The sequence below is a fragment of the Bubalus bubalis genome, chromosome 16 (genome assembly GCF_019923935.1).
Source record: "Bubalus bubalis isolate 160015118507 breed Murrah chromosome 16, NDDB_SH_1, whole genome shotgun sequence".
Lineage (NCBI taxonomy): Eukaryota > Metazoa > Chordata > Mammalia > Artiodactyla > Bovidae > Bubalus > Bubalus bubalis.
The window spans coordinates 1,830,779-1,891,631 of NC_059172.1; the positions used below are offsets into that span (position 1 = coordinate 1,830,779).

At 43.2% G+C, this 60,853-nt stretch overlaps 3 protein-coding genes and 1 pseudogene across 10 annotated transcripts; all 4 read left to right on the forward strand.

Annotated features, from left to right (window-relative positions):
- Nucleotides 1–6,171: 6,171 nt before the first annotated feature.
- LOC123464552 (glycine N-phenylacetyltransferase-like) lies at nucleotides 6,172–32,989 on the forward strand. Of its 8 annotated transcripts, none has more exons than XM_045162897.1 (6): nucleotides 6,172–6,192; nucleotides 17,617–17,712; nucleotides 23,547–23,654; nucleotides 25,732–25,858; nucleotides 27,382–27,553; nucleotides 32,118–32,989. In XM_045162897.1, exons 2-6 carry the CDS (start codon nucleotides 17,635–17,637, stop codon nucleotides 32,518–32,520), a joined length of 888 nt encoding a protein of 295 aa, XP_045018832.1. In that variant the 5' UTR covers nucleotides 6,172–6,192; nucleotides 17,617–17,634; the 3' UTR covers nucleotides 32,521–32,989. The 8 variants fall into 8 exon arrangements, with proteins under 8 accessions (XP_045018832.1, XP_045018830.1, XP_045018834.1 ...); XM_045162895.1 differs by lacking the exon at nucleotides 6,172–6,192 and adding an exon at nucleotides 13,330–13,341; XM_045162896.1 differs by lacking the exon at nucleotides 6,172–6,192 and adding an exon at nucleotides 13,356–13,642.
- Nucleotides 32,990–35,631: 2,642 nt separating this feature from the next.
- LOC102407775 (glycine N-acyltransferase) lies at nucleotides 35,632–50,321 on the forward strand. Its single transcript, XM_044929076.2, has 6 exons — nucleotides 35,632–35,901; nucleotides 39,839–39,934; nucleotides 44,892–44,999; nucleotides 46,432–46,558; nucleotides 49,226–49,397; nucleotides 49,820–50,321. The coding sequence occupies exons 2-6, from the start codon at nucleotides 39,857–39,859 to the stop codon at nucleotides 50,220–50,222; spliced, it is 888 nt and encodes a 295-aa protein (XP_044785011.1). The 5' UTR covers nucleotides 35,632–35,901; nucleotides 39,839–39,856; the 3' UTR covers nucleotides 50,223–50,321.
- On the forward strand, nucleotides 46,601–47,507 carry LOC123329675 (NADH dehydrogenase [ubiquinone] flavoprotein 2, mitochondrial-like; the record flags this gene model as incomplete). The annotated part of the gene is made up of 1 exon (XM_045162890.1): nucleotides 46,601–47,507. A coding segment is annotated over one exon (852 nt), but the record flags the coding sequence as incomplete, so codon positions are not given.
- LOC123329684 lies at nucleotides 50,317–57,587 on the forward strand (annotated as a pseudogene).
- Nucleotides 57,588–60,853: the final 3,266 nt, after the last annotated feature.

Genomic DNA, 60,853 nt, shown 5'->3' on the forward strand with positions numbered 1-60,853 from the left:
TGGGATATTCCCAGGGAAAAGAGAAAGGTTCCATTTGGTTCTTAAAATCACCAAAAGCCCCATCCTAGAATTCCTCCCGGTGGCTTGGTGCCAAAGCAAAAGTGCATTCTTTTCATGGTTAGAAAGAACCAATGGCTATTTACAGCTTTACAAAGCTTTCTCCCCTATGGCTCTTTTGTGAAGTAGCAAGGAAGAATGATGAGGTCCTTTATGTGCAAGCATGTGGGCTGTTACATCAGGGAAAGGAAGAAAAGGAAGGAAATGAGAGTGAGGATACGGTGCTTCAAACCTTAACTCCTGTGGCTGAACTAGATGTCTCAGCCACTCCTGCTGCTGCTAATACATCCACCCCTTCCACCACCTTCCCTTCCTACCTTGCCCCAATTCCTGACACCAGGGCTCAGGACTTCCCCTCCTTCTAGGAATCGCTTAGAAAATCCTGTGTTAGTTTCTGGGGCACAGGGACTTGGCCTGGTATTACCATCTAAGACCCAACAGGGCAGCCAGTTTGGGCCAAGAGCCACTCCTAGAGCAGGACTGTCTCCGTGGCTATCTCAGGTGTGCGTGCTACATCACTTCAGTTGTGTCTGACTCTTTGCAGCCCCATGGACTATAGCCTACCAGGTTCCTCCGTCCATGGGATTCTCCAGGCAAGAATACTGGAGTGGGGTGCCATTTCCTTCTCCAAGGGCTGTTATTTCATCAGTTCAATCGTTCAGTCATGACCGACTCTTTGCGACACTGAGAACCACAGCACGCCAGGCCTTCCTGTCCATCACCAACCCCCGGACCTTACTCAAACTCATGTCCATTGAGTCAGTGATGCCATCCAACCATCTCATCCTCTGTCGTCCCCTTCTCCTGCCTTCAATCTTTCACAGCATCAGGGTCTTTTCCAATGAGTCAGCTCTTCACATCAGGTGGCCAAAGTATTGGAGTTTCAGCTTCAACATCACTCCTTCCGATGAACACTTAGAACTGATTTCCTTTAGGATGCACTGGTTGGATCTCCTTGCAGCCCAAGGTACTCTTGAGAGTCTTCTCGAACACCACAGTTCACAAGCATCAATTCTTTGGTAGTCAGCCTACTTTATAGTCCAACTCTCACATCCATACACGACTACTGGAAAAACCATAGTGCTGACTAGACGGACCTTTGTCGGTACAGAAGCGGCTCTGCTTTTTAATATGCTGTCTAGGTTGGTCCACCAGTCAAGTGCTTTGGCACAGTCAATAAAGCAGAAATAGATGTTTTTCTGGAACTCTTTTGCTTTTTCCATGATCCAGTGGATGTTGGCAATTTGATCTCTGGTTTCTCTGCCTTTTCTAAAACCAGCTTGAACATCAGGAAGTTCACAGTTCGCATACTGCTGAAGCCTGGCTTTGAAAATTTTAAGCATTACTTTACTAGCATGTGAGATGAGTGCAATTGTGTGGTAGTTTGAGCATTCTTTGGCATTGCCTTTCTTTGGGATTGGAATGAAAACTGACCTTTTCCATTCTGTGGCCACTGCTGAGTTTTCCAAATTTGCTGGCATATTGAGTGCAGCACTTTAACAGCATCATTTTTCAGGATTTGAAATAGCTCAATGGGAATTCCATCATCTCCACTAGCTTTGTTTGTAGTGATGCTTTCTAAGACCCACTTGACTTCACATTCCAGGATATCTGGCTCTAGGTGAGTGATCACACCATTGTGATTATCTGGGTCATGAAGACCTTTTTTGTACAGTTCTTCTGTGTATTCTTGCCACTTCTTCTTAATATCTTCTCCTTCTGTTAAGTCCATACCATTTCTGTCCTTTATTGAGCCCATCTTTGCATTAAATGTTCCCTTTGTATCTCTAATTTTCTTGAAGAGATCTCTAGTCTTTCCCATTCTGTTGTTTTCCTCTATTTCTTTGCATTGATCGCTGAAGAAGGCTTCTTATCTCCTTGCTATTCTTTGGAACTCTGCATTCAGATGGTTAAATCTTTCCTTTTCTCCTTTGCTTTTCACTTCTCCTCTTTTCACAGCTATCTGTAAGCCCCCCAGACAGCCATTTTGCTTTTTTGCATTTCTTTTCCATGGGGATGGTCTTGATCCCTGTCTCCTGTACAGTGCCACGAACCTCTGTCCATAGTTCATCAAGCACTATCGGATCTAGTCCCTTAAATCTATTTCTCACTTCCACTGTATAATCATAAGGGATTTGATTTAGGTCATACCTGAATGGTCTCGTGGTTTTCCCCACTTCTTCAATTTAAGTCTGAATTTGGCAATAAGGAGTTCATGATCTGAGCCACAGTCAGCTCCTGGTCTTGTTTTTGCTAACTGTATAGAGCTTCTCCATCTTTGGCTGCAAAGAATATAATCAATCTGATTTTGGTGTTGACCATCTGGTGATGTCCATCTGTAGAGTCTTCTTTTGTGTTGTTGGAAGAGGGTGTTTGCTATGACCAGTGCATTCTCTTGCAAAACTCTATTAGCCTTTGCCCTGCTTCATTCCGTATCCCAAGGCCAAATTTGCCTGTTACTCCAGGTGTTTCTTGTGGAAAATTCTGAAAGAGATGGGAATATCAGACCACCTGACCTGCCTCTTGAGAAACCTATATGCAGGTCAGGAAGCAACAGTTAGAACTGGACATGGACAATAGACTTGTTCCAAATAAGAAAAGGAGTACGTCAAGGCTGTATATTGTCACCCTGCTTATTCAACTTATATTCAGAGTACATCATGAGAAACACTGGGTTGGAAGAAGCACAAGCTGGAATCAAGATTGCTGGGAGAAATATCAGTAACCTCAGATATGCAGATGACACCCTTATGGCAGAAAGTGAAGAGGAACTCAAAAGCCTCTTGAGGAAAGTGAAAGAGGAGAGTGAAAAAGTTGACTTAAAGCTCAACATTCAGAAAACGAAGATCATGGCATCTGGTCCCATCACTTCATGGGAAATAGATAGGGGAACAGGGGAAACAGTGACAGACTGTATTTTCTTGGGCTCCAAAACCACTGCAGATGGTGACTGCAGCCATGAAATTAAAAGACACTTACTCCTTGGAAGAAAAGCTATGCCAACATAGTTCAGTTCAGTTCAGTTCCGTCACTCAGTCGTGTCCGACTCCTTGCGACCTCATGAATCACAGCACGCCAGGCCTCCCTGTCCATACCCAATCTCGGAGTTCAGTCAAACTTGTGTCCATCGAGTCGGTGATGCCATCCAGCCATCTCATCCTCTGTCGTCCCCTTCTCCTCCTGCCCCCAATCCCTCCCAGCATCAGGGTCTTTTCCAATGAGTCAACTCTTCACATCAGGTGGCTAAAGTATTGGAGTTTCAGCGTCAGCATCAGTCCTTCCAATAAACACACAGGGCTGTCTCCTTTAGAATGGACTGGTTGGATCTCCTTGCAGTCCAATGGACTCTCAAGAGTCTTCTCCATCACTACAGTTCAAAAGCATCAATTCTTTGGTGCTCAGCTTTCTTCACAGTCCAACTCTCACATCCATACATGGCCACAGGAAAAATCATAGCCTTGACTAGATGGACCTTTGTTGGCAAAGTAATGTCTCTGCTCTTTAATATGCTATCTAGGTTGGTCATAACTTTCCTTCCAAGGAGTAAGTTCTTTTAATTTCATAGCTGCAATCACCATCTGCAGTGATTTTGGAGCCAACTTTTTCACTCTCCTCTTTCACTTTCAACATGGTGGACAGCTCTGACAAAACGTGGTCCACTGCAGAAGGCAATGGCAAACCACTTCAGTATTCTTGAGAACCCCGTGAATGTTATGCGGAGGCTAAATGCAAATGGCCAGCCTGCTGGGTTTCTCAGGCGTCTGTAAGTGGCGAGATCACAGCCGTCCCTATAGGGAGGATCCAAGACACCTTGAGCATGCTTGGCAGTAACCACGGCTGAACCACACTGGGACCTCATGAGGGAAGGCTGCCCTTATTAGGACTCCACTTATTATGCATCGGGCAGGGCTTTGAAAAGGGAAACCAAGGCTAAAGAGTTTGAACAATATTCAGGAAATTCAGCAAAACAAATGAAGACCTCTCTCAACTTTTAGAAAGGATTTATCAAGACTACAGGGCTTCCCTGGTGGCTCAGACAGTGAAAAATCTGCCTGCCAATGCAGGAGACACAGGTTTGATCCCTGGGTCAGGAAGATCCCCTGGAGAAAGAAATGGCAACCCACCCCAATATTCTTACATGGAGACGCCCATGGACAGAGGATCCTGATGGGCTACAGTCCACGGGGTCGTAGAGAGTCAGACATGACTGAGTGACTAACACACACAGATGCCATACTAATGCAGACTCAGAAGCCCCTGAAAATATTAGAATAGTAAATTTGACCTTTTTTTGAGCAAAGTACCTCGATCAGAGAAAGTTGCAAAGATTAGGTATTACATTTAGAATGAATACTTCTCAGTTGGTTGGTGTTGCTTATAAAGTGTTCAACAGGGAACAGCAGAAGAAAGATGCAAGACAAAATGCCACTCTCCTGGGGGCAGCATTGAACATCTGAAAGGCAAGTAACCTGGAGACAGGTAGAGCACTAATGAGGAAGGAATAATGCCCTTAACGGCAAGAAAGACAACACGAAGAAGTGATTGCCCTAGGCCAAAACATAAGAAGAAAAATGATAACAGATGAGAGCCTCTCATACGGTAGAGACGATCACAGTGATGAAGGACAAGGCCCGTGGCTTCCTTGGACTTGAGATGCCTAATTCCCCACAGGAGCCCAGGGTAAAATGGTGCACGATGAGCTGATGAACTTTCTGGCGATAGACCTCGTCCTGAAGTTTTTCACCAAGAGCTTGGCGTCAGAGCCCCATCAGACTGCACTTTAAGCCTATACAGATGGTGCACATGGAAACCCCAGAAAAGGAGACAGAAGTCTTCCCTGCTTTACCAACTGCACTCCCTCCTGGGTCTGTGAAAAGATAGCCACTAATATTTGTGGACATTTTTTTCAGTGTGGGTGAAAGCATATCCCACTTGGACAGAAAGTCTCTGAAGAGGATGCCTGGGTCTTGAACAAACTGAAAGCTGAACACCAGCAAAGTATCGCCATTGATATCTCCCTGTGGACATGGAGACCAGCAAGTACCGTGACTGATGCCCCAGGACACAGGGACCTTATCAGAAACGTGATCACGGGACATCCGACACTGATGATGCTCACCTGATTGCTGTTGCTGCCGGGGAATTTGAAAGAGGTATCTCCACGAATGGGCAGACCCTTGGCGTGCTCTTCTAGCTTCCACTCTCGGTGTGACACATCTAGTTGCTGGACGTAATGACAGATCCCACTGAGCTGCTTTACAGCCAGGAGAGACGAGGACTTTGCTAAGAAATTCAGCACCTGCATGAGAAAATTGACTCCAACCCTGACACAGTAGCATCCGTGCAGTTTCTGGCTAGAACAGTGACAACATGATGGAGCCAAGTGCTAACATGCCTTGTTTCAAGCATTGGAAAGTCATCCCTAGAGATGGTAACGCTGGGGGAGAACGTGCTTAAGGGTTTTATCAGATTCAAACAGCTGTAGATAAAAAAGGAAAGAGGATTTTTACTACTGACTGAAGATTGTAAGAAATATTCATCTGCCCATTTGGCAGGAAATGGCCAGAGTGGTGAGAGAGTCAGTTCCTAGGCAGGTTGATAGGGAGTCTAGGGGTCCCCAAGGAGAGAGGGGTCTGGAATTCTCAAGAAGGAAGAAAGGACAAACTTTTTTTCTTTCTCCACATTCCTTAGGATTATATAACAATAATGTATCCTGCCTAAGGACAGTCTTTGGATTCAACCTTCTGTTATCTTAAATGTAAATTATGGGAGTAGACCTGGTCTTTACAAGGATGTATCTTGCCTGAGGACAGTGTTATCTTAAAATGTCAATTATGGGAGTAGGTCTGATGAGGTCTTTACAACCTCCAGACATTCTTTGGAGTATATAACTTCATTGCTAACACCAGCAAGCGGGTACTCTTTCTGCCCCTTTCTGATGCCTATGTCAGAATCTTTCTGTATCTCCATTATACTTTAATAAAACTTTATTACACAAAAGCTCTGAGCGATCAAGCCTCGTCTCTGGCCCCGGATTGAATTCTTCTCCTCCGGGGGCCAAGAATCCCGGTGTATTCGCGTGATTCAACCACAACCTTTCATCTTGGGGGCTCGTCTTGGATCCTTCAGGACAAGGTAATGATGCCTGGAGCTTTAGTTCTTTGTTCTCTTAGCGAACACGATTTCTGCTGTGCTTTACTAACTCTACCGTGTGCTTGCGTGAATGAATGACATGCCCTGCGTGAAGCAAGTAAGGAGCCCTGCTCTGCAGTTCCACAGTGATCTCATACGGCTTATGGCAGAAACCTGTTGGGGCATTATACCAACCCGCCAATGCCAAGAGGCACCCAATGTCTCCTTCAAGAACCGACCAGAAGTGGGCAAAGCGTGTGGACCGAACTCTCCTTTCTTGGTCAAACTTTTCGATCTCTTTGACCATTTCATAACTCCTTGGGAATTAGAAGTACTAACCTAATCTATTGGATCATAGACTTTCAAGGGACTTGTGATCTATACTGTTATTGTATACTGTGGCTTAGGTCCCAAACTTGAATTGGTAGTCAAGAAAGCGCCTAGCCTCGCTAGGAGTCGAAAGTTCGGAAGCTAGATGGAGCTCTAGCTCCCAGAACATCTCTGAGGTTAAAGGTTTATTCAGGACTGGGATTACAATGGGTTTTTTTCTTTGGTAACACCGACTCTTAGTAGATCAGAGGAGGCTGTTATACTGGTGTGGTGATGCTTGGAAAGGACATCTCAGTTTTATGTTCGTGTCGGTCTTATTGTGGTCAGGAAATACTCAGGGTTGTGCACAGGCACTCAGGTGATGAATATAGCGGTCTTAGCTTGGATGCATTCCGGAAGATTACTCTGATTCACCCTGGGTGACATCAGAGGCAAGCAAGGTTAAAGGTGAAGGCTGGACGTCAAGTAGGGATGCTATCAAGTCTACCACTGGTACATCCCCACCCCATCTCGGTGGTAGAACCGGGAGGGACGAGTACGGCGCCTGCGTCGGTAAGGGACAGACTAAGTCCGACCAGGAAGGAAAGCTTTTGGTGTAACGTCTGTCTACACCCCCATCTAGAGCAGGGAGGGACGCCTCCGGTAGAAAAAATGGCGCTGGCGCTTTTTTTTCTCTCTTACAGATGGAGCTAACAATTCACAGCCTCACTCCTTTGAACTGTATCCTAAAAAAACTGGGATAGATTTGATCCCCAGGTCTTAAAGAAGACACACCTGGTCTTCCTATGTGATACTACATGGCCACGATATCCATTAGAAGACGGCGAACCGGTGGCCAGTTGGAGGGTCTCTTAAGTATAATACTGTTCTACAATTAGACCGGTTCTGTAAGGAACAAGGGAAATGGGTAGAAGTAGCATCTGTGTTGCCCTTTTACTCTCTGCGAAATATGTCCGACTTATGTCCTAAGGGCATAGATTTGGGCGTGAAACCTTCAGCTCCCTCCTGTCCTCTTACTCTGCCCCCATGCTGGGGACTCCAAACTGGGATTCAAACTGCCCACATGGAGGTCCAAACAACTCCTGTCTCAGTACGACCTCAGACTACTCTGGTTTCAGTAGAAACTCAGACCATCGAAGTAAGAGATGAGATGGAAGACAGGAGACAAAGAGAAGAGGAAAAAACAGGTTTCTCCAATCTATCCCTGGGATCATATGCGCAGAGCAGCCAGAGAGGACTGAGGAACAGCCACACATGCTGTTGCCTCTTTATGAAACACCCACCGGGAGAAATAATCAGTCTGTGAGAGTTAATAAGCCTTTTTCTTATCAAGAAATACAAAGAATCAAGGAGGATCTGGGAGACTATTTAGAGGACCCAGAAAAATATATTAGAGCTTTTAAAGCTCTGCTTTATGACCTCACTTGGAAGGATGTGATGTATATCTTGGGACAAACGCTGACTCCCAAGTCAAAGACTCGAGTTTTGGGGAAAAGCAGTTGCTTATGGAGATGAATGGCCTTGGTAATGAATCAGTAGGGAAGAGGGAGGAACAAGGATAGCAGCCCTCCCCACTGGGAATCAGGCGGCGGTCCCAACTATAGAACCAGACTGGGACTACAACACAGCTAAAGGAAGATGGGATCAGAGTCATTTTGTTAGATGTATTCTTGAAGGACTTAGGCAGGCGTGTTCTAAGCCTTTAAACTATGGCAAATTGGCAGATATGGAACAGGAGGAGAAGGAAGCTCCTGGTAAATTCCTAGATAGAATGAGAGAAGGCTCTTCGCAGATTCACTGAGATTGATCCTGAAAGTGAAGAGGGAAAAAGTGATCTTAAAGAATAGATTTCTCACTCAGTAGGCTCTAGATATCCGCCGTAAGCTATTAAACAGGCGTATGGACCAAATCAGTCTTAGATACTCTGTTACAACTGGCTCAGACAGTCTATTATGATAGGGAATATGAGGAAAAGAAAGAAAGGCAAAAAATTACAAAGGAAAGGCTGAAGCCTTCGCCATAGCCATGAAAAACGTTCTTAAACAGCCTGAGAAAACTGCCAGAGGGGCCCAGGTGAAAAGGGATGGGCTTGCTATTACTGTGGAAAGGAGGGGCGCCTCAAGCGGATGCCCTCAGGCATCTAAGCCGCCCCCGGCTCCATGTCAGGTCTGCAAAGGACCACACTGGAAGAGAGACTGCCCCCAGAAGCGTAGGTCTCCAGGGTCGGACTCTCAAGACAATCAGGACTGAAGGCGCCCCGGGGGTCCCCACACAAGGCTCCCGTCCTAATAACACCTGAGGAACCCTGGGTATTAATAATTGTGGGAGGCCAATCCATCGATTTCCTTTTAGATACTGGGGCAACTTATTCTGTGCTTACTGAAGCCCCTGGCCCACTTTCTTCCCGATCCGCTTCCGTAATGGGGACAGTCTGGACGAGCCAAAGGTATTATTTCAGTTATTCTTTATCTTGCAACTGGGATTCTGTGCTGTTTCACACGAGTTTCTCATCGTGCCAAAATCTCCCTCACCCTTTTGGGAAGGGATATACTGAGCAAGGTCCATGCCTCTGTTTTCATGAATATGGAGCCCTCCCTTTCTCTCCCTTTGGTTGAACAAAATGTAAATCTAGAGTATGGGCTGATGGAAAATCTGTGGGTCGAGCACAAAAATGCTATTCCTGTAGTTGTTAAGCTCAAAGACCCACCCGTATTTCACATAAGAAGCAGTATCCACCTGAAACCTGAAGTTAGGAAGGGTTAGAACCCATCATCGAAAATTTAAAGGAGCAGGGACTATTAATTCCCTGTAACAGTCCTTGCAACACTCCTATTTTGGGTATAAAGAAATCGAATGGTAAATGGAGACTAGTTCAAGATTACGAATAATAAATGAGGCTGTAGTTCCTTTACACCCCGTGGTGCCTAATCCTTATACTCTATTGTCTGAAATTCCTGAACGGGCCAAATATTTCTCAGTAATTGAGTTTAAAGGATGCCTTCTATTCAGTGCCTTTGGCGGAAGAAAGTTAATTTCTATTTGCCTTTGAAGACCCTACACAGCCAGCTTCTCAGTTAACCTGGACAGTTTCTGTCCCCAGGCATTTCGGTGACAGTCCTCACTTATTCGTACAAAGTTTGTCACGGGATCTACAAAACTTTAATAGCTCTGAAGCAGTGGTGTTACAATATGTAGATGATATTTTGCTCTGTGCTGAGGACAGAGGACGCTTGTTCGCAAGCCTCAGAAGATTTCTTAAACTTTCTGGCAGGCTGTGGTTACAAGGCATCAAGAGAAAAGGCTCAGCGTTTGTCAACAATTGGTTAGATATATGGGCCTAATCATATCAGAAGGGACTAGGGCCATCGGCTTGAGACAATTAAACCATACTAAATCATCCCCTACCCTAGACTTTAAGACAATTGAGTGGATTTTGGGAATCACAGGTTACTGTCACATTTGGATTCCAGGTTATGTGGAATTTGCCGGCCTTTATATAAACTTCTAGCGATGAAACTCAGAGGCCCAAACCGACAAACTGGTTTGGTCTCCAGAAACTCAAAAGGCTTTTAAGATTCTTCAGACTGCTCTCCTGCAAGCTCCAGCTCTGAGCTTGCCCACAGGGTCAGAATTTAATTTGTTTGTCATGATAGAAAAGGTGTGGCATTGGGAGTTTTGACACAACCCCGAGGGCCTCACCAGCAACCTGTTGCTATCTAAGCAGAGAATTAGATGTAATTTCACGTGGGTGGCCCCACCGCCTAAGAGTAATTGGGGCAGCGGCTTTATTAGCACCTGAAGCTTTAAAAATAATTAATGGATGAAAGCTTACTGTACTGACTTCTCATGATGTGAATGGAATCTTAAATTCTAAGGTTAATATTTGGATGACAGACAGTAGGCTTCTTAGTATCAGTCATTGTTGTTAGAAGGACCAGTAACTAAGCTTAAAGTTTGTGGAAATTTAAATCCTGCCACGTTCCTTCCTGAGAAGGAAAATGAAACACCTGATCACGATTGTTCTCAATTCCTAACTTTAAACTATGCAGCTCTGGAGGATCTAAAGGATACCCCATTAGCCAATCCTGACATGGAAATATTTACAGATGGCAGTTCTTTTGTTCAGGATGGAAAGCATAAAGCAGGTTACGCCGTGGTGACTGCTGAACAGGTTTTGGAAGCAAAATCTCTCCCCCCAGGGAACCAGTGCTCAGTTAGCGGAGCCTGTGGCCCTGACCCGAGCTCTAAAGTTAAGCAAAGGGCAGCGGGTAAATATCTACACAGATTCTAAGTATGCTTATTTGACTTTACATGCTCATGCTGCAATGTGGAAGGAGAGACAGTTTAAAACAAGCAACAGGAGAACCTATTAAGCATTTCAGAGAGATCGAGAGACTTTTAACTGCTATATATTGTCCTAAAGAAGTAGCTGTTATGCACTGCAAAGGGCACAGCAGGGATGGGAGGTAAAATAGCCAAAGGTAATCAGCTGGCTGACTGTCAAGCCAGAAAAGTGGCACTTTACGAAACCCCTTCACTACAGACGCCTTTGATCTGGACAGGTCCTGTGGAACAGGAAAAACCACAATATACTGAGAAAGAATTAGAAAGATGTGAGAAACGAGGAGCAAAGATTACTGATAAAGGATGGTTACAGTCCAAGGATGGACGATTAATAATTCCTGAAAATGCTCAGTGGAAAATTCTTAAGGGTTTACATCAGAGTTTTCATTTGGGTGCCGAGAGTACTACCAGGATGGTTTCTCGTTTGTTTGAAGGTAAAATGTAATGAAAACTTTAAAGGATATATCAAAAGGTGTGAGATTTGTCAAAAAAATAACCCAAAGACTGAAAAGCTAGCAAATCTGGATTACAACGAAGTGGGAAGTATCTGGAGAGGATTGGGGAAAATGATTTTTACTCATATGCCAAAAGCTAATGGATATTCCGAGCTCGGAAGTAGTTATGGAACGAGAACGATGCCCCTTTTTCCTAGGCAACATAATTCTCCTAAAAGAAAAGGGGGGAATGAGAGAGTCAGTTCCTAGGCAGGTTGATAGGATGTCTAGGGGTCCCCAAGGAGAGAGAGGTCTGGAATTCTCAAGGAGGAAGAAAGGACAAACTTTTTTTCTTTCTCCACATTCCTTAGGATTATATAACAATAATGTATCCTGCCTAAGGACAGTCTTTGGATTCAACCTTCTGTTATCTTAAGTGTAAATTATGGGAGTAGACCTGGTCTTTACTAGGATGTATCTTGCCTGAGGACAGTGTTATCTTAAAATGTAAATTAGGGAGTAGGTCTGATGAGGTCTTTTACAACCTCCAGACATTCTTTGGAGTATATAACTTCATTGCTAACACCAGCAAGGCGGGTACTCTTTCTGCCCTTTCTGATGCCTATGTCAGAAGCTTGCTCTATCTCCTTTATACTTTAATAAAACTTTATTACACAAAAGCTCCTGAGCAATCAAGCCTCGTCTCTGGCCCCAGATTGAATTCTTCTCCTCCGGGGGCCAGGAATCCCGGTGTATTCGCGTGATTCAACAACAACTTTTCAGTGGTCTTAATCCTTTTCCCCACAAGTTTGTGGAATGAACATTGACAGTGCAGAAACCTACAAGGGAAGAACCTTTGTATTCTATTACAAGTTACTCACTAAAGCAGTAGCTACTACCTTAAGCTTCAATTGTATCTCTGGGAATGAGAGATGGGCATTAAGTATAATTTGCATAATTCCCTATTATCTCTGCCTCCCAGATAAGGAGCATCAAGCTAAAATACTTTTGTTAGCTCACAGGAAACATCCTGACCAGACCCACCTGTGAATCACGGAAGGAAGGAAGACATGAACAAGTCCCATCCAGAGGCTGACCCAAACTAGGAAATGTTTTATTTTAATCCCTCCCCTTTAAGTAGTAAGAAGCTTGAGTTCTAACTCAGCCAAGACGGTTCTCTGGGACGCAAGCAGCTGTCGCTTTGGCCTGCCGGCCTTTGAAAAGTCACCGTTCCTTGCCAGGCCTTTGAATAGTCAACGTTCCTTTACTAGACTACGGAGCTGCAAGCAGTATAAGACTGGACTCACTGACACTACTGTCTTCCCGACCTCGTGCACCTCTGAAAGCAGCCACTGTTTGCACCTATGTTTCCCTACGTGTCAAACGTGCTTTTCCTGTGGCTTCCTTTAAGGTTCTCTGTCTATCCGGGATTTTTTAATCGTTTAATTATGATATGTCTGGGGAGTGGTTCTCCTTCTGTTTATTCCGTTTGAGGTTTACCGAACTATCCTAAAGGTGAGGGTGGGGGTGGGGGGTACTTTCTAGGCCCTTTAAGTCTTTCCAAGTTAGTAATTCTTATGGTTAAAAAAAGAGCTCTGATTCTCTACATCAAGTTCAAACAGTGGCCGTCTCTTGCTTTTTGCCGCAGGTATTCATGAAAACGGCTGGAGCGCACCAGGCGTTGCCTGTAGAAATCCTGCCTCCAGGATCTCACAGTTCAGAGTTGCTGAGGACTGGGGGGATTGGAAGGACCTCTGGGATCAGAAAGCAGCTCAGACCTCTGGAAAAAAAATGAGCCTCAGGGGGGCACTCTGCCAAACCACGGGACCTGGGAGGAGGGACTCCCCACACCCAGCCGCTGAAGCGCAGCTTGGTACGTGGGTTCAGTTAAGACTCTCAGCTCAGCAGGTTGGGGATCAGGACCAATAGGCACACTTTTCAAGACCACAGTAGCCAGAAGATACGTGTCATCTTCTGGAATGATCTTCTGCCTCTTGTTTCTGGGGGGATCTCCGCAGAGACTGAGTGGAAGACAGTGTCACAGGTAAGAGCCAAGGAGGATCACTGCTCTGAGACGCCTCGGCCCCTGTCTCCTCACTGAAGCGGATGAACCAAAACGCTGCTGTTGGATGCGGATAAAGAATTTCTGAGTGCTGAGAGTTATGCCAGGCGAAAAGGAAGTAGTTCCCTTTGAGAAATCTGTATCAGGCATGTACCATGTACGGGGTAGTGTCCTGATTCTGTAAGAACTTTTCCCTGGATAAAGACAGGCTTTTGTTCTGAATTGGTACGTAAACGTGGCGTGATTTGGAAACTTCCTGTTAATAGCTGGCGTGCCAGAAAAGGTAACAGCTTCTAGGAAGAAGTATGTGGGTTTGGGTGATATTTATGGAACAGTTTGTAGACATACTATGCAAACATGATCTTATTCAATTCCCTAGAAACATTATATGGTAGTCAGATTTTTTTCCCCCCTTGGATAAATGATGGCCAGGGAAATTAAGTGCCCTTCTTAAAGTTTCCAAAAGACGAGGTAGACTGTAGTCAACAGACTACAATCCAGATGAGATTAGTATTAATTTAAAACCATAAAAAAGAAATGTAATTTTTAAAATCTCAGTTATAATGCTCCTATATAATTGGTGTTTCCTTCTAAATTTTTATCACCTGTGATTTATGTAAATATGCACACAAAAAGGCCTCTAGTTATTTTTGCAGTGTCATGTCCCTCCTTTTCATGTTCATCTTGAAGACTTTCTCACATGGCAACATATAACCTTCATGTTAAAATGGGTTTTAGAGTAGTAAAAGAATGATAGGTCATATTTACATGAATTATATGTATAGCAGGACACTGAGATTGTGTCCTGTACATGCCTGTGAGTTAATATTGTATTGCTTTCAAACTTTTTCAGAGTCTTTTTCTTCATTTGAACTGTTTTCTTTGGATAAATTCCCAGTACTGGAATGGCTTTGTCAAAGGTTTCAACACTGTGCTTCCCAGGGCTTTGGCTGTTATCAAGCCTGGCACCCCCTAAAATGAATCTCCTCAGTTTTAGTCAACTGCAGTTATTGAACATTACATTTGTGTTCATTTTGTGTGTGTGTGTGTGTGTGCATATATGCAAGTGCAAAAGTTTTCCCAAATGTACTTGTCAGAACTTTAGTATTCTATCCCAGTAATCTGGCATCAAATTCAACTTTTCTTATTCTCATGCAAGTCTTTTTGTGAAATGCTCCTAGCTAATGTCTGAATGGGCTTCCCAGGTGGCATGAATGGTAAGAGCCCCTCTTGCTAATGCAGGAGACATAAGAGACAGGAGTTCAATCCCTGGGTCAGGAAGTCCCCTGGGGGAGGGCATGGCAACCCACTCCAGTATTCTTGCTTAGAGAATCCCTGGACAGAGGAGCCTGGTGGGCTACAGTCCATAAGGATTGCAAGAGTTGGACACAACTGAAGCAACTCAGCACACATGCGATGTCTGATTAATGTTTAGAAATGATACACTTCTACTGTCTTGATATTTTCCAAGATATGGCACAGGTACTTCTATTCTAGTCTGAGCCTTTTTTTCAAAGAAACATCTGGTAGGAATGGCCCAAGCCCAGAATGTAGTTGGTTCTTCTACTGACACCTGTTGAATGAAAGAATGAGTCTTTTCCCTTAGTAATCCCAGAGTGACTAAAGAGATGATTGGTTTATGCAAGCATGTCATACATTAAATCAATAAACACTGAGTTCTTGCTGTGTGCCCAACAGTGTAATAAACATTGAGAATAATAGAATAAATGATTTAAGATCCTGCCCAGAGGACTGATAAGCTAGAGGGCTGTAACAAGTTTTGATTGAAATGTGTACATAATCTTTGGGGGGTACAGAAAAGAGAGTGATCTGTTCCGTTTGGATTGAGGAACTAAAGGGAGTCAATAGAAAAGGGAAATTTGAGTAAGACTTTGAAACGGGAACAAAAGCTGGATTTTGAAGGTCTTCTGGTATTAGGGCCTAAATAAAATGAAAACAGTCCAGAGTTGTTAAACCAGATACTGAGTTAAAGAAATATTCTGTGGTCCTGTGTGGAAAAGAAGGACAACAGAGGAGACTAGCACACTTCACTTATAGTAAAGAAAACATATATTTACAGGACTTAAGTGATTCCTACCAGCCTCAGTGACTGCCCACAGCAACTACAATCAAGATACAAAGACCACTTCAAAAAATTAACCTAGAATGGATTAAAGGCTTAAATGTATTAAGACCTGAAATCATAAAACTCCTAGAAGAAAACATGGTATGGGGTGGGAGGGGAACTTGACCATGGTCTTGGCAATGATTTTTTTGGATATGGCAACAAAAGCTCAAGTATTGAAAGCAGAGAATAAACACGTGGGGCTATATCAAACTAAAAATTTCTGTACAGCAAAAGAATCAACAAAATGAACAATCTATAGAATAGGAGAAAACATTTGCAAACCATTAAGGGGTTAATATTCCCCTGTCCCAGGTGACAGACAGGCTGAAGGTAGACCCAGGGGAGAGAGAAGCACTTCCAGCCCAGCTACTACCTTATATTTTGAGTTACTGTGCCATGTCCAACTTTGTGCAACCTGCCAGGCTCCTCTGTCCATGGGATTTTCCTGCAGAAATACTGGAGTAGTTGCTATTTCCTCCTCCAAGGGATCTTCCTGACCCAGGGATCGAACCAACATCTCCTGAGTCTCCTGCATTAGCAGGTGGATTCTTTATCACTGAGCCACCTGGGAATCCCTGAAGTTAGCTGCAAAATGCCCGCTGCTTTAATTTTGCTCTCCGGGTTTTCCACTGGGAAATATTGAGGGCAGGAGGAGAAGGAGGCAACAGAGGATGAGATGATTGGATGGCATCACCGACTCAATGGACATGAGTTTGACCAAACTCCAGGAGATAGTAAGGGACAGGGAAACCTGGCGTACTGCAGTCCACTGGGTCACAAAGAGTCGGACACAACTGAGCAACTGAACAACAGCACCCAGGTTTTCCATAGGAGTCTCTCCATGCTGTGCTGTGCTTAGTCACTCAGTCGTGTCCAACTCTTTGTGACCCCATGGACTGTAGTCTGCCAGGCACCTCTGTCTATGGGGATTCTCCAGCCAAGAATACTGGACTGGGTTGCCATGCCTTCCTCCAGAGGATCTTCCCAACCCAGGGATTGAACCCAGGTCTCCCGCATTGCAGGTGGATTTGTTACCAACTGAGCCACCAGGGATGCCCAAGAATACTAGAGTGGGTAGTCTATCCCTTCTCCAGGGAATCTTCCCAACCCAGGAATCAAACTGGGGTCTCCTGCATTGCAGACAGATTCTCTATCAGCTGAGCTACCAGAGAATCTCTGTGGTCCGCCCTAAGTGGAAACATAAAGGGAAGGGAATTCTGGGAAATGTAGTTCAGCCTAGCTTAGGTGACACCTCATTTGTTGAATACATTAAGTTCTCAATAAATATTAACACTTACTGAGTGATTGAATAAGTGAATGACTCATAGATGAATAAAGCAATACTTAGGTTTCCAGTCTAGTCACAAAAGTCTATTTAAAATATAATGAAACCATACCAAAAAAGCATTAAATAAAAAATCAAAGCCAGACTTTGGTAAGGAGAGACTTTATTTGAAAGGATTATTTCAAGAGGGAAAAGGAGTGCTGAAATAGGAAGAGGGTATTATTTCAACAGAAGAACTCTCAGATGGTAAGATCTACAAACATCTGAAAGGCCAGGCAGAAAGGGGTTATTTCATGGAAAGGAGTCAGCAAAGTTTCATGGAGGATCATTCTGAATGCCAGTGTTGGCTTGAGCTGAGGGTGGATCACAGCCAGAGGACTCTGTGCAGGAGAGAAGACGGATTAATGTTTTGTCAAGCCAATAACCTTTGTTAAGCTGTTAGAACACTTTGTTGCGATTGTTAAGCTGGGATAAACCATCCACCTAACCATGGAGGAAAGGAGAGTAAACAGAAAGAATCCAGTTCTTATGCCCTTTTAATGGGGTTGTTTGGCTTTTGGTTTGTTTGAAGTTTTTTTTATGTTGACTTCTATGAGCTGTTGAAGAGGGGGAGTTTGAAGGATTAGTAGCCTTGTCACAGACAACATGACGGTTATGATGAGTCTTAAGCCCAATGGGAGAAGGGCAATTCCTTGCAGGAAGACACTCAGAAACATGAAGGGAGTGGCGGGTTTTTTGTTCTGTTTTGCTTTTTAACCATTGCTGTTTCCCAGGAAACAGGGACTTGGGCATCTTTGTGTGTCTTCCAGCACTTCTCATTCCTTGTCTGTCGATCCTCTCTTAGGTTAAGGGACCTGCCAAGATGTTCCATTTACAAGGCCCACAACTGCTGCAGATGTTAGAGAAATCCTTGAGGAAGAGTCTCCCTGAGTCCTTAAAGGTGAGAGTGGAGCATTCTTAAGGGGAAAAGGGCTAGGGATGGCTTGAGGGAAGGTGGGAAAGAGAACAAGGAAACCCTGAGCACTACTCTGTGCCAAGCTCACCCATCTGGCTGCTCGTTTGGTTTACCTCACCTATCTGCAAGACAGCTATGTCATGTCTGTAGAACCAAAGGGGAAAGGCAGGCTCAGTCATATGACTTGACCAAGATCATGCCAGCGGTGAGTGGCAGGGCTATGATTTGAACCCATTGTGATCTTTGTTGTGTGATGACGCCAAACCTTTCCCTCGTGCCCTTCAGCTCATGTTATGTAACTCTGGAAGTTTTTTTTTTTTTTTTTTTTCCCAGAATTGGCAAAGTCAATGTTTATTCTTAGCAAACAATCAAGTGCCTGGTGAAGAGCTATCCATTATGGTTCTTCTTTGTAATTAATAATTGGTCAAATTCTGTTTTTTGTCAAACCCCAAGGATTATGTTTAACTTTGAATGAGACAGAAATTGTGTTTAAGGAATGATCTTGTACCTTAGAGAAGTGGAAGTGTTTTTCTTGCAATAATATATATTACAAGGGAGTAGGCTATTACTAGAGATAAAGACTGCCACTATTATGATACAGGAATCAATTCACCAAGAAGATGTAAGAAAACCTGAAATGCATAAACCTGGGAACAGAGGCTCAAAGGACACGAGACAGAAACTGAGAACCCTGAAAGAAGAAATTGGGAAGCACACAGGCATGAAGAGCTCAGCACTTCTCGCTCAGTGATTTGTAGAAAAGGCAGAAAACCTATAAATACATATGTGAACTTATTGTATATGAAATACTATGAACCAGCTTGAATAAATTGCCATTTATAGAATACTTTCCACAGCCATGGCAGGGTACATACTATTTTCAAGTGCACATGGAATGTTTAGCAAAATAGACCATATTTTTTAAAATTTTAGAAGAATTGAAATATAGCAAGTATGTTCTTGAACAATATAGAATTAAACTAAAAAAAAAAAAGCCCTGAAAGATATCTAGAAATACCTGAATTTCTAAAAGTATACAACACACTTCTAAATAAGTCATGTTTAAATTTACAAGGAAAATTAGAAAACATTTTAGTTGAATGAAAACAAAAATACAATATATGAAAAGCTTTGGAATGCAACTAAAGCAGTTGGTAACTGAGAAACAGATAGCATTAAGTGCTTATACTAAAAAAGAATAACAGTCTAGGGACTTCTCTGGCAGTCCAATAGTTAAGACTTGGCACTTCCAGTGAAAACAATTTTCAATACTAAGTCCATACATTTCAATTTGTATATTCTGTGAAAAGCATGAATTACCAAAGGTCACTGAAGAAGAAATACGCAACCTGAATTGCCCTCTATCCATTGGAGAAATTGACTTTGTAGTTTAAAACCTTCCAACAAAGAAAATTCCATGCTCAGATATTGTCAGTGGCAATTTCTACCACACACGTAAGGAAAAAAATATCACTTCCACAAAAACCCTTGCAGAATAGAGCAGAGGAGAAAACACTTCCCAAATCATTTTATGAGTCCAGAATTACCCTGACACCAAAATGAAAACTACAGAACAATATTCTTTGTGAACAGAGATATCCATTAACAAAATAATATCAAGTCAAATCCATCAACATATCAAAAGGATAATACATCATAACCAAGGGAAGTTCATCTTGGAAAGGCAAGGCAGATTCAACATTCAGAAATCAATCAGTTCAATTCACTGTTATCAACAGACTGGAGAAAAGCCATAGATCTTCTCTCAGTAGATGCAGAAAAATGTTTGACAGAATGTAATGTTTCTGATAAAAATAAAACTCTCAGCAAACTAGAAATAGGAGGGAATTTCTTCAACCTGATAAACGTGTACTGGAAAAATCTATACCTAAGAATAAACTAAATAGTGAAAGATTTAATATTCTTGCTAAGGTCAGTAGCAAGGGAAAGATATTCATTCCCACCAGTCCCAGTGGGAATGGTACTAGATATACTAATCAGCACAATAAGACAAGAAAAAGAAATAAGAGAAATACATATTGGAAAAAAATAAAGTAGTGTTTATTCACAGCTGGTATAATTGTCTAATGAGAAAAATCTTAAGGAATCTACCAAAATCCCAAAGCTCCTAGATGTACAATTAGGTTTAGCAAAGGCCTTAGGGTGAACATACAAAATACAAAAATTGGTTTTCCATGTACTAGCAATGGACAATTGGAATTAAAAATCAATACAATTTATAAGTTAGACAAAAACAGTAGACAACAACAACAAAAAACCTTAAGTATAAACTCTGTTAGCATACAGGGCTTGTCTGGAAAATAAACGCTTTTCCTTTTATTGATGAATCACAGCTCCAGACTTCTCAGGGCAGCATGAATATGACATAGAATTTAGTAGAGTTAATTATACTGATCATGCTGATGGGAAACCTGAAAGGAATAGCATCGTATTATATCCTTTTTTGGTCAGGGGTTTGGGGGGAGCTTCCCTTGTAGACCAGCTGGTAAAGAATCTGCCTGCAGTGCAGGAGACCTGGGTTCCATCCCTGGGTGGGAAGACCCCCTGGAGAAGGGAACGGCTACTCCTCGAGTATTCTGGCCTGGAGAGTCCCATGAGCTCTATAGTCCATGGGGTGGCAAAGCACCGAACGCATCTTCTCCTTGGTGCCCTGACACTGTGTTTAGGGGTCATGTGTAGGCTGGGCCAGGGGTGCTTAGTGTAGCCCAGAGGCATGCTACACTGAGGGGTAGGGTAGGCAGCTCTTGAGAGGAACAAGGTCAGGAGTCAGACGGCTTTGATCCCACAAATTCATTGTTTTCTGGGTAACACTGCAAAAATCTCAGTGCTCTTGCATGTAAAATGAGTAAAACCAGAAAGTAAATACTCTTGGTAGACACTCCTCAACCTTGAACAGGGTTGTGTGTGTGTGAGTCGCTCAGCGAGTCTGACTCTTTGAGACCATGGACTGTAGCCTGCCAGCCTCCACTGTCCATGGGATTCTGCAGGCAAGAATACTGGAGTGGGTTGCCATTTCCTTCTCCAAGGAATCTTCCCGCCCCAGGGATCAAACGCAGGTCTCCCACTTTGCAGGCAGATGTTTCATCAGTTGAAACACCAGGGAAGCCCTAAGCAGGGTTATCATTACCTTGCAGAGATGTTTGGAGGGTTAACTAAGATATAATAAAATTAATAGCCAATACTTCTTGCTGCTGCTGCTGCTGCTGCAAGTCGCTTCAGTCGTGTCCGACTCTGTGCGACCTCATAGACGGCAGCCCACCAGGCTCCCCCATCCCTGGGATTCTCCAGGCAAGAACACTGGAGTGGGTTGCCATTTCCTTCTCCAATGCATGAAAGTGAAAAGTGAAAGTGAAGTCACTCAGTCGTGTCCGACTTTTACTGATCCCATGGACTGCAGCCTACCAGGCTCCTCCGTCCATGGGATTTTCCAGGCAAGAGTACTGGAGTAGGGTGCCACAACACTTGCCAAATATCAGGAACTACACCATGTATTCAATATAACCTCAAAAGTATTTTTTCAGGAGGAGGAGGGGAAGGAACTAAATCAGTTAGGTGCCTGAATTAATTTTCTCTTTACTGGAAAATTTTTCCAAGTCTACTTGGAAAATTTTTCAAGTTAAATTGTTTTCTTTTATGCTGTATGTCTGGGGTTTGAATTGTTATTTACTTTTTGTGTTAAGTGGATCCCAAACTTTTTCGAGAAAATCTTTGCATGACTAGTCTTAGCCCAACTCTACTGTAAGGCAAAGTAACTCTCAATATGAGATCCTCAGTTTTAATGAGGTTCTTTTCCTCTCTACTCACCTGATTCTTTGATGACATAGCTTTTTCCCCAGAAGCAGAAATCTAGGATATTTGTAAAATTTATTCTTGTTACAAATGTATGACCTAAAACTCATTGACTAGTTGCTAATAAGTCTCAGGTGAGAGAAAAATCTGGGTATTGCAGCCTGAAGGACTGCCCACCTATCTCCCAAGCAGAGGAAACTATGTGGGTTTAGCTCGCCTGTAGCTTCGGTCCCTTCCGTTTGCAGTGGCTGCCTGAGTCACTATGTTCCGGTTAAATGACACTATCACGGGCACAGAAACGTGTATATAAATGCCACTGGTTCCAAACGTCATGTGGAAAAGCATGTATTTTATTTTCCTTAAAGCTGCATTTAATTTCTATATTGAGCATCTGCTAACGGCAGAAATTTAATTTATAAAAACTCAGTAAAGTCAAAGTTTGAAAGACAAAGTCAAAGTTTGCCTCCTCCTCTTTCGCTTTAGTCTGACATGAACATTTCATGGCAAGAGTAGGGAAGCACAGGGTGAGAGGTGGTCCTTTGCCTGAAATAGTCACCATTCCGTCGGCCCTGGTCTTTGGCATTCTTCCATGCCTTCTGCTAAGGCATCTTGTTTCAATGCATCCAGGTCCTAAGGTCCACCCTGGTATGGATTGCTGTTTTTCCTCTCCCCACAACCATGTGGCTCATTCCAGTTTGGACAATCTCTTTCTCGGGCTCTTCAATGTTTTGAGGGCACCAATGTTTGAACAGATGGTTGCAAAGATTTAAAAAATTGCCCAATAAGTGTTGCCCTTGGACCTTGGCCACCAAAGCTTGTGTTGTTAACACCATGCTCTGTCTCTACTTTTTACATAGATGGGAATTCATTTAACCTTTATGGAAGGTGATTCAGAGACGTGTGCAAGAAAAATAAAATATTTAAACAACAGTTGGTGTTTGACCCAGAAATTCCCCTTCTAGAATTTGTAATATCAGACATATTTGCAAAGATTTATGCAAAAGCAATTTTCATTGAAAAGTAAACTCTTAAAGATTAGAAAACACTGAAATGATGAGCATTAAGACAGTAAAATTGAAGTAGTCCTTCCATATAATGGATATTATGCAGCCATTAAAATGATTATATAGATTTCTGTTTATTGATGTGGAAACAAGCTCATAGTATAGTGTGTATGTGTATGTGGGGGGGGGAACAGATGTTAAATTAATATGTATTAGGTAATTGATTTCATGTTTAAGAACTGTATGTGTGTGTGTTAGTCACTCAGTCGTGTCCAACTCTTTGTGACCTCGTGGACTGTAGCCCACCAGGCTTCTCTGCCCATGGAATTTTCCAGGCAAGAATACTGGAGTGGGTTGCCATTCCCTTCTCCAGGGGATTTTCCTGAGCCAGGGATTGAACCCCGGTCTCTTGCGTTGAAGGCAGTTTCTTTAGTTTCCCTGACTGAGCCATCAGGGAACCCTGAAAACTATGTGTGTGTGTAAATAAATGGAATAAAATGGAAAGATATAACACTAAATTCTACAATGTGTTAGTAGATGATTTTAATTTATTCATTTTATTTATCTGGATTTTAAAATATACTAATAAAATTTTTTATCTTCCCTGGTGGCTCAGATAGTAAAGAATCTGCCTTCAAGGCAGAGATCTGGGTTCTATTCCTGGGTTGGGAAGATCCCCTGGAGAAGGAAATGGAAACCCACTCCAGTATTCTTGCCTGGAGAATCCCATGGACAGAGGAGCCTGGCAGGCTACAGTCCATGGGGTCAAAAACAGCTGGACATGACTGAGCAACTAACACACATACACACAATATAATGTTCTCACTGTTTGACCCCAAAGTCTATTTCCATTTGGAGTAATAAAGTAGAACCTGAAGACCAAAATAAAGGCCCTATTAGGTACTTAACCTGATTTCATAGAAATAAGCCTTGTCCTGATCAAACAGGGTGCTTCACCATCCCTTCCTGATAAGCTGACCCTCTCACTTTCTCGGGATATGGCAGGTTTACGGGACCGTCTTCCACATGAACCAGGGAAACCCATTCAATCTAAAGGCCCTGGTGGACAAGTGGCCTGATTTTAAGACAGTGGTTATCCGCCCTCAGGAGCAGGTAAGGGGCCAGGGGCAGAAGGAATGTGCGTCTGTGTTTGTATTCGCTATGTGCCCACCAGGTGCCCGGCAATGTGGTAGACCCTGTGGATACAGAAACGAAATGCAGTGACAGTGAACAGGCCCCCGTGCTCAAGAACCTCCGAGTCTGGAGGGAAGCAGACAAGCAAAGCAAATACAGCAAGGTGTGACAAGGTACAATAAGTATGGGAGAAACAGGAGTAGCGCTGGCCAAGAGACGGTTAGGCTACAGAGGTCAGGATGCGGGGCAAGGACCAGAGAGCTTTCACGGAAGACGTTTTGCCAAAAGGGAATTTTGAAGAATAATAGGTTTTTGACAGGTTGACAAGAACAGAGGTTGCGTTCTAAGCAGCGAAAGGAACACCCCAACATGTGTGAAGGTAAATATGACAACGTTGTGTGCGAAGCCGCTTCGGTCGTGTCTGACTCTCTGCGACCCCATGGATGGCAGCCCACCAGGCTCCTCTGTCCATGGGATTCTCCAGGCAAGAACGCTGGAGTAGGTTGCCATTTCCTACTCCAATGATAACATTAGGGAAATAAAAAGAACAGATTATGATGCTTGTATTTCAGAATATATTTTCAGTACTAGACTTTTAAAAATCAGACTAAGTTGTTAATCTGTTTCAAATATAAATATGTTATCAGATCAGATCAGATCAGTCGCTCAGTCATGTCTGACTCTTTGGGACCCCGTGAATCACAGCACGCCAGGCCTCCCTGTCCATCACCAACTCCCGGAGTTCACTGAGACTCACATCCATCGAGTCAGTAATGCCATCCAGCCATCTCATCCTCTGTCGTCCCCTTCTCCTCTTGCCCCCAATCCCTCTCAGCATCAGAGTCTTTTCCAGTGAGTCAACTGTTCCCATGAGGTGGCCAAAGTACTGGAGTTTCAGCTTTAGCATCATTCCTTCCAAAGAAATCCCAGGGCTGATCTCCTTCAGAATGGACTGGTTGGATCTCCTTGCAGTCCAAGGCACACCACAGTTCAAAAGCATCAATTCTTCGGTGCTCAGCCTTCTTCACATCCAACTCTCACATCCATACATGACCACAGGAAAAACCATAGCCTTGACTAGACAGACCTTTGTTGGCAAAGTAATGTCTCTGCTTTTGAATATGCTATCTAGGTTGGTCATAACTTTCTTTCTAAGCATATTGAAAATGAAGTATAAAAATTCCCACATCAAAAATATGTAACTGTATAATATCATTTGATGAATTATTTGCAAGTAAAATTTAAATGTATAGTGATTTTTTTTAAGTACCAAATTAAACAGAATACAAAAGTAAAGATACTTTAATTATTGAAATCTAAAAAGGGAATAATATTCACTTTTTAATGCAATCTTTAAAAAACAGATTGTTCATGGTATTAATCGGAAGGGCATTTCTGGGCAACAATTTCCAGCTATTCCTCCCTTGTTGGGTAGTTGTTCTTTGATTTCTTCCTTCAGCTTCAAAATAATCTCATCATCTTTTATTTGTTAATTTTGAGACAATATTTTTGAGCAAATTTTGTTTTAGCTTTTTTGGAAATATGAATTTTTTTTAAACAGTGCATTGCAGTTTACATTTTTAAGGCATCCTGGGTCTTCATTCTGTACAGCTTTATCACATGTGAGAATTCTAATGCAAGGTTACCTGTGTCCATTTCAATATTGTCCTCATAATCCATTTGTTCTAAGACTCTTTGAAACAGAGTAACATTTACTCTTGCAACTGAAGCTTGTCTTTAACAAAATTTCATTCTTTCTCCTGAGGATTGCAAAATCACTGAAGAATGCACTCTAAACTGGTAAGTGTTTGGTTGATTTGAAATTGTCATGCAACAGAAAAATACCTTCATCAAGTTTTTCTTACTTGTAAGTGGAATCATTCATTAAATCCCTGACTTAGTCATATGGTGAAAATGATTCAGAAATGATAATAGCACACCAAGAAGAATAGCGATATTTAGTTTGTAAAATAGCACTGTATACTGAAATACCAAACAAGTATTCCAATCACTGGATATGATCAGTTTGGTTTATTTATATTACCCAACCACACAGGAGATGGCAGATGACTTTGATCATTATACCAACACCTACCAAATCTATTCCAAGGATCTCAACAACTGTCAAGAGTCCCTTACCACATTAGATGTCATCAACTGGAAACAACGTTTGCAGATCCAAAGTATGTAAGGGCTCTGTGATCTTCCCACTGAGGGGACTGCTCATATCTATACCTGGAGCATCACTTTATCCTGAGTACATCCCCTACAATCAGTATTTCCTACTAGACCCCAGACACTCAGCTTGATGGTGACACCCTGTGTCAGCTAACACCATCTCTTCAGTGGAGTTGAATTCAAACATTGCAAACTAGAGGGTTCTTTTAAGAACATGTGAGAAATGTAAGTTCTTGTTAGATGAGGATTCCTGATATGTTTTGCAGACATATTGAAGGTCCCTTAGGGTGACTGGGTGTGAGAGCTGATCTACCCCTCTGGCCTTCTTATTGTTTGTTGTTTAGTTGCTAAACCGTGTCCAACTCTGCAATCTCAGGGACTGCAGCCCACCAGGCTCCTCTGTCCATGAGATTTTCCAGGCAAGAATATTGGAACGGGTTGCATTTCCTTCTCCAGGGGATCCTCCCGACCCAGGGATCGAACCTGCGGCTCTTGTGTCTCCTGCACTGGCAGGTGGACTCTTTGCCACTGAGCCACAATTGGAATGATAAGTCCTTGTGCCATAGAGCACGTCCCCAGTCACAGGAAAACCTGTCAGTGTTGGAATCGGACTCCCTTGGGTGACGTCCCTGTTCTGCCTACTATTTGCTTCGTGATCTTGAGCAAGTAGTGTAACATATCTATTTTTCAGTCCCCTCACATATAAACAATGAAGATAATAGAAGTACCTGAAACTTGCGGCTGGGCTTCCCAAGGGACACAGTGGTAAAGAAACTGCCTGCCGATGCAGGAGATGTGTGTTCGATCCCTGGGTTGGGAAGATCCCCCTGGAGGAGGCAACCCACTCCAGTAATCTTGCCTGGAGAATCCGATGAACAGAGGAGCCTGGCAGGCTGTGGTCCATGTGGTTGCAAAGAGTTGCACATGACTGAGCATGCATGCAATACATATGGTTAATGTAAGGATTAAATGTGGTATTAGACCAATACCAGGGCATGTCAAAGGTTGGCTACTATTTTTTTTTTTTAATTTATTTTGGCTGTGCTGGGTCTTTGTTGCTGCCCGCAGGCTTTCTCTAGTTGCAGCAAGTAGGGGCTGCTCTTCATTGCGGTGTTGGGCTTCTCGTTGCCATGGCTCCTCGTGTTGTGGACCACAAGTTCTAAGAAAGCGGGCTTCAGAAGCTGCAGCACACAGGCTTAGTCCCTCCAAGGCATCTGCCCGGATCAGGGACCGAACCCATGACCTCTGCATTGGCAGGCGCATTCTTAACCACTGGGCTACCAAGGAAGCCCAAGTTTTGCTACGATTTTTAAAATGCCACGTGTCCTCGATTCCACAGTATTTCTAGTGTTATCTCTGTATTGGGTAAGAGCAAACAGGTTGAGGCAGTGATGAGGCCATGGTCACACGGTCGCTTGCAACACCAGAAGCAAAGTTGCTGACTTTCAATCCTGGACATGTCTGTTGGGAAGCTTCCAGGAGCATCTACAAGGGCAGTTACTTCTCCCCTAACTTTACCCCTATCTAGGTTCACAGTCCAGTCTGAATGAGGTGATACAGAGTCTTGCAGCCGCCAAATTTGCTAAGGTTGAGCACACACAGTGCATTCTCTATGTGATGCCGGAGACAGCGAGGAAACTTCTTCCTTCCCTGCCAGAGACAAAGAACTTACCTGTTGGATATGGCCCACCCAAAGCCATGTGAGTTTGAAAAAAGATGCTCTTTCACCATTGCAGTAGCCTCCCAACTTCTCTCCCCATATTCACTCTTGGCTCCCCGCAATCCATTTCCAGAGCGATGCTTTTAGAGTGTGATGTGGGTTACATCCATTCACCTGCCGAAGAGCCACTGAGGATTCTCAGCTTGCTGTTGTTGTTCAGTCGCTAAATTGTGTCTGACTTTTTGCAAATCCACAAACTACATACAGCACGCCAGGCTTCCCTGTCCTTCACCATCTCCAGGAGTTTGCTCAAACTTATGTCCATTGAGTCGGTGATGCTATCTAACCATTTCATCCTCTGTCATCCCCTTCTCCCACTGCCCTCAATCTTTCCCAGCATCAGAGGCTTTTCCAATGAGTCAGCTCCTCACATTAAGTGGCCAAAGTATTGGAGTTTCAGCATCAGTCCTTCCAATGAATATTCAGGACTGCTTTCCTTTAGGATGGACTGGTTGGATCTCCTTGCAATCCAAGGGACTCTCAAGAGTGTTCTCCAACACCACAGTTCAAAAGCATCAATTCTTTGGCACTTAGCTTTCTTTACAATCCAACTCTCATATCCATATACGACTACTGGAAAAACCATAGCCTTGACTAGATGGACCTTTGTGAGGAAAGTGGTATCTCTGTTTTTTAATATGCTGTCTAGGTTTGTCATAGCTTTTCCTCCAATGAGAAAGATTTTTTTTTTTTTTTTTGGTGGCTGCAGTTACCATCTGTAGTGATTTTGGAGCCAAAGAAAAAAAAATCAAAGTCAAACTCCTTTATGAACTTCCAAGGTCCTATAAGACCTGGAACTCATCACCTCTTGGACTTTATCCTGTCGCCCTTCCTCACTCCCACCAGCGGCTCTGACCCTCTTTATACAACTCGATCCCATGCACCCACACATGGCTTTGGGCCATTGCATTTGCACTTCGTCTTCCCACAATGTCCTTCCCTCTGATCTTCATACACTTGCCTCTTTATTGTCATTCATACTCTCAGATGCCATTTCTTCAGAGATGCCCAGTCCTATGGTCCTCTGTGTTAAAATGAATGGAAACGTTTTACTCACAGTATCATACATCACTGCCCATGGAGTTCTCCAGGCAAGAATACTAGAGTGGGTTGCCATTTCCTTCTCTAGTGGATCATGTTATATCAGAAACCTTCGCCATGTCCCGTTCATTTTGGCTGGTTCTGCACAGCATGGCTCATAGGTTTATTGATTTACGTAAGCCCCTTCGCCATGACAAGGCTGTGATTCATGAAGGGGTGTAGGGGCAGCAGACGATGAGATGGTTAGACAGCATGGCTGACTTAATGGGCTTGAATTTGAGCGAATCCAGGTTACACCTGAAAACACCTTCACATCTATAGTCTCATTTGATTCTGTTGTCCACCCTGGAGGTAGACAAGATAGGAGATATTATCCCTATTTTCCTGACAGAAACAGGCTTGGATGATGAAATAGCTTGTTCGGGTCACATGGATAGTTAAGGGTGTGATGGGCTTGAGTACAGATCCCCTAGTTCCCCATCTCAAGACCCTTTCCAAAGCCCTTTACGCCCTGAAGATGACTTCAGGCTCAGTGTTCTGTGCTTCTGGGGCTGCCTACACTCCACATCACACCACTTCTCTGGACTTCAGTTCCCATAGTGGACAAGGACCCTCTGACAGCAACATTCTATGATTCCATGGTTCCCAAGCTCTGGCTTTACCCACAGTTGCTAGCATGTGCTTTGGGGCACTCACCTATTTTCTGTTTACCTAGTTTTCTCATCAGTAAAATGGGGTCTTATCAATTCCCTCATTAAATGCTGAGTCGCTGCTTTGCCGACAGCATCCATACTTAACTTTTAGATACTTCTGACTGGAGTAACAGGCAAATTTGGCCTTGGAGTATGGAATGAAGCAGGGCAAAGGCTAATAGAGTTTTGCCAAGAGAATGCACTAGTCATAACACTCTCTTCTAACTACACAAGAGAAGACTCTATACATGGACATCACCAGATGGTCAACACCAAAATCACACTGATAGTATTCTTTGCAGCCAAAGATGGAGAAGCTCTATACAGTCAACAAAAACAAGACTAGGAGCAGACTGTGGCTCAGACCATGAACTCCTTATTGCCAAATTCAGACTTAAATTGAAGAAAGTGGGGAAAACCTTGAGACCATTCAGGTATGACCTAAATCAAATCCCGTATGATTATACAGTGGAAGTGAGAAATAGATTTAAGGGACTAGATCTGATAGATAGAGTGCCTGATGAACAATGGATGGAGGTTCGTGACATTGTACAGGAGACAGGGATCAAGACCATCCCTAAGGAAAAGAAATGCAAAGAAGCAAAATGGCTGTCTGGGGAGGCCTTACAGATAGCTGTGAAAAGAAGAGAAGCGAAAGACAAAGGAGAAGAGGAAAGATATAAGCATCTGAATTGCAGAGGTCCAAAGAATAGCAAGGAGAGATAAGAAAGGCTGCCTCAGCGATCAATGCAAAGAAATAGAGGAAAACAACAGAATGGGAAAGACTAGAGATCTCTTCAAGAAAATTAGACATATCAAGGGAACATTTCATGCAAAGATCAGCTCGATAAAAGACAGAAATGGTATGGACTTAACAGAAGCAGAAGCTATTAAGAAGAGGTGGCAAGAATACACAGAAGAACTGTACAAAAAAGATCTTCATGACCAAGATAATCACAATGGTGTGATCACTCACCTAGAGCCAGACATCCTGGAATGTGAAGTCAAGTGGGCCTTAGAAAGCATCATTACGAACAGAGCTCATGGAGGTGATGGAATTCCAGTTGAGCTATTTCAAATCCTGAAAGAGGATGCTGTGAAAACGCTGCACTCAATATGCCAGCAAATTTGGAAAACTCAGCAGTGGCCACAGAATGGAAAAGGTCAGTTTTCATTCCAATCCCAAAGAAAGGCAATACCAAAAAATGCTCAAACTACCACACAACTGCACTCATCTCACACGCTAGTAAAGTAATGCTCAAAATTCTCCAAGCCAGGCTTCAGCAGTACGTGAACCATGAACTTCCAGATGTTCAAGCTGGTTTTAGAAAAGGCAGAGGAACCAGAGATCAAATTGTCAACATCTGCTGGATCATGGTAAAAGCAAGAAAGTTCCATAAAAACATCTATTTCTGCTTTATTGACTATGCCAAAGCCTTTGACTGTGTGGGTCACAATAAACTGTGGAAAATTCTGAAAGAGATGGGAATACCAGACCACCTGACCTACCTCTTGAGAAACCTATATGCAGGTCAGGAAGCAACAGTTAGAACTGGACATGGAACAACAGACTGGTTCCAAGTAGGAAAAGGAGTATGTCAAGGCTGTATATTGTCACCCTGCTTATTTAACCTATACACAGAGTACATCATGAGAAACACTGGGCTGAAAGAAGCACAAGCTGGAATCAAGATTGCTGGGAGAAATATCAATCACCTCAGATATGCAGATGACACCACCTTTATAGCAGAAAAGTAAAGAGAAACTCAAAAGCCTCTTGATGAAAGTGAAAGAGGAAAGTGAAAAAGTTGACTTAAAACTCAACATTCAGAAAATGAAGATCATGGCATCTTCTTCCATCGCTTCATGGGAAATAGATGAGGAAACAGTGGAAACAGTGTCAGACTTTATTTTTCTGGGCTCCAAAATCACTGCAGATGGTGACTGCAGCCATGAAATTAAAAGACGCTTATTCCTTGGAAGGAAAGTTATGACCAACCTAGATAGTATATTCAAAAGCAGATACATTATTTTGCCAGCAAAGGTCCGTCTAGTCAAGGCTATGGTTTTTCCACTGGTCATGTATGGATGTGAGAGTTGAACTGTGAAGAAAGCTGAGCACTGAAGAATTGATGCTTTTGAACTGTGGTGTTGGAGAAGAGTCTTGAGAGTCCCTTGGACTGCAAGGAGATCCAACCAGTCCATTCTGAAGGAGATCAGCCCTGGGATTTCTTTGGAAGGAATGATGCTAAAGCTGAAACTCCAGTACTTTGGCCACCTCATGTGAAGAGTTGACTCATTGGAAAAGAGTCTGATGCTGGGAGGGATTGGAGGCAGGAGGAGAAGGGGACAACAGAGGATGAGATGTTTGGATGGCATCACCTACTCGATGAACGTGAGTTTGAGTGAACTCCGAGAGTTGGTGATGGACAGGGAGGCCTGGCGTGCTGCAATTCATGGGATTGCAAAGAGTCGGACACGACTGAATGACTGAACTGAACTGACTGCGGGTAGGCAAAAGTCCTGGGTCCTTACGGTGTAATTGCTCTTTTATCAGTTTTTGAGGAAGGTACGATTGATAGGCTCACTTTATAAAGGAAGGAGGCAGAGAGACAGCATGTTTCCTGTTTGAAATCACACAGCTTTTGAATTATGAATCTGGGTAGCCTTGTTGCAGAATCTGTGCCTTTCCCTGCACTCTCAAATGCATCATCTGAAGACCATTTGGGGGCAAATAATATGTATAATACTTCTCAGTATGTGTGACATACGAGTTTTTGTTTGTTTTTTTTTTTTCCTTCTTGTCAATAGTAACCAGGAGATGTTTAAGCTTTCATCCATGGATCCTACCCATGCCGCTTTGGTGAATAAATTCTGGCATTTTGGTGGCAACAAGAGGAGCCAGAGGTTCATCGAGCGCTGTATCCAGGCCTTCCCTACCTTCTGCCTGCTGGGGCCTGAGGGGACCCCTGCCTCCTGGTCCCTGATGGACCAGACGGGAGAGATTCGGATGGGGGCCACGGTGCCCAAGTACCGTGGCCACGGGCTCATCTCCCACATCCTGGCTGTCCACACCCAGGCTCTGGACCAGCTCGGCATCCCCGTGTATAACCACACGGACAAAGCCAACAAAATCGTGCAGAAAATCAGTCACAACCTGCATCACATCGCCATCCCCCATGGGTGGAACCAGTGGAACTGTGAGCCCCTGTAAAGTGGGCCTCCACCCAAGACAGCGCCAGGTGGGATGGACATGTGGCCAAAGAGGCAGAGGGCTGGGCGGGAATGAAGAATGAATCCTCATCAGTGGGGAAGCAGCGTGGGCTGTTTGGGGTGGAAGAGCGGTGAACGGTCAACAGAACCCCAGAGTCCCTGCTCACTGCTCACCCACGGACTTCCCTTTGGGTCCTGCACACCGTCCTGCTTCCTCCACATTCCAACCCTGGCACCCACCATGCTATTCTGTGCTTCTATGAGTTCAACTTTTTTTCTTTTTAAGACCCCCATGTATAAAGAGGGAGGTGATATATGTATAAATATGGCTGATTTGTGCTATTGTATAGCAGAAACCAACACAACTTTGTAAGGCAATTTTCCTCCAATTAAGAAATAAATTAAAAGAATAAAGTTAATGCTTTGAAGAAACATTAAAAAAAATGTCTAAGTGATATCATCTGGCAGTATCCCTGTTCCTGTCTGGTTTATTTCACAGGTTCGTAAGTTTCTTGTAACACTTATGGCTAGTAAGGAAGTGCCCTTAATTGATAAAGGATGAATGCAACTCCCTATTCCAGTGTTCCACTACTGTTTCCAGCACTGTCAAATTTCTCTCTATTTAGAGTATACGGGGCTTCCCCGGTGGCTCAGTGGTGAGGAAGCCACCTGCCAATCCCTGGGTCGGGAAGATCCCCTGGAGGGAAAACAGCACCGCACTCCAGTGTTCTTGCCTGGAGAATTCCATGGACAGAGGAGCCTGGCGGGCTACAGTCCATGGGGTCACAGAGAGTCAGACACGACTGAGCAACTAAGCACAGCACAGCACAAAACTTTAAGACAACAAAATGCTCACATCTCTAATGAATTAGTGTAGCACGGGTATGATTATTTAAGAAGAGAGATACTGGGGATGTATCAGTGGTAGAAAAAAAAGAATTCTCCAAGCCAATACATTGAGGAAGAAATACTTCCTCATTTCAAGAAGATGAACTGAAACTGCTGTTCTAAGACAGGATTTCTATATCACATCTGTGATCATCATCATATCACTGGAATTTTCTGAGTACTGAAAACATAAAACAGCACAGATTGCAGTAATAAAGTACATTAACTGCTTACTTTGAAGGATATTTTCACTGAATGTAGAATTTTTTCAATGTTTTTCCTGAAGCCTTTTTTATGCTGTTGATGCAGTTCTTTCTAACTTTGTAGTGATAAGAAGCCAAGGGCAATTGTTGTTGTTCCCTCAATGCAATATGTCTTTTTGTCTCTGACTGCTTTGTCCCCCTACTTTTAAATTTTATGTATTTATTTTCCTGTAGCTGAAAAATAGTATGAGATCTTAACAAATATTTCAGTGTAAGGGACAGTGTTGTTATCTGTGAACCCACTATCGTAGAGCAGGCCTCTAGAACTTTTTCATCTTACACAGTGGATACTTCATACTCAATGATAAGCAGCTCATCCTGTTTCCCTCTCCTCCTAACTACCACTCCACTTTTTGTTTCCACGAGCAGCACTACTTTAGATACCGCGTGTAAGTGGAGTCATGTCCTTCTGGGACTCGCTAATTTCACTCAGCATAAAGTCCTCAAGTTTCATCCACGTTGTTATATATTGCTGTGTTTCCTCCTTTTTCAAGGCTGAGTAATACTCCACTGTAGGTATGTACCACACTTTCTTTATCCATCATTCTGACATTTAGGTTGCTTCCTTATCTTGGCTATTGTAAATAATGTTGTAATGAACATGGGAGTGAAGACAGCTATTCCACGTCTTCTTCATTTCATCTGTCAATGGGCATTTAGGTTGATTCTATGTCCTGGATATTGTAAATAGTGCTGCTATGAACACTGAGGTGAACGTGTCCTTCTGAATGAGAGTTTTTGTCTTGTCCGTGTGTATGACCAGGAGTGGGATTGCAGGATCATATGGTCCGTCCATTAGTTTTTCTAAGGAACCTCCATACCATCCTCCATGATGTCTGCATCAATTTACATTCCCACCAAAATGTAGGAGGTCTCCTTTTTCTCCACATTCTCTCCAGCGTTCGTTATTTGTAGACTTTTTGATGATGGCCATTCTGAGACAAAAGCGCTTCCACAGCCTTTAACCTTGGAGGAAGAGTAATGAATAATTTAGGAAACAAGATGGAGCAATAATATTCTAGGAAGGCAGAGGTAACCATGTGTAAACTTGTGCTGTGCTGGTCTATGGACTGAAGGAGCGCACAAGCTTTTTTGACTTTCCAGACATTAATCACCCTGTCCCTGCTCCTCTAACCAGAATGACTCCTTCCTTCCATAAAGAAACTGCCCACTGACCCGTAAACAAGGATAAGAGTGATGAGGACAAGAACCCATATAATTCAAACGTCCTTCCTTGGTTGTTTCACCCAATGGACTATCTTCTCTATGAACCCGACTTTCCTTCCTTTCTGAGGGTGGTAGGACAAGTGTTTGGGTGGGATCCAGGGCACTTTGGCGTGAAAGGCTCTGGACTGAAATTCTGTCTAACTCAGCCACACTGAGCCTTAGTTTCCTTTTCGATAAAAGTGAAACTCAGGCCCAAGTTGACCCATTGTGGGGATGTTTAACTGTAGCCTCAGAATGGACAGGGAAGAGAACACAGCTCATCCTAGGAAAAGGAGGATCCCTACAGCTTTAGGATTCTTGCAAATGATCGGCTCTGAATATACGTAAAAAGGGAGATCAAATTATGCAAATCACACTGGAGCCCTATCTTTCCTAATATCTTACTCATTGCAGCGTTCAGCAGTAAAGCATCCATCTGCCAATGCAGGAGATGAGGTTTGATCCCTGGGTGGGGAAGATCCCCTGACAAAGGGAATGGCAACCCACTCCAGTTCCTTGCCTGGACAGAAGAGCCTGGCGGGCTACAGTCCATGGGGTTGCAAAAGAGTTGGACACGAGTTAGCAACTAAACAACGGCGACAACAGAGACCGGGAAGGGGAGGAGGGAGGTACTGTCTACCAAGCGTGACCCGGGATCCGGCCTATTGGTTTCCTGCAGCTTGGATTGCAGAGTAACGGCAGGGCCTGTGGGCAAAGAGCAGCCTGGTGTTTCACAAAAAGGAGCTCACGTGCACACTGGCAGCCTCCCAACCTTTCAGAACCTGTTCCTGCAACACGAGACCCAGACAGCAAGGGCTGGATTTCATGAACACTGGCTCCTAACTGTTTGCCTCAGTGCAAGGTCCACATCGCAAGCCTCCGCTTAGCAATTTCTGCAGAAAGCATCCCTAAAGGCACTCAGCAAGACACCACCAAATTGACTGCAGCAAAGAGAAATTTCATCATCTACAGAGGGCTCCTCTTCAGGTGTTCCCACAAGGCTTGGTGTGAAGACAGCTTTCCAGGTAAGTACCCGTTCCAAAAAAAAAGGATAATCATTGCTCTGTGACATCTTCTCCACTTACGTAAGACAAATCAAAGTGCTCATATTGTCTTATGCTCAGAATACAATGATAAATATAAGAGAAAGGAATAGCTTGAACTTAAGAAAAGTGTATCCAGCACCTATTCTGGAAAACGCAACTTGTTAGGTACCATGAAAAAAATCTTGCATTTTCCAGATCTGAACTAATAAAGGAATGAGGAAATATTGGGGCTTTTCCCGGAAGCGTGTGGGTAAATGGAGCACTTGGCTATGGTTTTTCCTTTGGTCGTGTGTGGATGTGAGAAGTGGACTGTGAAGAAAGCTGAGCGCTGAAGAATTGATGCTTTTGAACTGTGGTGTTGGAGAACACTCTTGAGACTCCCTTGGACTGCAAGGAGATCCAACCAGTCCATCCTAAAGGAGATCAGTCCTGGGTGTTCTTTGGAAGGACTGATGCTAAAGCTGAAACTCCAGTACTTTGGCCACCTCATGCGAAGGGTTGACTCATTGGAAAAGACTCTGATGCTGGGAGGGATTGGGGGCAGGAGGAGAAGGGGTCAACAGAGGATGAGATGGCTGGATGGCATCACTGACTTGATGGATGTGAGTTTGAGTGAACTCCGGGAGTTGGTGATGGACAGGGAGGCCTGGCGTGCTGCAATTCATGGGGTGGCAAAGAGTCGGACACGACTGAGCAACTGAACTGAAATGAATTGAACTGAATATGTGAAGACGACACTCTAAACATCACCCTGTTTAATCCTTCTGGTCATATTTTAAGATAGGCAGTGTTTTGTCTCCTTGAATGATAAGAAAGTTGTACTTCATGTCAGAGAGGAAATGAGCAGATGAGTAAGGACAAGAATACAGAGCAGATCTGCTGTAATAAACTTGCTTTAAAGAATTCACGTATATTGCTACTACCATTCACTTATATTGCTACCACCACAATCCATCTTTTTGTGTTCTCTTTTGAATTTATGCCTACATATGTGGTATATGAGCTGTTTCTCGCCTGTCGCTGTGTATGAAGAATGACGTGACCATCATGGAGTTATATCATAGTTCATATTTCCTTTCTCACGGCTGCACACTGCGCTGTTGTTCAGTCCTTGCTTATTATGTTCATGTAGCTTAATCAGTTTCTGCTGAGAGCGTTTTTTGTTCCTTTTGGATTGTTTTCTTTGGGTTAATTTCTTCTTCTGGGAATAACTAAGTCAAAGGTTCGGATTTCACTCCCCAGGACGCTGCATGTTACCCAGTTCTGCAGCTCAGAACTACACACTCTTTGGTGAGCGTGTCCAAAGCCCTGTAGTCTGTCCAGATTCCTGTTTTGGTTGCTGTCCGTCTACTTGATTGATGAATCTCGGGCTCAGTTGTTTTCAGTCTACCCACCAAGCTTGGTTGTTGGTTCCTGTGTGGATCCTTGAAGGATGGTTCTAAACCCTATGCTTTTCAGGAAATATGGTGATATTACACCCCACAGATTGTTTAAAAACTTTGTTGAAGTATAGTTGATTTATAATGTTGTGTTAATTTCTGCTATACAGCAAAATTCTCCAGTTATACATATTGAACACATATATATTTTTATATATTCCTTTTGACTTTCTTTTCCACTATAGTTTATCACAGGATGTTGAGTATAGTGCCCTGTGCTGTACGGTAGAACTTTGCTTTTGACCCTAACATCCTTTATGTAATAGCTCACATCTGCTAACCCCACACTCCAAATCCTTCCCTTCCCGACCACCATTCCCCTTGACAACCGCAAGTCAGTTCTCCAGGTCTGTGAGTTGGTTTCTGACTCACATATATGTTCCCTCATGTCACATTTTAGATTTCACTTCCGGGTGATATCACACGGTATTTATCTTTCTACTTCTGACTTCCTTTACTTGGTATGATAATTTCTAGATCCGTCCATGTTGCTGCAAATGGTATTATTTCATTCTGTTTTATGACTGAGTACTATTCCACTGTGTATATATATGTGTGCGTGTGTGTATATATATTATATCGTGTCTCCCTTGTCCATTCTCGCGATGGGCCTCCAGGGTGTTTTCATGTCTCGGCTGGTGTAAACAGCACTGCTATGAACAGAAGATGCGTGTATCTTCCTGAATTACTATTTTGTGTGAATATGTGCCCATGAGTGGGATTGCTGGATCAAAGGGCAACCCTATTTTTAGTTTTTTTAGGAACCTCCATACTGCTTTCCATAGCCGCGACATCCATTTACATTCCTACCAGAAGTGGAGGAGGGTTCGCTTTTCTCCATAGCCTCTCCAACATTTATTATTCCTAGACTTTTTAATGATGGCTATTCTGGCCTCACCCCACAGGGGTCATCTTATACTCGGGTAATTCCTTATGAGTTGCCTCGAGATGAAAGGTAAGATTAGCCTTCAGGAATGCTATCCTTTTTACAGTCCTAAGATCTTGAAATAGGGCTTCTCTGGTGGCTCAGCGGTAAAGAGTCTGCATGCCAATGCAGGTGACACGGGTGTTACCCCTGTTCCTGGAAGATCCCCCATGCCACGGAGCAAGTAAGCCTGTGCACCACCGCTACTGAGCCTGTGCTCTGGAGCCCGGGGCCATGACTACTGAGCCCACGTGCCCTAGAAACCATGGTCTGTGACAAGAGAAGCCACTGCAGTGGGAAGCCCATGCACTGCGGTGAAAAACTCGCACACTGCAGTGAGAAACTCCTGCACTGCAATGAGAAGCCCGTGCACTGCAGGGAGAAACTCGTGCTGGGCAGCAAGAAGCCTGCGCAAGAAAATGAGAAGCCCGCGCTCTGCAGGAAGAAACTCACTCATGCAGGGAGAAACTTGTGCACCTCAGTGAGAAACTCGTGCACCTCAGTGAGAAACTTGTGCACTGCAACTCGAGAACAGCCCTGGCTCGCTGCAACTAGAGGAAAGCCTGAACAGCAAGGAAGACCCAGTAAAACCAAAAGTAAATAGATACAATAAATAAAATTTTTTAAAAAATCCTCCAATACATGACAAGGGTCTGGACTTTTCTTCAAGACATACCTTAGTACAAAGCAACTGGAAACCTTTCCCATGTCCAGCATATATTATGTACTCAATACATATATGTTGACTGGATTAATCAATCTCTATGTCTCTGGAAGGTGGAGTTACTAAACAGGTAAATACAGCATTTCTTGCATCAAATCATCCTCATCACCCATTTACTGAGGGCATGTTATGTGCCAGATGACAGAGAATGAGATGGTTGGATGGCATCACCGACTCAATGGACATGAGTTTGAGTAAAGTCTGGGAGTCAGTGATGGACAGGGAGGCCTGGTGTGCTGCGGTCCATGGGGTCACAAAGAGTCGGACACAACTGAGCAACTGAACTGAACTGAGTGCAAGAATTGTAACAGATAAGATAATAAATAAGATGAGGTTCCTGCCCCAGAGGTGAATACAGTCTGGAAAAGTAAACTCTAGCCCAGAGTAACAAGTTATGTAATGCAGGTATGCAAAAGCACTTACAAGAGCAGAGAAAAGGGAGTGATTGTTCTGTCTGAAGTAAGAAACAAACAGGGATCATTGTCCAGTAGAAACTATCACAGCATGGTAAATCAGCGATATGCCAACAAAAAAATTTAAAAACAAATACAATGTGAATGAATGAGCCAGTTCTTTGACACATGGATCAAATAGACATTTCATTTTTAGGTATTGAAAATCGGACAATGTATTTGCGTGGTTTTTCTATATTACTATGTATATATTGGTTTATAACTAGAGATGATTAGACTATAAGCTGTATACATGTGAGAAATAGAAGAGAGACACTGAAACGGGCTCTGGCAATGAGCACAGAACTCACTCCTCTTGCTCCTGAATCTCCTCCAGCTCCTCTCACTCATGGCTGTTTCCTGGTTGTCTCTCTAGGCTTACGTGTCTTGCGTGATGTTCCTGCTGCAAGGTGCCCAGATGCTGCAGATGCTGGAGAAATCCTTGAGGAAGAGCCTTCCTATGTCCTTAAAGGTCAGAATGGCAAATTCTTGGGGAGTTTTCCCCTTGGAGAGTGAGGACTAGGAAGTTCCTGTGAATGAAGAAGAGAGACTAGTGTTTGCTAAGTGCCTCTTCTGTGCCAGGCCTTAGAGCATGTTTCCTCTGGTTTAATGTGCATAACCTCTCTGCAAGATGTTCGCTGTTATGCCCACATCACTGCTGTGAAGATGGAGGCTTGGTGAAGTGATTTGCCCGGTACCCCAGATAGTGAGCTGCAGTGCTATGGTATGAACATAGGAATGCCTGAGACCTAACATTGCTTTTTTTTCTCCAAGTTGAATAAAAAAGTGTTCCCTTGCTCCTTGTTAAGAAACATTCCATAATAGCACTGGGAATTTGCCCAGAGCTCTCCTACAAAATTAGCTAAGACTGCATGTTAATTTTTAACTTTTTCTCCCTAAAGGAACAGTTGCCAGATCATGAGCCGCCTTTGAAATTACCAATGACTCAGTTTCTATTTGACTTAAATTTCCAAGTTTCTCTGAACATACTGCACATCAGGCTATTTTGATAGTCAGGCTGACACTGAGGATCTCTGTTCACCTAGGACAATTGATCAGAAACGTTAGGATTAAATAAGGAATACTCATAAACGCCCCCATCCAGCACTGTTCCATAGCAGCTCTACTGATTGGCCGAGGTCCTCGCCTATGTTTTTCTTTAGCAATGAAAGGGATGGTGTCTGTTCCAGTGGAATTTAAATGCAACCATGTGTCTGTGGGGAGTTTGAGCAAATTCTGGGCCATCATGAAGGACAGGGAGGTCTGCCGTGCTGCAGTCCATGGGGTTGCAAAGAGTCAGATATGACTGAATGACTGCACAACAGCAACAATGTGTGTGTGTGTGTGTGTGTGTGTGTGTGTGTAACAATCGTTTTTCCCTGAAATACTTTTTGTTTCTTAGGTCAGATTAGAAACTAGATTTCTACTGTTTTGTCAGACACTCCTACAAGATGCATACAGTTGAGATTAGGTAAATGCATTTTTCACCCCCTCACTCTCTAATAGATTTTTCTGCTCCTTCTTTCAGTATAAAGGTGGAAAATGTTAGCAGTATTTTATTTCTAGATCATATGGCTTCATTTATTAGAAATAGACTAATGGGGGTACTCCCTAATGGTCCAGTGGTTCAGACACCACACTCCAAGGTGGGGGCCCAGTTCCGATCCCTGGCTAGGGAACTGGATCCCACGTGCCAAGCTAAAGGGGCACAGGCAGCAACCAGAGACACTCATCCTGCAACTTCGACCTGGGGCAGAGAAATAAATATTGAAAAAGAGCGAAATAGACGAATGAAACAACTCACCCTGTCTTTAAATTACTGCCTGAAAATGACTCCAGATCAACTAATTTAAAACTAAAAAAGCACCCCCTTCAGTGGATCCCACTAAATACAAATCTCTGTTACCTAGTTTTAGTGAACTTCTTTCACTTGATAAATCCTTAAGATCCAGGCAAACTCTCAGAGAAACAGTCAATTTTTTCTTAGAGATAGCATCAGTCATACATTTTAAGAACATTTGCTTAAGATATTTTTTATGGTGAGTAGCTATTTTTTAATATTCTTCAGCCTAAAACTTTCTCCTCAAGTTAAGTAGACTCCAAACATTTCGAGAAAACTGTTGGTGGGTCCAAGGGCCCTTATTTGGAGCATCTCTGTGTTAAGAAAAGGTGGTCCTCTTGGGTCCCCAGCTTTCCTGAAGAAACAGCATTGGTTGTATATTGGAGATGCACATTATACCCTAGTTCAAATCTACAGTAGTTGTTTGCCAGGTACTTTTAATGGAACTGTAACCTGGAACTCAGTACTTGAGTCTCAGTTCAGATAATGTCTATCTGCCCTTCTAAGTGTTGGCTATTCAGTACATTTTGTGTGTGAACTCCAGTTGAGTCAATTTAGAGTAGTTGCCTGACTCACTATGTTCTGAGTTCAATAGAAAAAAGGTTTTAATTAATTCAGCCAGAGGAATAAGAAAGAGTAACAGTTACACATATTTTCAGATCTTGTAATGAATCATATATTAATATAAAATGGTTTTACAGACTTCCCAGGTGGTGCTAGTGGTAAAAAATCCTCCTGCTAATGCAGGAGATGCAAGAGACGCAGGTTCTATCCCTGGGCTGGGAAGATCCTCTAGAGTAGGAAATGGCAACTTGCTCCAGTATTCTTGCCTGGAGAATCCCATGGATGGAGGAGCCTGGTGGGCTGCAGCCCATGGGGCTGCAGAGAGTCAGACACGACTGAGCGACTAAACACAAGCGCATAAAATAGTTTTACACCCCCCAGATGCCGATGTGTAAAAACACCAGTATTTTGCCAGACTCCGCTGAATTTCTATTTCAAGCCTCCATTCATGGCTGAAAACAATACATTCGGGTAAGATCAGTCAACATAGACTTTTCTCCTCTTTTTCCATGATCTAACATCAATAGTTCACGTGAGGTGGAGAGTGGGAGGAGGGAAAGATGTTGAACAGTCTTTGGTCATCATTAACCATGGTAGAAGTCATTCAACTGGATAACTTGTTTTTTTTTTTATTTTCACCTTTGGTCTCTGGCAGTTTCCATGCTGGTATCTGCAGAGGTTTCATGTCCACAAGAGTCACGAGGCCCATGGTAGAATTCATTCACTGCTGCATTCCCCAACCCCCAAACAACTAGAGTATTTAAGACCCACGGGTGCCCTCATACATTCTCTCCTTGCTTTTCCCTCTCTCTCAACAGCCTGTGCAACATGGTGGGGCTGGGATTCCCAGACTGGACTCAGGTCGCCGGATTCCACAGTCCATTCTCTTGAGCATTTTGCTGTAGCCTTTGCTTATTGGTGGGAGGAAATTGCCACCAAGGGGTTATGAAGACATGTGAAAGAGTTTTAAATGTGTCCATAACCTTTCAACTAGTAATTACCTTCTGGATAATGTAAGGAAATAGCAGGTGCCCATGCAAAGATGTCTGTGCACGCATGCTCTTTGAAGAACTATCTGTTAAAATGAAAATTTGGAACCAGCTGAAATGACCTTTAACAGGCAAAGGTATGAATGAACTGTAGTACTGATTCTATATAATGGAATCCTCTGCACCAATTAGAACACAATTTAAAAAATTTTATATTTATGAACATAGAAGTACTTCCACGATTTATTCAGTGGGGGGAAGATCATGTATCTGATCATTTTACATTTGTAAAATTGTGTATGTCCATGAAGTTCTCTGGTGGCTCAGATGGTAAAGAATCCACCTGTAATGTGGGAGACCGGGATTCGATCCCTGGGTTGGCAAGATCCCTTGGAGGAGGGCATGGAAACCCACTCCAGTATTCTTGCCTGGAGAATCCCGTGGACAGAAGAGCCTGGCGGGTGGCAAAGAGTCAAACATGAGGTCTCAGGAGTCAATGAGGTGGCAAAGAATCAAACATGACTGAGTGACTAAGCATAGCACATGGGTATGACTAGAAGACAGTCTGGGAAAAGATAACAAATTCTACAAAAAAAAAAAAAAAAGAATGATGTTCTTAAGATCACTAACTTTATTTGTCCAAATATTTTGCCATATGCATGTATGATTTATATTTCTTGTTGTTCAGTTGCTCAGTCGTGTCCAACTCTTTGGGTCCCCGTGGGCTGCAGCACACCAGGCTTCCCTGTACTTCACTATCTCCCAGATATTGCTCAAACTCACCTCCATTGAGTCGGTGATGCCATCCAACCATCTCATCCTCTGTCATCCCCTTTTCCTCCTGCCCCCAATCCCTCCCAGCATCAGGGTCTTTTCCAATGAGTAGCTCTTCACATCAGGTGGCCAAAGTATTGGAGCTCCAGCTCCAACATCAGTCCTTCCAATGAATATTTGGGGTTGATTTCTTTTAGGATTGACTGGTTTGATCTTCTTGCTGGTCAAGTGACTCTCAAGAGTCTTCTCCAGCACCACACCTTGAAAGCATCAATTTTTTGGTGCTCAACCTTCTTTGTGGTCCAACTCTCACAACCATACATGACTATTGGAGAAACCATAGCTTTGACTAGACAGACCTTTGTCAGCAAAGTGATGTTTTTACTTTTTAATATGCTGTCTAGGTATGTCATAGCTTTTCTTCCAAGGAACAATCTTTTAAGTTTATGGCTGAAGCCACCATCCACAGTGATTTCAGAGCCCAAGAAAAGAAAATCTGCCACTGCTTTCATTGTTTCCCCATCTATTTGCTATGAAGTGATGGGACCAGATGCCATGATCTTAGTTTTTTGAACGCTGGGTTATAAACCAGCATTTTCACTCTCCTCTTTCACTTTCATCAAGAAGCTCTTTAGTTTCTTTTCACTTTCTGCCACAAGGATAGTGTCATCTGCATATCTGAGGTTATTGATACTTCTCCTGGAAATATTGATTCCAGCTTGTGCTTCATCCAGCCTGGCATTTCGCATGACGTACTCTGCATGTGAGTTAAATAAGCAGGGCAATAATATATAGCCTTGATGTACTCCTTTCTCAATTTGGAACAAGTCTATTGTTCCATGTCCAGTTCTAACTGTTATTTCCTGACCTGCATACAGCTTTCTCAGGAGGCAGGTAAGATGGTCTGGTATTCCCATCTCTTGAAGAATTTTCCACAGTTTGTTGTGATCCATGTAGTCAAAGGCTTTAGTGTAATCAATGAAGCAGAATTAGATGTTTTTCTGGAATTCTCTTCCTTTTTCTATGATCCAATAGATGTTGGCAATTTGATTTATGTTAGATGGGCAGAAAAATTTCTCATTTCAGGTAAAAAAAAAAAAAAAAGGTTTCACGTGGAGATTTTTGACATAGATGCCCTATTTGTCTTTTTCCCACTATAAAATTTCATGATTTCATAGAAATAAGCCTTGTCCTGATCAAAGAAGGTACTTTGCTATCCCTTCCTGATAGGCTGACCCCCTCACTTTCTCTGCACACTGCAGGTTTATGGGACCGTCGTGCACATGAACCATGGAAACCCATTCAATCTAAAGGCCCTGGTGGACAAGTGGCCTGATTTTAAGACAGTGGTTATCCGCCCTCAGGAGCAGGTAAGGGACCAGGTGTGGAATGAATGTGTTATGTTTATCTTTGCTGTGTGCCTAGCATGTGCCTGGCAGTGTGGTGGACCCTGGAGATATGGAGATGAAATGCAGTGATAGTGAACAGGCCCCTGTCCTCAAGAACCTCAGAGTCTGGAGGGAAATATAGATAGATAAATAAATGATAATTTAGCACAAAGTGTACAAGAATAGAAAATGTACAGCATACAAAGAAATCACTGGTGAAAACTGATGAGCTGTGGAGGTTGAAGACGGAAGTTACAGAATCAGGTGAGAGACACCTCTGAATGGATGTTTCATCGGAACTGGATTTTGTTGATAAATACATCTTTGTTAGGCCGAAAAAGAATGGAGGCCATTCTAACCAGAGAAAGTAGCAAGGACAAAAATAGGAAGGTATAAAATAAGACAGTTAGCTAAGGTGATTATAAAAGCAAACTTATATTAGAATTTCTGTATGCATTTTGGAAAAATATTAAAAAGTAGTAAAACTAAATAGTTAATACATTTCAAAGACAAAACATTCTAAGTTCATTAAAAATATCCAGCAAAATTATAGCTTTATAAATATGTAAATATACTTTTCCTAAAAATAATGTTATTTAAAAACTGGAAACAAAAAAACATATTTAATGAATAAACTTATATTGATAAAAACTGAACTGAAATAAAATTATTTGATCTTTTATCTTCAATGGGATATTAATAAACAAAATTTGTTAATGATGTCATTGCTGAGTTGTGAATGTATTTTTATGAAACATACTCCAAACATTTTAAAAATTCTATAATTCTGCACTAGCTGTTATGTTTTTCTGTGACTTTTTCTTCCACATAATCTCACCCCTTTTTTAATAATTTGACAGGATTTTTCTGCATAAATGATTTCATTGTTTTTCTGTAATTACAGTTTGTTCAACTAGTTTAATATTGTAAGTAAGCATTTCAAATAGGTTTTCATCTTCTTTGTCCTAATTAAGTATAGATAGAAATTTCAACCCAGAATTATCAATATCTAAATTTAATATTGTCATCCTCTAGTTGGTATATTCAACAAGTATTTGAAATAAGAAAAATTTATTCTTGCAACAGAAACTTTTCCTTGTCAATTGCTTTTATCCCTGTTGAGGAAATGAAAATATAGAAAAGTGGTTTCTAGATAGTTGTGCCTTTGTTTGAGAGGACATTTTGACACAATGTATATAATATTCTTCAGTTTTTCATCATAATTTGAATATCTGAATAGTTTATAGCTTATACCTCATAGCTTAAATGATTCAGAAAAATTTGTAGTGCACAAATACAGACAGCAGTATTTTAGTACTGAAAAATACCACAGTTTAGTAGATTTTAGGAAAAAAGTATTAAAATTATGAAAAATAAGAAATTTATTTTGTCCCCCATTTCTTTATGATAACAGGACATGAAAGATGACCTTGATCACTACACTAATACTTACCATGTCTACTCTGAAGATCTTAAGAATTGTCAGGAATTCCTTGACTTACCAGAAGTCATCAATTGGAAACAGCATCTGCAGATCCAAAGTAAGTAACAGGAATGGACTCACATCTCCATCCTAGCAATTTCTTCTTGTCATCTATGTCCCTTCTCCAAGCTCCAGACCCTCAGCCTGCTGTCAACATTTTTGTTGTTGTTGTTCAACTACAACTGTACATGTAAAGGGGAAGAAACGCCTCTCCGCGGCGCTACGGGCCCTCGCGGCCGGCCTCGCCGCCCACTGGGGAAAACATATAAGAAATCTGCCTAAGACAGCTGTTCAGAATGGAGCTGGAGGAGCCTTATTTGTGCACAGAGATATTCCTGAGAATAACCCAGATACTCCATTTGATTTCACACCAGAAAACTGTAAGAGGATAGAGGCCATTGTGAAAAACTACCCAGAGGGGCATAAGGCAGCAGCTGTGGTTCCAGTTCTGGATTTAGCCCCGAGACAGAATGGATGGCTGCCCATCTCTGCTATGAACAAGGTTGCAGAAATTTCACAAGTACCTCCAATGAGAGTGTATGAAGTAGCAACTTTTTATACAATGTATAATCGAAAGCCTGTTGGAAAGTATCACATTCAAGTCTGCACTACCACACCTTGCATGCTCCAAAACTCCGACAGCATACTGGAAGCCATTCAGAAAAAACTTGGAATAAAGGTTGGAGAGACTACACCTGACAAACTTTTCACTCTTATAGAAGTCGAATGTTTAGGGGCCTGTGTAAATGCACCAATGGTTCAAATAAATGACAACTACTATGAGGATCTGACACCTAAAGATATTGAAGAAATTATTGATGAACTGAAGGCTGGCAAAAGCCCAAAACCTGGGCCGAAGAGTGCACGCTTCTCCTGTGAGCCAGCTGGAGGTCTTACCTCTTTGACTGAACCACCAAAAGGACCTGGGTTTGGTGTGCAAGCAGGCCTTTAATTTATATTCGCTGTAAATATGTCAGTGGAGAAATAAAATATGAATCTCCTATCTAAAAAAAAAAAGGGGGGGGGGGGAAGAAACGCCCTCCAAGCTTGTATGGCTTCTATAGAGGACTGTATATAGTCCCCAGATAGCCAAGGATTTGTGCCACACTTTGCAGACATAAGCAGGATATCTTAGGATGGTTGGGTATCAGAGCAGAGCTTGCCCCAGAGACTTCTGTTCTTAGATCACCTCTCAGGTCACAGAGAACAGCTGTCGTGGTTAACAGCATCCCCTCCAGAGTCAGACCACCTAGGATGGCATTTGCCTGTGACTTTGCTATATGATCCTAGCCAGACACATTATCTGAGATCATGATTTATATATATAGAATTGAGAATAATCAGTTCAGTTCAGTTCAGTTGCTCAGTTGTGTCCAACTCTTTGTGACCCCATAGACTGCAGCATGCTAGGCCTCCCTGTCCATCACCAACTCCTGGAGCTTGCTCAAACTCATGTCCATTGAGCCAATGATGCCATCCAACTATCTTATCCTCTGCCATCCCCTTCTCCTCCTGCCTTCAATTTTTCCCCGCATCAGGGTCTTTTCAAACAAGTCAGTTCTTCGCATCAGGTGGCCAAAGTATTGGACTTTCAGCTTCAGGATCAGTCCTTCCAATGAAGGACCCAAAACAAAGCATTGTTGAAAAGATTCAGTGAAATCTTGACCAGGAATTGCTGAGTACAATGCCCGGATGTTTCAGTCCATTTCACTGCATAGGAAAGCTCATAAATCTGTGAACTGACAGGTGGGCTGGGCTTGGCAAGGCGGTTGTTCTGTTGGTCTCCTCTGGGTTTTCATATGCAACTGCAGTCAGCTGATGGGTGGGCCATTGGCTGGTTTCTCTAGCATGGCCTAGCGTATGTCTGAATGATGGTCTGACTGTCAGGGCTGGCTACTTGTGGTCATACAATAGGCGCACACGTCCTCGGCGAGCTAGCCTAGGCCTATTCACGCAGTGTTGATCTCAAGGAAACAGAAATGCAAAGACATGGTGAGCCACAATGTGCAAGCATTTATAAGCCCCTCCCTGCATCAATATACTCTTTCCCAATTGGTGGAATCCAGTCATATGGTCAAGGTCAGATGCAGTGCAGGAGGGGGGCTATTCCAGGGAATGGATACAAGGACATGTGGGCAAACTGAGGACCATTCCTGCAATCATCTCTGCAATCATCTACCATACTGGAAACACAGTAAGTTCTCCATACATGGTGGAAACTATAATGATGATAGCTCACCTTCTTTGGTCGTCAGAACCGCATGGTTATGTAGCCCAGGAGACTTAGGTCTTGGTATGACCATGACTGAATGAATTCCTAGACATGTTTTCAATTTTGTAAAACAAGGAAAACTGTACAGATCTTGACTACATAACCCCAGTCATACAGCAGCACCACAAACGTGTGAGTGGCTCAGACCTGTCCAACTCTCTGTGACCCTATGGACTGTAGATTTTCAGGCTCCTCTGTCAGTGGAATTCTCTAGGCAAGAATACTGAAGTGGGTTGCCATTCCTTTCTCCAGGGGATCTTCCCAACCCTGGGATCGAATCCAGGTCTCTGGCAACGCAGGAGGATTCTTTACTGGCTGAGCCACCAGGGAAGCAGCCCCAAGCCCATCCCCCCAAATTCTCTGTCTATAAACCCTCAGATACTCCTACTCCACTGGAGAGCTTTTCCTTAGATGGACTTAAATCATGGCATGTCTCCTTATAATTCCATCTAGGTACACAGTCCAGCCTGAATGAAGTAATACAAAATCTTGCAGCCACGAAATCCTTCAAAGTCAAGCGATATAAAAACATTCTCTATGTGGCATCTGAGACACTAAAGGAACTGACTCCATCCCTGCTGGATGTAAAGAACTTACCAGTCGGCGATGGCAAACCCAAGGCCATGTGAGTTTGATAAAAGCTACTCTGCACCACTTACACCTCTCATACACAAGTAGCCTCCAGCCTTCTCTGCCTGTTTTTACCTTGGGTCCCCACAATCCATCTTCTTCAAGGCAGCCAGAATAAGCTTTTTGAAAAAATGTAATTCAAGCTGTGTTTATCCCTGCTTAAAATAGGCCACCAGGCCCTCTCCTCTGGATGTGTCAGGCCTGCGTGGCCCTCTCTGACCTGTCTTGCCCTTCTAGCTCACTCAGTCCAGCAGCAGCAGACTCTTTCTCATCCTCCATCCTCACAAGCTCAGCCACAGTCCAGGACTCTGCGTGCCCTCTCTCCTCTGCCTCCTCTGTCTCTCAGGACAATAGAGGTGGGGACAGATGCAAACCTCTAAACTCACAGACTGTGCTTTTCTCTTGGAACACCCACAGCAACCCAGAGATGTTTAAGCTCTCATCTGCGGATCTTAGCCATGCGGCTGTGGTGAACAGATTCTGGCTTTTTGGCGGCAACGAGAGGAGCCTGAGGTTCATCGAGCGTTGTATCCGGAGTTTCCCCAACTTCTGCCTGCTGGGGCTTGAGGGGACCCCTGTGTCCTGGTCCCTGATGGACCAGACGGGAGAGATGCGGATGGCAGGCACCCTGCCTGAGTACCGGGCCCAGGGGCTCGTCACCCATGCCGTCTACCAGCAGGCCCAGTGTCTGCTCAAGCGGGGCTTCCCCGTGTACTCTCACGTGGACCCCAAGAACCAGATCATGCAGAAGATGAGTCAGAGCCTCAACCATGTGCCCATGCCCTGTGACTGGAACCAGTGGAACTGTGAGCCTCTGTGAGTGGCCCTGAGCAGGAGCCAGGGTGGAGGGGTCTGAGGACATGACGGGGGGTAGAGCGTGGTGGAGGGAAGAATAAATTGTGGCTGCAATCACCATGAAGGCGTGTGCCTGTCTTTCGATGAATAGTGCGACGTGTGGCTGTCTTTCGATGAATAGTGCGACATGCCATCCTGGAACCACCAGTCCTGCTGTTTCAAGTCCTTCTTTTAAAAAAATGTTTATTTGCTTCTGTGGCTGCACCGGGCCTCTCTCACGCATGGGATCTCTCGCTGCAGCACGTGAGCCCCTAGCTGTGCCAAGTGGGATCCAGTTCCCTGACCAGGGATCAAACCTGGGCCCCCTGCACTGGGGGCTGGGAGTCTTAGCCCCTGGACTATGAGGGAAGTCCCCCATCAAGTCCTTCTAACTCCTGCTTTTACTTCCTGTGCCACAGACAAGACCCTGTCTCAAAGAGAAACTTCATCCTCTCCTGCTTTGTTGTTGCTCTTGTAGGTGTATGGCAGCCTTTTCTGCCGGGAGCCAGCGTGAGGAACTCCGCCCATGGCAAAGGTCATGAGGAAGGAGGCTCGGCATACACAAAGGTGGGATCGAGCCTCAGGAGTCCCCCTGGATATTCTCAAGCATCTACCCCCAAAACCAGAGTCTGCCTACTTTATGGCTTTGTGCTCTCACCTCTGACTTTACGGGGGCTGTCCCCCACCACCATCTCGCTCTCTCTGATAAAGAGTTAACTTACAGCTCCAGTTAATAAAGTTCCTGGACATTAGGAGTGTTTAAATCCAACCCCCTCAGATAGCTCCCTAACTCGCCTGACAAGTTTACCTGGACTCCTACAGCTATGCATACGATTGTTTACAGTTTCCCAGCCGCAAGAGGCATGGGAAGCTTAAGATATTCAAATAGCTTAGAGCCTCTCGGAGAGTCAGAAAACTGTCAGAATAAAACTAGTAAAAGATTTCATTGATGAGACAATGCTTGCTGCCAAGTTTCCACATCCCCTGTTTTGTATCCTTGGATGTGTATTAATTAATATACTTGGTAGGTAGAAAAAATAGGTAGTGGCCTTGGTGTTAGCAACTTTAGACCCTTAAGGTAATAAATTCTTTCCTTTGTTGTAAACCCACTGCACTTCTGCCCTATAGGAATGCAACTTTATCTAACACCTTTGGAGGATGGCGCCAAACCTTAAAATAATTACTCTTAGAGAAAATAAGTCTTATGGTTGACAAGCCTTTGTCAGAGTCATAAAATGTTAATAGGCCTTCTGGCCAGAAGATGATGTAAATCACCTAAACCATTTGTATACAATAAATTTGCAGAAAAGAAACCCTGGTTTTGATAAAGATCAAAGACTGTTGACTTTGCATGATTTCACACCCCCTATTATCCTCTATGTGCAACTTATGCTATAAAAGCCCCTGTTGAAAATAAAGCTACGGGCCTTGCTCACCGAAGCTTGGTCTCCCCATGTCATTCTTTCTCTCAACCTCTGGCTGAGTTTCCATCTGGAGCACGGAGGTCCTCTGCGACCACTTATTTGTCTGGGCTTCTAAGATCAACTCGAGAAGGTGCCTAAGGTGCAGCACCTTCCGCTATTCAAGAGGGCGCCTGCAGCCTCCATGGTCAGAGCTAACCTGATGTCACAGGTTATATTGATTTTCCGTGTAAACCAAGCTACTCAGCCTCTTTTCTGCACTGAATTTTCCTGCTGAGCTATCCTCATTCTATTACTCTTTATATCTCTAATTAATATTTAAATAAAGCTATTGTATCCTGTTCGCCGAAGCCGTCTCCCCTTCGAATTCCCTGGATCAGCCGGGGCTGGACCCCGGCACTTTTTCACATTAGAAATAAAAACCTGTTCAACCTGGAGGTGTTGGTGGACACCTGACCAGAGTATCAGACAGTCGTCATACGGCCTCAGAAGGAGGTGAGACCCTGGCTCCTGAGGGTCAGGCCACTCACCCTCAGGACAGGGATGAGGGGCTGCAGTGAGGGGCCTGCAGGGCGGGGGGCAGGGGGAAGGATCTTGACACATCTGATTCATGCAGATTTGGGAAGGGTTGCTTGGAGGAGAGGGCAGGATGGTGAGATGAAGTGCGGGAGTAGACCACAGAGCCAATAGTCCAGGACCTGGAAGTTGCTCTAGAACTCCATTCAGTCAGCTCTCTCCTGTCAAGACTCGGATGAGAGGCATCCACCTCAACCTGGATGCCTGCGGTTGCAAATGGTCAGGAAGTGTTTTGCTTTCCCTGTGACTCCATACCGCAATCCGACAGTACTTCGAGCAGTGCTGAGTGTGAGGTCTAAGACCGCTGCTTTCCTAACACAGAAGATGAAGTTGACAAAAATGACGATGTCAGAGGTTTGTGAAACAGTAGATGCCATGTTCGTTTCATATGAGCGTCTTCATCTTTCAGGGGAGTATGAGTCGCGAATCCCATCCTTCCCGGAGTAGCAATACTTTAACAGGCCCGTCCCCCTTATCCGTATAGAAAGTCATCAGAGGTGCTAGAACACAGTGTCACCTGCAGCGGGCCCCAGGGGCAAGCCAGCAGCAGGGGGCAGACAGGCGGCTGGGGGCACAGCGGGCCCTGTGCATGGGTGCTTCTGTGCGCTCTGGCGCCATGGCTAGGCGTGGGGACATTTTCTATCAGTGCTCTGTTCTCACGGGCACACCGAGCACAGATCACCGTGCCAGCTCCAGAGGGCTGGGTCAGAACTAACCCGAAAGTGTCAGTGGCCCAGTCGTGTCCTGCTCTGTGTGACCCCGTGGACTGTAGCCCACCAGGCTCCCCTGTCCATGGCATTCTCCAGGCCAGAATACTGGAGTGGGGTGCAGTGCCCTCCTCCAGGGGATCTTCCTGACCCAGGGATTGAACCAGCATCTCTTACGTCTCCTGCACTGGCAGGTGGGTTCTTTGCTACCAGCGCCACCTGGGAATTCACTTTCAGAATTAGCGGAGGTGGCACCTTCTCACAGACCAGGAGCCTGGACCCCAGCCCTCCACCCCTCAGGCCCCCACTCTCTTAGGCCTTTAACACGCACTCTTTCTGCTGCACTTTCCATCTCAGACACTGGGACTGCTTGCCCGTCGTCCCAAGGGCAGTTGACTCCAGGGCACCACCAGGAAGGAGCCCCTTCCAGTGGCTTATTCTACAAGGGAGTCCACGGAAATGTCTGCACCTCTCTCACACAACAACAAAGCTTATCCAGCAAATTAGTCTCTAGCACTCGGGACAAAGGCAAAGCATTTTGTGAACGCTATCACTATGTAAATGTGATTGGTGTTTGTTATGTCAGGAGATGAAGGATGACCTGGATTATTATACCAACACTTAGCACATCTTCACCAAAGCTCCTGACAAGTTAGAGGAAGTCCTAGCGTGCCCGCAGGTCATCAACTGGGAACAAGCCTTCCAGATTCAAGGTGACCGGTCTAAATTAAAGCCAAAGATGTCCCGTTTAATTTATAGTAGATATGAAAGGGGGGGGGGAATGATGTTTGCTTTTCTCCTCTCCACAGGATGTCAAGAGAGCTTGGGCGAGGCAATACAAAAAGTTGCAGCTTCAAAATCAGTGCAGGTGGATTATCTGAGAACCGTGCTTTTTGTGTTTGAAAAACCAACACTCGAGGCATCGAGTGGTGACAAGATGGATTTGATGAAGTTATTAAAAATTCCTAAAGTGCTTGAAGATAAAAGGAGAGATTTTTACCTTTTGCTTCTGAAATTTCTGATAGACTAGTTCAGTTGCCCTATGGGCCAGACTTGTAAATGTAGGATCTGAGACTAAATTATAATGGTGTTCAGAGCTGCACAGGTAAGAAAGGGAACCGTGTTAGGTAATGTTTGTTGAGCTTGGGCAGGAATTTCGTTAGAGTAGGTTATTTTCCACATATCAACTTCCTTAGATCTCACAAAAGTGCTCCTGGAAGAATATTGGACATCATGGTGGAATTGAAAAACTTTTACTGAAACTATTCATTTTTTGACCAAAAAAAAAAAAAAAAAAAAGCTTCATACTATGCAAAGTCTGGGTGTGTGTGTGTGTGTGTGCGTGTGTGTGTATGTGTGTGTAGTCGCCAAGTTGTACTTGACTCTTTTGCAACCCCAATGGACTATAGCCCGCCAGGCTCCTCTGTGCATGGGTTTCCTGGGCAAGAAAACTGGAGTGGGTTGCCATTTCCTTCTCCAAAGGATCTTCCCAACCCAGGGATCAAACCTGCATCTCTTGCAGTGCAGAATTCTTTACCACTGATCCACCAGGGAAGCCCTATGCAAAGGATACAAATATACAAAGTAAAAAGTGAAGGCTTGCCCACTTGGATTTCCAAAAATCTTTCTGTCCCCATGTAGATACTCTTAGCATTGCTTTTAGAACTTTGTATGTATGAGCTGTTTTGTTGTTTTTTTTTTCTCTGCCACGTATGCATGCCTCTACTGCAGTTTACTCTTCACTCAGCAATGTATTATACAGATCTTTCACGTAAGCTCGTACAGGCATCCTTCATTTATGTTGACAGCTGCATAGACCACAAGAGGGAGATGTACAATTCTGTGTGCCCGTATTTACACACTTGATTTCTCTCCAGTTCTTCCTGATAACAGAAATTCTGCAATAAATGTCTTCACAAATAGATCATCACACAAGTTGTATAACTATTACTGAAAACTGAACTCCTAGAATTGAAATGCCTGGGTAAAATAATACATGCATTACATGGAAGATTTTACCAAATTGGATGGTGTGCATGATGTATGAACATATGATAGCATAGCATATGAAAAAACCCATCCTTCAGTAGGGACATGGATAGATTTACTATGGTACAGTCCAAATGCTGGGATAATATACAGTCGTTAAAAAGAATGAAGTAGCCCTCTGAGAACTAATAAGGAAACAACTCCAAAAGTATATTCTAAAGCAACAGCAACAGCAAAAATATATTCTTAGTGAAGCAACAACATCAGCAACAACTAAGACGGGCAGAACTATATAGCCAGTGCATCATCACAGTAGAGCACACCCGACATTCCAAACAACGCCTCTGGAAAGTTACATAAATGTGTCACATCACTAGTTGCCTCTGGAGAAGGTAACTGTGTGATAAGGAATCAGAGAAAAAGGAAACGATTATTTTCCACTGATATCCATTTATGCTTACTTAATAATATATAATATAATAATAGTAACATCAAAAAATAAATGAAATCTAAATATACACTAAACACATAGAATTGATTTAGCCAGGAGAGTCAATAATATTTGAACCCTGCTCTGGCTCAACTGTGTTCCCATCAGAATTGTAAAAGAAATGTTTGCATGGAGAAAAATGGTAGATAGGGATTAAATAATACTTGACATTATAACTGGAAATCTAGAATGAAGTGCCTCTCCTAAGGTGGCTCTTTATTTCCTCTAAACCCAAATATATATTTGAATATCTTGACCCTCTGGGTTTAACTGTAGCACAGGAGGAAGGCACGTGAGGATGCTGGAGATCTTTGAGGAAGTAGGACCAGAATCAGTTTGAGGATGATAGAGAGAAAGCCTCACCTATGTGTAGACAGTTGAGAGCCCTTGTGATCCCACCCAATGGCAAATGTGAAGTGACTTTGAAACTGACAGGTTCCTGGAAACTCTTCCTCCTTGAGAAGGGGGACAACTTCTTTGAGATCTTCCTTCTGCGCCAACCACTCCTTCCCACAGAAGATGTAATGCTGATTTTGCAGATGAGAAAACGCAGTCTCAGGTAACTTGTCCAATAATAGAATCAGGGCTAAAATCCTGATTATTACCACACACACACACAAAAATCCAATATCCTTTTTTCCTATGTTTCTGCTCCTGAAACTGCATTTTTGTACTTCTCTAGTGGTATGTGGTGATGGGTTTTGGGACACATGAATCCATAAGATCAACATGGCTCTCATCTCCCTGAGATGTACATTTTGTTGAACTATCTGTTGGAAGAAACATTGTCTTGTGTATTTAGATATTTTGTGAAGTATAATTTGAAATCTAAATGTTTAAATGGAAGTTTAGTTGATTTACATTATATTAGTTTCAGGTGTACAGTATAGAGGCTCAATATTTTTTAGGCTATATTTCATTTAAAAGTCATCTCAACATGATAAATATGTTTCCTTGCACTGTATATCCTTGTAGCCTATCCCTTTTATACATCATAACTTGTACCTCTCAATCCCACATTTTTCACACAAGAAACTTTAAAGAAAATTCAGCCCCATGGAAGGTTGCACGGCTTATAGTCCTTGCTCTTTTAGGAACATACACTGTTATTCTCCTTTGTTGATGTGTTTGGTTGGACTTTTTGAGATATGCTATACTGTATCTAGCTGACTCTCTGCTATTAAATGTATCATAAATGACCGAGGATTTTCTCACTTTCAAGTATTTGGGAACATTTTGAAACAGGCATATAAATAGTTGTGTGTGTGTGTGTGTGTGTGTGTGGAGTGTACATCTATTTCTTCCTCTGGGCTGTGGATCCTTAAGGAAAGGGAGGTGTCATATTTTCTGCCATCCTGATGCTTTCTAAATGTTGGCTGAATAAATGTACATTTTTTTCTTGACAGGAAATAAACCTGTCAGAACATCTTCTTGGATGTCTCGCATGCAAGGCTTGTGAATGAGCACTCGGAGTTGGGAAAAAATGAGAAGAGCTTGAAATATATTGAACACTGTCTCCAGAATTTTGCAGGATTTGGTATTCTGAGTTCAGAAGGGAAATCCATCTTTTGGTTTCTGACAGAACAGTCCTGTGAGATAAGAATGGGTTACACTTTCCCCAAATACCGAGGCCAAGGCCACATGTGGCAAATGGGTTGCCTCAGCATAGCATTAAAAAAAAAAAATACCATTTTATATCCATGTGGCAGAAGATAAAGAAAAAACTCAACAGATATTGCTCAGTTTTGGGTTCAAGAATGCTTTTTGTGGCTGGCATCAGAGGAAATGCACCCCGAAGAGATACTGCTGATGGGACTATCGTCCATTTCAAGTGTTTCTTATCAGGGAAAAAACATCAGTGCAAAAGAATGTGGTAGTCTACACGAGCAACAAAGCCATCCACTTATTGGGGCTCAGGCCCTGCTCAGGCCACAGTGCTATAATAGTTTTGTCTTCATTCTCTTGTATATTACAAAACATTAGAAGCTTGGCTCCTTGCTGTCATGCTTTTCCTTTACGGTGAGAAATGTCTCAGAGCTGAAATTACCCAGTGTCAGTCATTAGTGCTAACATATCCCATTTTCTTCTTTGAAGAAGACTTCTTTCGGGGAAGAATTTTGCTTTTTCATGCTTCTAATTTGAAAATAAAATGTCTCCTTGGAAGTCTCTTCTCTGGTGTTCTTCTCTTCTTCCTACAAAGTTTCCCAACGGATCTTTCAAAATGCTTCAGCATCATTGCTTTTGGTCTTGGGTACCCTTAAAAGTGCCTTGAGGTACTATACTGAATTCAATTATGTGGCCATCAGTGAAAGTTTGGTTTTCTGACTAGCTTTTTATCACAGAAACTTGGTTAAGTCGAATTGTATAGCATAACTTCATATTTTCAATAAGATTTTAGATCTATGCTGTATTAGTTTCCTATTATTGTTGTAACAAATTACCACAAATTTAGTGACTGATGATCCAGTGACATGATCTACCATATGATCCATCAATCCCACTCCTGGACATATATCCTGAGAAAACAAAAATTTAAAAAATATACATGCACCCCAATGTTCATTGCAGCACTACTTACAAGAGCCAAGACAGTGGAAACAGTGTCAGACTTTATTTTGGGGGCTCCAAAATCACTGCAGATGGTGATTGCAGCCATGAAATTAAAAGACTCTTACTCCTTGGAAGCAAAGTTATAACCAACCTAGATAGCATACTCAAAAGCAGAGATATTACTTTGCCAACAAAGGTCCATCTAGTCAAGGCTATGGTTTTCGCAGTGGTCATGTATGGATGTGAGAGTTGGACTGTGAAGAAGGCTGAGCACTGAAGAGTTGATGCTTTTGAACTGTGGTGTTGGAGAAGACTCTTGAGAGTCCCTTGGACTGCAAGGAGATCAGATCAGCCCTGGGATTTCTTTGGAAGGAATGATGCTAAAGCTGAAACTCCAGTACTTTGGCCACCTCATGGGAAAAGTTGACTCACTGGAAAAGACTCTGATGCTGGAGGGATTGGGGGCAGGAGGAGAAGGGGACGAGAGAGGATGAGATGGCTGGATGGCATCACTGACTTGATGGATGTGAGTCTGAGTGAACTCCGGGAGTTGGTGATGGACGGGGAGGCCTGGCGTACTGCCATTCATGGGGTCACAAAGAGTCGGTCACGACTGAGTGACTGGACTGAACTGAAGACATGGGAGCAACCTAAATGTCCATCAACAGAGGAATGGATAAAGAAGATGTGGTAAAAATGTACAACAGCGTATTGCTCAGCCATAAAAAGAAAAATAATGCCATTTGCAACAAACTGGATGGATCTAAAGGTTGTCACACTGACTGAAGTAAGTCCCACACAGAAAAACAAATATCACATGATATATGTATATGTGAAATCTTAAAAAGGGATACACATGAACTTATCTACCAAACAAATAGAGTCACAGATACAGAAAGCAAACTTATAGTCACCAGGGGATAAGGGAGGAGAAAGATAAATTGGGAGATTGGGGTTGACATATACACACAACTATATATAAAATAGGTAACTAATAAGGATCTACTGTAGAGCACAGGGAACTCTTCTTGACACTTTGTAATGGCCTACATGGGAAAAGAATCTAAGGAGAGTGGATATATGTAAACATATAACAGACTCACCTTGCTGTACACCTGAAACTAACCGAAAATTGTAAACCATGTAAATCAACTATACTGCAATAAAAACTATTTTAAAAACTTAGTGACTTAAAGCATCAATTATTACCTTATGTTTCTGGTAGTCAGAAACTTAAAATGGGTCTTGAAAGTGAAAGTGTGAAAACATTAGTTGCTCAGTCATGTCCAGCTCTTTGTGGCCCCATGGACGGTAGCCCTCCAGGCTCCTCTGTCCATAGAATCCTCCAGGCCAGAATACTGGAGTAAGCGGCCATTTCCTTCTCCAGGGGATCTTCCTGACCCAAGGATCAAACCCAAGTCTCCTTCATTGCAGGAGGATTCTTTGTTTTCTGAGCCACCAGGGAAGCCCTAAGTGGGTCTTATGGGATAAAAATAAAAGTGTTGGCAAAGCCAGCTTCTGGAGTCTTTAGGGGAGAATCTATATCCTTGCCTTTTAAGCCTGAAGAAGTTTTCCACATCCCTAGGCTTGTGATCCTACATCACTTTACCTTTTCTCCCTACTTCCATCATCTTTACATAGTCTTCTCTTATGTGTTCTAATTTCCGTCTGTGTCCCTCTTACAAGGACACTTGTCATTGCCCTTGCAGGGTATTTGGTCCTATCCAAGAAGTCCATAAGACATTTGGTCCATGCCAAATGCTGGGAGAAATAGCAATAACCTCAAATATGCAGATGACACCACACTTATGGCAGAAAGTGAAGAACTAAGGAGCCTCTTGATGAAAGTGAAAGAGGAGAGGGAAAAGTTGGCTTAAAGCTCAACATTCAGAAAACTAAGATCATGGCATCTGGTCCCATCACTTCATGGCAAGTAGATGGGCAAACAGTGTAAACAGTGGCTGACTTTATTTTTTGAGGCTCCAAAGTCACTGCAGATGATGACTGCAGCCGTGAAATTAAAAGACGCTTACTCCTTGGAAGAAAAGTTATGACCAACCTAGACAGCATATTAAAAAGCAGAGACATTACTTTGTCAACAAAGGGCCATCTCGTGAAGGCTATGGTTTTTCCAGTAGTCATGTGTGGATGTGAGAGTTGAACTATAAAGAAAGATGAGCACAGAAGAATTGATGCTTTTGAACTGTGGTGTTGGAGAACACTCTTGAGATTCCCTTGGACTGCAAGGAGATCCAATCAGTCCATCGTAAAGGAGACCAATCCTGGGTGTTCACTGGAAGGATTGATGTTGAAGCTGAAACTCCAATACTTTGGCCACCTGATGCAAAGAGCTGACTCATTGGAAAAGACCCTGACACTGGGAAAGATTGAAGGTGGGTGGTGAAGGAGACATCGGAGCATGAAATAGTTGGATGGCATCACTGACTCAAAGGACATGAGTTTGAGTAAACTCTGGGAGTTGGTGGTGAACAGGGAAGCCTGGCATGCTGCAGTCTATGGGGGTCACAAAGAGTCAGACACAACTGAGCGGCTGAACGGAACTGCAGATCAGGGAAGCTGGAAGAAGACTCGAGGAGCTGTGGGGACTGCAGACATGTTTATTCACCCCAGGAAGCAGCAGCAGCAGCAGCGAGTCTTCAAAGACTGTTACTGCTGCTGCTAAGTTGCCGGGGTCCAGCCCCGGTGGATCCAGGGAATTCGAAGGGGAGATGGCTTTGGCGATCAGGATACGATAGAATTAAAGATATAAAGAGTGGTTAAATAAGGATAGCTCAGCGAGAAAATTCAGTGGAGAAAAGAGGCTGAATAATTCAGCCAGAAGGTGAGAGAAAGAACGACATGGGGAGACCAAGCTTCGGTGAAC

Bases quoted from the DNA above. Each gene is read 5' to 3' on its own strand.
- LOC123464552 (XM_045162897.1), top strand. From the start codon at position 17,635: ATGTTCCATTTACAAGGCCCACAACTGCTGCAGATGTTAGAGAAATCC. The intron at 25,859-27,381 runs GTATGTAAGGGC...ACCCCTATCTAG, and splicing joins ACAACGTTTGCAGATCCAAA to GTTCACAGTCCAGTCTGAAT. The intron at 27,554-32,117 runs GTGAGTTTGAAA...TCTTGTCAATAG, and splicing joins TATGGCCCACCCAAAGCCAT to TAACCAGGAGATGTTTAAGC.
- LOC102407775 (XM_044929076.2), top strand. From the start codon at position 39,857: ATGTTCCTGCTGCAAGGTGCCCAGATGCTGCAGATGCTGGAGAAATCC. The intron at 45,000-46,431 runs GTAAGGGACCAG...TTATGATAACAG, and splicing joins TTATCCGCCCTCAGGAGCAG to GACATGAAAGATGACCTTGA. The intron at 49,398-49,819 runs GTGAGTTTGATA...GAACACCCACAG, and splicing joins GATGGCAAACCCAAGGCCAT to CAACCCAGAGATGTTTAAGC.